The following is a 72,089-nucleotide window of genomic DNA, read 5'->3' as shown; positions in this document are numbered from 1 at the left end:
TGAAACCCCTTGCTTTCTACCCATTCATTCATATCTCATATCATTCACCAATCATCACCACCACAAGAAAGCAGAGTTCCAATAGTCCTTCATTTCCTTTGGTGTCATTGTTTTGGGTATAAGAGCGAGGATTGTAGTGTTCACACCTTTTGGCAAAAACCCAAACTGAAAAATACTGAACAGCCTTCATAAGGTCAGCACCAAGTACAGACCAAGCACTCTTAAAGAACTCAACCGTAAATCCATCAGGTCCTGGTGATTTATTTGAAGGCATCAAAAAAAGAACTTGTTTCACCTCCACCCCAAAACCTCCATGAGTAGAGCATTCTGCTGTGACAGGGAACACCGAAACGGTAACATGTCATCATCTATTTGCTTATATAGAGGGGTATATTTACAATCATTTTTCTTTTAGAATTAACGAAGTTTTTTTTAATATAATAAGTTTACAATTATCTTATGCATCGGTTTACCAAGCTTGAAAACTGTGATTTCTGATCGTTAAAATTGACACGTGTCACGATCTGATAAGTTACTAACTTAGATATGTAATCGTTAAAACTGACACGTGTTACGATCTGGTGAACTTTGAACTTTGATCTATGATCGTTAAAACTAACACATGTCACGATTTGGTGAGTTATTAACTTTGAGAATCAAGTTTTATATAATAAGATGTGAATGAATAAAATCAGACTTTTCAAAATATTTTATGGTATTGAGTATGTGGCTTAATCAAACTCGATGATAGTGGGTTGGATTCGTACCTATATTAATCTAAAAATTCAGTCCACCGTATCTTTTGTCTTTGACACCTCGTCGTCGTGGTCTTCAATCCGTGATCGTTTCTCTGTTGGAAACAGTGTCAGAAAACAAGTTTTGAAGGATTAAATCTCTGCTTGCAAACAACAGGAGAAATATGTTTTGGAATACTATGGACGTTTGTCCAAACTGTGGGAAGAGTGACAAAACTACAACACAAGTCGCTTTTATCGCTGGGAGCCTGCACCCGACATTGCCATGGAACGTGAAGACGACAAAGTTCATCAATTCCTCTTTGGTCTTTATCTTCCTCACTTCACCAATATTTGTTCTAATATCACTAATCAAGAACCTCTTCCTAATCTGAATCAAGTTTATCTCATTGTTGCCATCGTAAGAGAAACCAACAAAACATAGGCAATTGGTTTCTTAGTTCAGTCAGAGGTGTCTCCTCATGTTGTTGCCATCTCCGGATCTCGTTTCCATGACCGTTCTTCGCCCTTTCACTCACTACCATCGTCAAGGCCATGAAGTCTCAGAATGTTTTTAGTTACATGGATTTTCGGACTAATACTTTGAACAGAGAGGTGGTAATCAAGCTTCTAATTCTGATAACCGCGACCTCTCGGTTCGTGTCAACTTGGACTCACGTTATGCTAACATGGTGGTCGATCATTCAGAGGACGTGGGAGGGGCCGCGTCAACAATTCTCAAGCTGCTTCAATCTCCGACAATAGCACAGATCAAATAACTCAGCTGATCAGCCTCCTTCAAAGCCAACGTCCATCTACCACCTCTAAAAAATTGTCGGGTAAAACTCACCTCACTGATGTGATTATTGATACATGCGCTTCACATCACATGACTGGAGATAGTTCCCTCTTAGTTCATGTTGTGGACATCATTATGTCCTCAGTGACGTTACCTAATGACCGCCTTTCTCGAGCTACTAAGCGAGACTTTTTCTGACTACGCTATGCTTATTTTACTCAACGACGTGATTTTAGTTCGGATTTTGATTGAACACTCATCTCTATTTCCAAACTGTTGAAACAAAATGGTTCAATAGCGATATTTACCAACACTTTGTTTTTCTTGAAGGATAATTTTTTGAAGACTTTGATTGGAAGAGGGGAGGAACGTGAGGGAGTGTACTAATTTAATTACCGGTGTGTTAGCTGTATGTGTGTTGACACTCTGCAACTGAATAGCCACGTGGAGCGTAAACATCGTCACATCTTGAATGTGGCACAAGCTTGTCTTTTTTAGAGTCATTTACCAACTAAATCCTGGGGACAGAGCATACTTACATCCACACATCTTATCAACTGTACAACCTCATCTGTTCCTGGTAACAAAACTCCATATGAAATGCACTTTGGTTTGTGTCCGTCTTACGATATGTTGCGGACGTTTGGTTGTCTGTACTATGCCCATCACTGGTCCCGCGACAAAAATAAGTTTGGTTTGAGAAGTCGAAAGTGTGTGTTTGTTGGTTACTCTTTTGGTAAGAAAGCACGGCGTTTGTATGATCTTAACACAAAACAGTTTTTCACAAGTAGAGACTTCTGATTTCAAGAGAATGTTTTTTTCCTTCGCCTCCATCTGGATACTGTCACCACTTGTCATGCAACATGATACGTCTCTAGTGAAAATTATTGTGATATCTCTTTTGTTGAGACATGTCCTATCGGTGTTTCACCACCTTCGGTTTCTACTGCTCCGGTCACTCCTGAAGATGTAATAGGTGTTCCTTCTTCACCGGTTATTGTTACTGACACACCATCTAAACCACCATGACCGGTGGTGCCTACGCTAGTAATCTCTCCTCGAAGTGATACAGCCTCTGCAAAGCCATTTTTGTTACCCTAATCTAGATCTGCTGCTGTTGATTATACGTTGTCCTCTCCTGGCCTTCCGGAGTTACTTAGGAAGGGTCATCGTGTGAAGAAACCCTCGGTTTTGCTCAAAGGCTACATCGTCTCTCGGAATGTACACTCTCTCTCCTGGTTTCTCTGACTCAACTCCTCTTCATCTGTCTCCGGTAAGGTCTTGTATCCCATATATGAGTATTTGCATGATTCTGGTTTTTCTGCAAATCACATTGCCTTCCTAGCAGCAGTTCTTGATAGTCATGAACCAAAGCGTTTTAAAGATGCTATTCTTATCAAGGAATGGTTTGAAGCTATGCAAAAGGAAATTGCTGCTCTTGAAGCCAATCATACATGGGATGTCACATACTTACCTCCAGGAAAGAAAGGAACCAGCAGCAAATGGGTATATAAACTAAAATTCAATTCTGACGGCATCCTAGAGCGTCACAAAGCTCATTTGGTCATTATGGGAAACTATAAAAAAGAAGGAACCGATTTTAAATAAACATTTGCGCTTGTTGCTAAGATGACAACTATTCACTCTCTTTGGTGTTGCCGCTGCAAAAGATTGGGAAGTTTATCAAAATGGATGTTCACAATGCATTCTTACATGCTGATCTTGATGAATAAGTTTACATGAAACTTCCTCCGTGTTTGAAGTCGACGGATCCGAGCAAAGTGTGTCTTCTACGAAAGTCTTTGTACGTTCTCAAACAGTCCCCTAGATGTTGGTTCTCCAAGTTATCTACTGCTCTTCGGGAGCTTGGTTTCACTCAAAGTTATCAAGACTACACTTTGTTTTCTTTACTCAAAGACAGGCTTGTTCTCATATTTTCGTATATGTGGATGATTTCATTGTTGCTGGTAAGTATCCCCATGCCATCAAAAAATTCAAGGTTCAGCTTAATAAGTGTCTTCACATGAAGGAATTGGGTAAGCTGAAATATTTTCTCGGTATTGAAGTCTCTGGGGGTCCGTATGGGTTTTGTCTTTCAAAACAAAAATACGCTCTCGACAGAATTACCGAAGAAGGGTTCTTAGGTGCCAAGCCTTCCCCTGTCCCAATAAAGCTCAATCAATAACTCGCTTATTCTGAAGGACCGACGTTTGAAAACTCGGAAGAATATCGCTACTTAGTTGGGCCGTCTTGTCCGGTACCTCAAACGCTATCCTGCCCAAGGCATTTTTCTTCGGTCCGACATCGAACTTCATGTTAGTGCTTATTGTGATTCCGACTACAATTTCTGTCCTTTAACATGCCGCTCTCTCTCGGCCTATATTTTATATTTAGGTGCCTCTCTGTTCTCTTGAAAGAAAAGAAACAAAAGACGGAGTCATCTTCTTCTGTCGAAGCCGAACATGAGACTATGGCATATACTCTTAAAGAACTTAAATTTCTGAAAGCTCTTCTTAAGACATTAGGTGTGGATCATCCTCACCCGATTGACCTTCATTGTGATAGTCAGACTGCGATTCATATCGCTGCTAATCCAATGTTTCATAAGCGTACGAAACACAACGAGTCTGATTGTCACCAGGTTCGTGATGATGTTCAGGCCAAACTCATCGCCATACAGCACATTTCTACAAAGGACCATGTGGCTGATCTGTTTACTAAGGCATTCCTCGAACTAACATTTGCGAAGTTGTTGTCCACGCTTGGTGTTTGAGACTACGTACCACCGTTGCGACGGGGGTATTAGGTTACGTTTGTATATATGTACAATATTCACTTCTGATATTAGTCTATTATATTAGACAATCTCAACTTGTATAAATATCAATATTATGTGAATGAATAAAATCTGACTTTCCAAAGTATTTCAGTAATGTTTTTAAAACAGGCTCATGGGTCATATATTGTACTATAAAATTTTTTCATGATCATATTACCTAATGCTATATGATAAAATGAGAAAAAACAGTACCTCTAATTGTTTATCAATCGGATCATACCCGAACGAGGTCTAGCTAATCATATGGCAACGTCTTTATTATCGGAAAATGTTATGACTGACCAGTGTTGTGCTCAATTGACACATACACAAGGTTTCTCCTTCATTTTAAGATTCGTCGAGCGATAAGACAGACAAAGCTATTGATGCACTACAAGAAATATAGGTTTTGTTAGCAATAGAGAAATGCTATTATATGTCATTAATAGCGAATTATCAAACGCTATGTCAGCGACAACTATAATAGGTCGCATACATATGATAGCGTTTTTGGGTTTGTTATCGTATTTTAAATATATGATAGCTTTGATTTTGACTTGCTATTAATTGGTCTTCCTTATGATAGCTTCTTTTATTAACGCTGTAAGTTCTATACAATAACATTTTTTCAGTTTGCTATGGATGGCCTATCTTATGATAGCTTTTCGTTTTGACGCTATATTTGTTATATAATAGTGGTTTATATTTGCTATTGATTATGCTATCTTGTGATAGCTTTCGGTATTGATGCTATATTTGTTTCATTATAGCGTTGGGAAAGTGTTAATTATTGGTTTGTTGCAGCACTTTGTTTTGTTGTAGTATTTTACAATATATTTCATTAATGTTATGGCTTGCTAGCAGCTTCCAATTGTATGAATAGGACCCTGAAACCTGATTTAGCAAACATGTCTCAAACCAACACTACATTACCAATTCAACAATTCATTACAGAATTCAAATTCATCATTCAAGTCTTAGATCAAACAGAAACAGTAGTAGAGTAAACCTGATAAGTTTTAACACAATATCACTTTATCCTTTGGCCATGCAATGGATGTCCCAATTGCATCTCCCATACATTCAATTTCAGCCGACTGCCTCCAAACTGCGGCAGCATTCACCTTCACTATGTCATCCCAAACCTTAACTGCATTAGGCCATAAGGGAACAAAATGAACAGTCTGGTCCGGGTTGTCTGAAGCCCAATGTCCTTCAGCAACCACCTGGTTCTTTCCGCTAATCTCAATTAACTTGCACTTCTGATTTTCTTTGACAATATCATTCTACAATATTTACAAAAGAAACCATTATATTACAGTTCGATTAACAGAAAAATAAGAGCCACTTTATACCATATGAAAAAGTACCTGAGAATTTTGGAGTGGGGACTGAGAAAGTGGAAGATTTATCTTTTTTGGAGTGTTAGAACCTGGAGATGCAGAATTTATACCATTTGGTGCTTTTATAGATGATGTAGGAGACCTTTAGAAAGTTGATTCTGATGCATCTTCTAAAACACACTTATTGGCAGGCCATGCTACAAATGACTTCACAGAGTCCCCAAGGTATCTAATTTGTGGTGTAGGCCTCCACAGGAATGTATCTCCTCCATGTACCACATCGACAAAGACTTTGACTGCATTTGGTCCAAGAGCGATATCATTAACCAACGCTTTTGGTTCATTACACTGCCAACGCTTATATATAATATTTTACAATAGGTCTCTATAATGTTTTTACCGTGTAATTTGATAGGATGTTGTAGAGTGTGGGAGGGGATTCCCAAAGAGGCCTCAAGAAATATGTGACGGTAAAATTAGACTCAATCTTTTTATTACTATGCGAGGTAAAATATTTTTTGTATGGAGATGAAAAACTTTTAGAAACAGAAAACAAAGCAAGTTTACAAAACAGAAACTTGGCTTAGAACTATATTGTAGTTGAAGAAGAGGACTTAAGAGGAGAAACCTAAGGGACTTAGCTAGAATATTATGAGTGAATGTTCAAAACCAAAGAGATTGTGCTTTAGGAGTCGAGCATTTGGGTTCATCTTCATCACTAAAAGACTTCCAACTATAGTTCGAAAGTTGAAAAATCACATTACAAAACAATACAAAAACTTTAAATCATGATTATCATAAAACATCACCTTTTGAAAGATATTGACATGGCTTTGTAAATGACATGACTCTGATACCAAAAAAAAACACATTGACATGGCTTTGTAAATGATTTTTTCATATAGTCATAGAACATTGACACACATATTGCAAGATATCATGTTTTTTTTTTTAAAAAAAAATCATACAAGAAAAATAAAAGAATATCATGGGAAATGATGGGAAAAGACAGACACATCGTACTGAATAATCGTTCTCTTGATTATTATGTAGAGAAACTTTTAAGAACTGACATATCTTTTGGGCGGTGAAGGGTTATGTAAAATCTTTTCCAGAATTAGTGACCACTGGATCATATATAATACACTAAACTGTTTGAAGTTTGTCAAAAATTCAATTTTTCACATTATTCTGAGTAAACACATTTATGACAATAAATACGGTTATAAAATATATTAATTATAATTAATTTGGTCATATATGCATTATTGCAACATGAACAATTTTGAAAAAAAGAGAACATCCACTCATAATGTATTAAAGGTAATTGATTGAGCGAAAGTAAATGTCATGTAAAGAAACTGAACAAATGAAATGCCCTAAATAAATAAAAAAAAGTGTGTAGAATATTACTCCCTCTGGTTATTTTTAATTGTCATTCTAGAGTAAAAATATTGTTTTCCAATACTTGTCATTTTAAGTTTCCAATGCATATGTTTAGTAAAAATACCAATTTTATCTCAACTATTTTAATGCTTTGACCAATAAAAAAATTAGAAAATGTATTAAAGAAGAGGTATAATAGAACATTGATCTATTTTCTTAATTTGTGTGCAAAGCTCTAGAACGACAAGTAAAAAAAACTGGAGGGAGTAAGCTTTAAATTAGCAATAATGTGTCTTTTTATTATATTAAAAATTAAAAGAAACTGACAAATGTTAAAAAAATTAGAGTGCCAAATGACAATTTCTTATAACTCTTCTTGTAAAAAAAAATTAAGTTATTCTAGTTTAATAAATAGTAAATATTAACATGTGTAACCGAAAAATTATTAAGTAGTAAACTTAGCTAGTAAGAAATTTATAAATCATACAAACCTAAAATAGACGAAATATATTTTTATAATATGGTTTACTTCGAGATTCTTACTATGAAATAATATTAAACAAAAAATAGACGAAGGAAAATTAGTGACAAATTTATAAATCGTAACAAAGAAAATAGACGAAATTTATTCTTGTTAAATTCCTTACTTTTTCTTTAACCAAAGTAAACTATAGAGATTGTTGCTATGAAATAAGAGTAAACAATAGAAACTAAAAAATAATTAAAGATTTGATAAAGGAAGATCAAATAAATGAACAATTTTCTAAAGAAGTAAATTTAAATGATTAAACTTAAAATTAATGTAAAGTACACATATTGCAAAAATAAAGCGCCAAATGTCGTACTGATAGGCAAACTTTTAAAAAACCTTATCATATTATATAAGATAACTTGGAATTTTTACTAATTTATATATGTACTAGTATTTGTCCCGTGCCTATGCACAAAATTATTATTTTGTGATCAAATAATATATAGAAATACTTATTAATTTGTAAGAAAGTATTATTGCAATGAATTTTGTTATAATATTTACATAAATAAAAAAAATGGTAGAGGTGAAGGTAGTACCAGTATATGAGCTATCAGTATCTAACATTCTTTTTGTATCTCAATTCCCCTCCTCATCAAGAAATAGGATCTTCCAACTGAATATATAAAAATCATAATTAATATAACTTCAAGAGAAAATCTATGAATATGAACAAAAGTTTAAACATATACCTCCTTGAGAATTGTAACTGCAGTTTAGATGAGCAACCAGGAAAATATATGAATGGAGAGGAGACGATTACAGAGGAGATGTAGTTTAGATGATCAAAAAAAGACAAAACTATGGAAAAGAGAAGATTACAGATAAAAGAAATTGAATTATGATTTAAATAGAAGCGGAATCAGTTGTAAAATCAACTTGAACGTTGAGAGTGGGAGAAAAATCAGCAATTTTATTTTTTTTTGCTTTCTTTCTTTTGCTTAGCTTCTTTTTTTTTCAGTTGTGTGATAATTTTTTTTGATTTATTTAAAAAAAACTAAATTCTGATGTGGCAAGATATAATTGGTCAAGTGACTTGTGATTTATAATATAAAAGATTTCGAATTTGAAAACCATCATAATGAAAAAGAAGCAAGAAAAAAACTGTTTTTTTTTTTTAAATTGTTATACTTATTTTTTGTTTTCATTAATTAACATAAATTCTTTTTCTTTTAATGGATTCAAACAAAGGGTGCTAACTGCAAACATCTTAAAGGTCATCTTGGGAGACCACTCCAGAGCTACAAACTTTGTCCGCTAGTCAGATATCAATGGCCTTGTTATTTTACCAATCGCTGAAATTAAATCCCGCAATAAAAAAGAATGAAGTAAAAACAGTTGCTTAACACTTGAAGAGCACAAAACATTCCAAAAAGTAAAAAAGTAGAGAGAGTCGTGTGGATCTCACTCGCGGCGATTTCTCTCTCAAATCTCTTCTTCTTCTGAGCATGATCTCTTGCACCGATGGTGGAGTTCTCCGTCGATTCCGGCGACGACGAGGACTCCAAAGCTCATGGTACTTCATCCGTAGTCTGCGGCATCATCTCGGCGGAACAATCTGATCAAAATCAAGGGAGTTGTAGCGAGGAGAAGCATCTGCGAGACACCGACTGTAAGAGCTCTACCGACAGTGTAGCTACACAGAGTGGAAGAAGGAGGTTTTCCCGGCAAGAAACGAGAGAGGAAGGTGGTTAGGTCGGGCGATTGAAGATTCTGGAGGTTTCATGGGACTGTTGTACGATGGGGGAGGTAGTCTGCGATCTGGTGAGGCTAAGCCACCGTCATAGGTCTCCTGATCTACTCCCTACTGCTTTGCTCTCTCACGACTGCGCAAGGAAACTCCTCGACAAAGACAAGCTCAATTTTCTTCCTCCTTCTCAAAACGGCTCTACGGTGGCGGGATGGCAACGAATCCTAGATCACCATCTCTATTCGACTCGCGCCGTCCAGGCTCACCGGAAGTCCTACTCCAGCGAGTATCTGCAGTCTATGGTCGGCGGCTGCAACTGTGTTTTTCAGTTGTAGATTAGGGTTTCAGGTCGTCCGGTTTAGTTCGGTTTTGTGAAACCGGGTCAATTTTGTATTAGATGGTTTAGTTCGGTTTGATGTTTGTGGATTGGGCCTTTGGGATTTTGTATGGGCTTAAATCCAGAATAGTCTATTTAGACTCTAGTTTATAAAATTGCATACCCTTTAACAAAAAAAACAGTTGCTTAACACAAATATGCGCAAAGGATGTAGAGAATTGTGTGGAGAGGAGTCACTTAATGGTAATGATAGTAACGTACTAACGTATAAGGCATATTATGTGTCGCCTAAAATATCAGTGAGCCATAGTAACATCGCCGACGTCCATATATATTTAGCAACTAGTAACATCGCCGACGTCGGTGTCGCTGTTCGGTGTCGCTGTTGCTGTACGACGCGGGGAGTATTAAACAAACAAGCTGATAGTCACAAACTTATCTCACAACTGTTATTAAAACAAGTTTTATGGATTAACATCATAAACTTCTAAAAATAATATCATTTGACATACTCCAATATTTTAAATTAATTTTTAATTTTGTTTTTTTTATTTAAATTTTTTATTTTACATTTAGGATATAGTTTTGAAGAGGTTAAATTTAGTTTTTAAAGTTTATGAATTTAATCTTAAAATAGAATACTATTTTAAAAACTTTAGAGATAGTATGTTAAATTTGGAAACAAAACTTATGCTATTTATAAAAATATTTTACTACATTTTGCTAGTTAATATAGCAAAATATATTTTGAAACATAATATATATATATATAGTATTTCCATGCAAGTTGAATATCCTAATGTTATCCTAATATAGTTATATAGAATTAACATATTTGTATTTTTCAATCCTTGTTATTATATAGAGTTGAAAAGTTCAATATTAATTAATTAATGTCTGACACGTCGGACAATTACTACTTATGAGATTATGGTATAGGTCGTCACATTACCAGAACATGATATTTTAGTCATTCAAAATCTATCCGAACCGTCTTTAATTTTCAATCGAATTTTACAGTACAGTAGAACCTCTATAAATTAACAAGGTCGGGACCATGAAATTTTATTAATTAATAAAATATTAATTTATTAAGAAATTTTTTTTATCAGAAATTCAAAGTTTAGAAGAAATTCTGCTACTATTTTTCAAGGTGATGATGAAGTTGAAAAAGATACGACGATACTTTTAGAACCAGTTACACGAAAGGAAGCAATTATCGCGTCAAGAACTCTCTACAATTTTTGGATGCGATTTGAGAAGACAACACCAGAAGTTTTTGATGCAATCAGAAAGATTAGAAATGCTCTCCAACAAGAATGTAAATTCAAGAACAAACAAACAACAATAAATTCATATTTCACTAGATTTTCTTAGATATATATATATATATATACTATTTTATTTGATTATTAATTTATGATATTGATGGGACCATATTAGTACATGGGATTTTTTAAAAAGTTATTAATTTATTATTTTATCGAATAGTGTCTAAAATTACAATAATCCCAACTTGGAACCAGAAAAATTTATTAATTTATAGAGGTTATTATTTTACCGAGTATTAATTTATAGAGGTTATACTGTAGTAATCTTTCGCCAATTCGTTTAGAAATACACGCATAGGATCATATTGTCAAAAATTCGTCGGTAAAGTTTTCCAATGGTTCTCGACATGCAAAGCAATCAGTTAGTAAATCTGTGAGTAAACTAGGTCTTCTCCCTTCCGGAATCGGATCTGAATTTCCAACCAACTGATATGAAATGAGTAGTAGTTTAAACAAAAATGATACTTGACAGCTAATTCTTACCCACGAGTAAGAAAAGTTATGATTACTTGATCTAAAACCACGGTACTCTTTTCTCATAAACATAATTGTAAACTAATAACTATTGATGTTTCCATCTACACGTACACAACATTTAAACATGATAACTAATTCTGACCAAACATGTATATAATATAATGTAGGTTATCTCTTCACGTTGTCATACATTAATAGTTAATAATGCAGATTGTGTATCTCTACACGTTGTTACTCCTGAAGATTGTCGTTGACTTTTTGTTTTTTTTTTGTTTCTTTCTCATATTATCCCATTTTTGGAATCAGATCACAAACGACTTGTGAAAAACAATTCTCTCCAATTTTGTCTCCATGGCGCAGCAGCCACAACAACGTCCAATCTTAAACCGTCCCATCTCTCTTCTCAACCGCAATGGTCTCCTCCTCCTTCTCCTTCTAGCACTCTTTGTTATCCTTGGTGTATTCTTACCTTTAACTAAATCTCCCTTGTTCCTGTTTCCAAACACAACAACATCTTCTTCTCTTCCTGCTCCTTCTTCTTCTTTACCATCGATCTCCGACTGGCGCGACTATTCCCTTGCTCAAGCAGCTAAGTTTGTGGCTAAGAACGAGACAGTGATCGTCTGTGCCGTTAGCTACCCTTTCTTGCCTTTTCTTAGCAACTGGTTGATTAGCATTTCTAGACAGAAGCATCATGAAAAAGTTCTCGTGATCGCTGAAGATTACGCTACTCTTTACAAAGTCAACGAGAAGTGGCCTGGTCATGCTGTTCTCATTCCTCCAGCGTTGGATCCTCAGTCCGCACACAAATTTGGTTCACAGGTAAAACGAGAGTGTTAACACCTTTATGATCAGCTTGCTATATTAATATACTTAACTTTAATATTCATAACAATCACTTTGATACGAAAAAGAGTTACACCCAATGTGATAATCTATTAATAAGCATACTAGAATGCGAATAACCGGATCTTTCTTTAACTAATTTAAAAGATTCGACCAGGGTTTCTACAATTTGACATCTCGGAGGCCACAACATCTCTTGAACATTTTGGAGCTAGGTTACAATGTTATGTACAACGATGTGGATATGGTCTGGTTGCAAGATCCGTTTGACTATTTACAAGGAAGCCACGACGTATACTTCATGGATGACATGATTGCAGTATGTAACATATCTCAATCTATTGCATTTTAGAGTCTTTATGTATCTTTGGAATCTGGATCTGATTTTGGTGCTGCCAGGTTAAGCCTATGAATCACTCCCATGATCTACCACCTCTGAGTCCAAGCGGAGTGACTTACGTATGTAGCTGCATGATTTTCTTGCGTTCAACTGATGGTGCAAAGCTTCTAATGAAGAAATGGGTTGAGGAGATTCAAGCTCAACGTTGGTCTAACACGGAGGCAAAGAAACCACATGATCAGCCTGCTTTTAATCGAGCACTTCACAAAACAGCTCATCAAGTATGTAATGTTACTTCCTCCAAATTCCACATCTGCTTATGGAAGTTTAAAGTTAATATGGTATCAGAATCTAGTTTATTAATTAAAAAAAGCTGGTCTAAGTAAACATTAGGAGTTAGAGTTAGAGAGTAAACATTTTTGGTAATCAAACATCGATAAGTAAGAGGAGTTATGAGTAGGTACGACTTTGGTTTTAATCTCTAATGTTGATTTCAGTTGTTCTAATTCATACTCAACTCTTGTTGTGATCTTCTATTAAACAGGTAGATGCCTACTTGCTTCCACAATCAGCTTTCCCATCAGGAGGATTGTACTTCAGGAATGAGACATGGGTTAATGAGACAAAGGGGAAACATGTCATAGTCCACAATAACTACATTATCGGTTACGACAAGAAGATGAAACGCTTTAAAGATTTTAACCTATGGCTACTCGATGATCATGCTCTTGAGTCTCCACTAGGAATATTAAAGTAAAAATTTGAATACACCAAAACATATTTTGTCACTAGCTCTCTCTCTCATTATGTTGTTATCTTGAGACTAACAACAATATCAATTGCTCGTTCGTTTCGCTTTGCAGGATATATCAAGAGCAGCAGAATACTACTGAAGGGAAAAATCGGAGGAAAACAGGGAGAAAACAGAGGAGAAACAGGGGTAAGAAACAGAAGTTACCTTAGAGAAGACTTCTTATATGTACAACAACTATAGGATCTCGAAATTGTTGCGGAGAGATTTATTCAAACTCGATTTTGATTACTTAGATACATGTTCAAAGCAGTCTCTCATCATAATTATGTATACGTTAATGATATATTATAGATAAATTAATATCCTTTTTTATTAATTAGTGCTTTAAAAAGAAAATTTTTTTGTTGCACACGTAAGATTTTCAGAGATTTAGAAAATCTCTTGAGCAAATCTATGTACTCGTTTTATCCCCAAAAAAAAAAAAAAAAAACTCTATGTATTCAAAAACATATATTGATTTGTTATGGTATTTCAAAGTTGATTAGATAGAAGAAATAACGAAAAATAAGGATCAAATATTTTCGAATACAATTGATAGTCTAAAATAGAAAACTTGAGGAGAAAGGGAAAAAAAAAAAATAGAGAAAGGAAACCCTAAAATTTTACACCTTAAACAGTAATATCAACTTTCGATGCCCCTTTTGGTTGATTCCTAGACATCTACCGATAACGTAATTGTTGCACTATTATGCATAGAGACGGCCCAATCATGGTAACTACGAACCATATCAAACAAGGTATACCCAAGCCTAGAGCCAAGTGAGGAGAGATAGCATAGAAGAGGTCGAGGAAATAACCAAAGCATAAAGTCTGAAAACTACGTCCCAACAAGTAGGAATCACGTACTGAATCATCCATATATTCTGCAGCTTGCCAAGTCAAGACGGAGAGAAAAGCCGAATCCATCGAAATAGAGAGAAATGTAGCACCTGCGGTTAAGGGAATCTTGTGGGCTATTACATACTTGGTCGTTGCAATGTTGAAGATTAGTATGATAATAATCATCGCAATATCGAATTTTAGGTTCACTCTGCAACAACCAAACCATTAAGAGGATCAGATAATTCGGTTTATATAATCAGTGTTATGTTGGTTATATTACATAATATTATTAACGGATATTGAGCCTTACCACCATGCACGGAGAGGGCTAGGAGTAGGCTTCGTAGTCATGGCTTCTTCGATTAATTTATAACTGGTTGTTATTGATGAGGAAATCAAAGGTTGCCTATACCCATTAGGTATTTTTATATATATAGGTCTCTCTGGTACAATAGTCTGATTGAGATTATCTATCTATACTACTAATTGGGGAGTACACAAGCAGAAAAAAAAAACTTTACAAAAAATTCCATATATTGCCTCTACGAATTAAGCAAGGAAGAAGAGAAAATTTTTTTGTTAAAAAAATTTATAAGGGCAACGAAGTCATTATATTTGGAGATGGGACGCGGATCCTTATTGTTTGGTATTATATCATTCGGATCGTAGATATATTAGATGTGTATCCAAACACTATCTTCTTCTTAAACCTGTATGAGAAATCAAATCCAAACGACATCAAAATCCGCAAGTACTAGAAAAATGGCAACTAATAATATGCAATCCCTGATGATCCTCTTCCGTATCTAATCAATCATCAAAATGATATCAAAACATTAACTGCAAATATTTACAGTTAATCACAAATATTCTCTTTTCAAACAATCATAACAACCAGTTCAAATTGATTACCTTTTGTTCTTCGTAATTTTCTAGCCTATATCAATCTTCAGAACTAAAAAAAGAAACAGTTGGATCGAATCCCAGTTCTTACTATGGTATATCGTATCAACCCCAAAATCAAATCTAAAACAGAATATCTTATATTCATTGCATCAAATATTCTACCTTTCAACCAAACCCAACTTAAAATGCTATATAAACCATAGAATACATTGGAAATCTTAAAACTCATCAAACATACGAACAAAGAGAATATAAATTCACCTTGGTATAAGTCATGGCTGCCACCGATGGTTTCACACATGTTTCCAAGCTCAAGGCCTTCAAAACAACATGGAAGATAAGAGTCATACAAGAAAGTGAACCAAACTTTTAATTACTATGTTTAATATTCCATTATAGGGTTCTCTTATTCATGCTACTATTAAGAAGCAGCAGTTGAACAAATTCCAAATGCTTATTGTTTTTGGTGAGTGGCGAATTATTGAGAACTTTCAACTGTCAAAATCATCAGGAAAACCTCAGAAGGAAACAATGAACGTCGTATTCAAGAAATTTTTTCAGAATTTGAAATGAGTCGTTTCATGTAGGACACATTTTGGAAGGTAACTATTCTTGATTAACTTTAATTGGTATTTTACAAATATATACTTTATTTGTAATGTAAGAGGTTTTCGAAAACATAATTTGATTTGTGTTATGATAACAGGATGGTTTCATATGATGAAAAGACTGCCGAGGATGGTGAAGTTGAGAAACTAAATGAGTGAAAAAGTTTCATGGATTGGTATGGTTTAAAGCAAACGTTTTGTTTATAAAATTTAGGATGCTGTTCTAATAATTTAGTATGGTTTTTTATGTTTGAAAAAAACCTACTGTCTCATCAGTAGGTTTATTCTCAAACTTTTTTCCATACTATTTATAACTTTTATTTACTATAAGGTGAGTTTTGGACTTTGGTAAACTTTTATAAATTGTTAACAAAAAAAGGTTTACTTTAAATAACTACTTAACATTACTAGCAGAAAGCAAAAATTTACACCGAATTAAAACTTGATTAACTTATCTCGATAGTAACTTACCAGGATTGTGTATAGATTTCCTCCTTACTACACGTCCCATTTTGTTGTGATTGTTGAAACTTAGGCCAACACCAGTTTTACTCGCACAAATAAACAAATGGGACATTAGTTTTGTTAAAAGAAAATGAACATTATAGTAAGTGTTAAACCAAAATTGATTTGCTTTCTTACCTTTCATTTGAAAACTTTATGCAAAGCAATTAATAGTGAATACACCAGTATTCACTAACACCTCCTTCAATCCAATTGCCGAGTCCAATGACCGTCTAACTCAAAGAAATTTTAGAGTGACCAAACAAAACCAAAATATTAGAGTTTTGAATTCATCAGACTAGATGTATAAGCACGAATCGAAAGAGTTTTTCCTTATCTTTTATTTTACACTTCTTTAGTTGTTTTCCTGTTATTTGAGAACAAGTAAATTAGAAATCTACACATAAATATTAGAATTTCGAAAGAAATCAGACTAGATGTATAAATACGAATCGAAAGGGTTTTGTGCTTATCTTTTATTTTACGCTTCTTTATTTGGTTTCCTGTTTTTTTAGAACAAATCAACAAAGAGGAAAACTTAAAATTCAATAGTATAGATTGATTCTATTTAAACAAAAAAAAGAAAAAATAACCAATTGGAAATAGATTCAAACTTGTAGAAGAAGATCCATATCCGATTCAATCTTTTTGGAAACCAGATCGACGCTACATACATAATACAACAAGTAAATTAGAAAAGACGATTCTATAAATAAAAGATCGACTTATCACCTTATCCATTGAGGTCGAAATCAGAGTATTACAAAAAGACAGATTATCCAATAAATCCGATCATGTTGGTTTAACTGGGATTCCAAACTGGGAATATTATTGCCTCAGAGATTATCGGATAAATCCGATTTATATTGCTCAAATCGATTTTTTCGCAACATCAGACAATTCTCTCTATATCTCGACTTTTTTTTTTGTCTCTTTCTTTTCCCGAAAACGATTGAGTAGAAAATAAGAGTCTTAATGGGCCACATTCGGATTCAAAAAACCCATCTATAATATTACCAAAATTTATACTCTTATGGCCCATTAAAATCTGGTTTTATGTTGAATTTATGTTATTATATTCAAATACATGATATTATTTGGCCAAAGAATACAACTTATATTTTATTTACAAAATATTTAAAGATACAATCTTATTCAAAAAAGAAAAAAGAAAAAATATTTCTCGCACATACGTGCGGGTCTTATCCTAGTATTTAATAAATTAAACTATAGACCAAATAAATTTCAAGTATAGATAATTACAACTATATTAAAATTCGATCCATTAATAGGCAACTATATACAGTATACTTAAAATTCAAAATTATAACGATAATCTATCTCCAGTTTTTCACAACCCATATTATCACATGAAAAATAAGTAATGCATGTAGTTAGTTAATTAAAACACAAACTAGTATATTTAAACTTTTCTTAAAAATGAAGTTATAAAGCTAAATAATTCAAGTTTTGCTAATCTCCATATAAAACGAATGAACTTTTACGACATGGTCACAAAATGTTAGAGAACATATGATCAAAGATGGTTGAGAATTTTAAGAAAAGCAAAGAACAAAGAAACAAAAAGAGAAAAAAACAGAGAATCCATTTCTTCAGATTAGTAGTAGCACTTGTCATCGTCCTCTTCCTTGGACGCTTCTTGGATAAGGATTCGGAGTCACTGTCGTCGGCTATATCCTCATCTTTGTCGTTGGACACTTCTGCTGAGTCAGTTTTATATCTCTCTTCATCATCGTCTTTTTCTTCTTTGTCTGATGATTCAGATTCATGTGTATCCAAGAGGTAACTGCCGTCATCTTCATCTCCAGATCCTTCAATGTTGTTTCTCTCTGTTTCCTCCGTCAAGATCTGGACACCACATTCGATAATGTCGAAATCTTGGTACATGCTGCTGAATTCGAGCACTATCTCTCTGCTAGAGGGGTTAAAAAATGGCAACGGATAGATGTCCAATATATGAAACACAAACAGATGTTCCATTCGATATTTGTAGACATCGGTAAGGACAAACTTCACGTTAGTGGAGTTTACTGAGTTGCCGACAGTGCAACGACATAATAGTCTTGAAACTATAGTAGAGTCTCTGGTTTTATGATCAAACTCTGTAGATATCACAACGCAAACCTTAAACTTGTAGAAATCAGAATGAGGAATTGTTAACTTATTTCCTCTGGCTCGGTGATGGAACTCTGTTGGTACTTTCTTTCCAGGTAAGAGTGCCCGCCCGCTAACAAACACTTCTTGAGTAATCGCTCGTCGTGCTTGTCGACTTAGTTTGAAGCAGTTGCTGAAGTCGAGTTCTGCATTTGGAGTGTTTAATGGTGCACTTACTCTCTCCAATGATTTACAATGGTTTGCGCGTAGCCATTCGATCGAACAGGGGAGCTTCGGCAATGACGTGAGTTTCTTGCAGTATGTTAGAGCAAGGACACGTAGATTATGAAGACCTTTGATGCAGTCTGTAAAACTCTCAATACCACAATGATCTAGGTGTAGCTCTGTTACACTCGTGGGGAGATGTGTTGCAAAGGTCTTGAGATTTACACTGCCACTTATATCAAAAGACTTAAGCTGAGAGAAATGCGTAAGAGATGCGGGACATTCTTTAACCGTTGTCTCCATTACCGAGAGCTTATCGATGTTGGTAGGAACATCTGGAAAGCTTCTCAAATGAGTGCATCCCATCATCTTGATTTCTTTTAGAAATGCCAAGTTGACGAGAGTTGGAATGAGTTCTAGACTTCTGCAATTATTCGTCTCTAAGTAGTTCAGTTTACGAAGATTTGAAAGTGAGGATGGAAGCTCTACCAAAGCAATGCATTCATACAGATCCAATCTCTCTAGATTTGTAGCATTTGTAAGATCTGGAAGTTTCTTCAAACTAAATGACCTAGCGAGATTCATCTTCTTGAGATTTGCAAGTGGCTGAAAGTCAAAATTCAGAACATAATGAGTAAACACCTTGTCAGTTCTGTCTTTTCATATCAACACACATAACTAACTAACCTGAGTTCCGTCCCATAGCTCCTCGAGTTTGCTAGACGCCATGTAGAGTTCAACGAGATTTTCTGGGCAAAATCTATGAGGAAGAGTCTTTCTCGGGTATGCATCCCAACGTAGTAACCTTAAGCGAGGAAGATAATCCATCTCCTCTGGAATGTGCAGTTGGTTTTTTCCAGTTACCCACCGATCGTAAACTTTCAAGAAGAAAAGATTGTGCATTCTTTCAAAAGCTCGAGTGCTTATTGTTAATTTGTTGATCTCTCCTACGTCAAATGATATTCCTACAATTGCTCCATTCCCCTAAAAAAAAAATATTCCACAGCAAAACTTGTTAGTGCTTAAACAGCAGTGAATAAACATGGTAATGCAAAACATAAAGCTTACCTCTCCAATTTCCAAAACATAAAATATCTCTTGAGTATCTACAAGAATCTGGCGTTTCCAAGGCTCTTGTTTGGAAATGACTTGTCTAGCCATAACTTGTAGCAAACAGTGCACTACCACTATACTTTTAGGGCCATGACCTTATGTGTATGAGATGTCTATTGGCTAGTATTTTTAACCCAAGTCTAACATCCATGTTAGTTTTTGCCAGCATGGATTTCACATGATCAACATGTTTCTGATTGAAGAAAACTGCAATATAGAGAAATAGAGCTTGATCTTTCTCATGTAAACTATCGTAGCCCACTTTTAATACACTCTCAATTCTTCCATCAAGACAAGTTTGCAATCTTGGTAGTTCATCTATCCAGTCAGCATAGTTCTTTCCCCGCAATGATGACCCCAAAACATGCAGAGCCAATGGAAGGTTACCACAAATCTCTGTAACTCCGACCGCTAGATTCCTAAACCCATGAGGTGGAGAGATTTGTCTAAATGCAGATTGACAAAAGATCATTAAAGCTTCTTTACTTGATGGAAACTCCACTTGGTATATATCACTGATACCATGTTGCTGCAAAACCTCTTTGTTTTCACTGGTCACTATGAATCTACTCCCTGGGCCAAACCACATGGTATTAGCCAAAGCCTCAAGTTGATCTAGACTTTCCACATCATCAAGAATGATAAGAACCTTCTGGTCATGTATCCTTTCTTGTATCACACTTGAATGAGATATCCTAATGCCATTTAAGTTCAAAAGCTCTGAAAGAAGCTTCTCTTGTAAACGCAACTTCATACCATAGTCAACCAGACCAATCTTATAGTTCTCACGAAGGTTATCCATAAAACAAGTATGCTGAAACCTATTAGATAGCATACTATGTAAAGCTCTAGCAATGGTACTCTTACCAATTCCTGCAGGACCAGAGATCCCAACGATCTTAGCTTCATCATGATCTAAATCAAGCAAAGACACCATTTTACTCAAATGATCATCTAGTCTAACCATGCCATCAAAATCCCTAGACGGTGTCACATTGAGTTTATCTGAAACATCACTTGCAATCTTCTCAATCATTTCTGCTTCATTGTTCCTAATAATAATTAAAAAAAAAAAACATCACAAAGAGAACACTCCTCTGTTACTGACACCTAAATAGATTTATCTTTAATAAACAATTAAACACACTCCAAAACAGATGTAGTAACAAATATATAATTAAGATTATTATTATATATCAAATACAATTATAACTATACGAACCAGTTTTGGAAGTGTTCTCCAGCGATGTTGCCCACATAGGTCAAAGCTTGGCTCCATTTTTGTCTCTTCTCCTCTGTACTACGAGCACAAGTTTCATCGAAAACACTCCCGAAATCCTCGGTTTGTTTCCGGACATGAGAAGGATCTACTCCGTAGAAGACAGTCATCACTATTTGACCTACCTCTTCTTTGCAGTTCAAGATCTCCAATAGCTCATCCAAACACCAGCTAGACGAAGCGTAGTTCTTCGAGCGAGAGCAATACGATCGCGATCCTCGAATCTCTAATCGCTTGTGTGAGAGCCGGGGCGATGATTTGGCTTCTCTCCATCCCATTGTCATCGAACATCGTGATCCCATTGTAACTGAACTGTTTGCGTAGATGACTGAGAAATGTTTTGCGGACGTCTGGACCATGGAAGCTCGTGAAGACCCTGTATCTCCAAGTGCGAGCTGAAGAAGAAGAAGAAGCCATGAGAGAGTCGTTCAGAATCATCAATGATTGTTTTCAGAAATAATTGTTTTCTTTTTTCTTTCGTCCTTTAAAAGTGTGAAAGGAATCTTGTTTTGACTTTACTATACTAAGCTAAAAAAAACAAAAGAAGAAGATAAAATATTATTACACTTCTGCGCCCAGAAAAAGAAAAAAAAAAGGGACGAAGAAGATTATTACACTTTCTATTGATTCTGTTGGCCTAATTTAAACCAATATATTATTAATACAGTTTTTTACGTTATACTAAAGTTCTTGGAAAAAAAAATTTACAAAATTTAACTAATTTTCATAATTTTTTTTTACCTAATTCAAACATAAGTATATGATTCTCTTTTTTTTTTTCTTTTTTTTTTTATCTTATCTTTTTGAATTATTATATAACAATAATGGATTTTCAAAATATGGATTTTCATAATTATTATACTTAAATCTACTCTCAAAATGTGTGGATTTTCCATCATACTTGTAGGCTTGTAGCATTTAAGAGTGGTGCATTCAAAGCGATGCACAAAGATTTGGCATAGATGACATGACATTTAATTAGTTCAAACGAATCAAAGTGGATGAAGTTGCTGAAAAAGTCTTGAAGACACTTATGCTCATGCAGACCGAGGTCGCATCTCCATAATTTTTTCGCTCTGGAGAAATCTAACTCAAGCTCTTTGAGGTTTTTAGTAGGACATATACTGATCCATAAAAGTATCTATCCTCTACACGGATTAGTTTGAGAAAAACAAAAAAAAAAACGGTTAATCTCTAATATTTTGTGTTAACTAAAAATGTTATCAATTATGCTTACAATTAAAATGAAGATATGTGATTAAAGTAAGCTTCGTTCTCCAAAAAATATATTCAAATTAATCTATATATTATGTTTTATGGCCAAATGTGTTAATACTTGTAACATTTACTATTATTTACCAAAGGAATTAATAATTTTCTTTAGAAACTTTTTTCACTTATGCTAATATTAATTTTTATCATTTAGAGTTCGACACATTATATAAACACATGTAGCTTTTATTAATACTCTATTTCAATAAGTGTCAAAGTAAATACAAATTTTGAAAACATTTACCAAAGTAATTTTTCATGTACTTCTTAATTATAACATGACTAAAATTTTTCTAAATTGAATTCAAATGGCACTGAACGAAATTTTAACAAATATTGTATAGAAAGTTAACATTTCAAAAAAATATGTTTACCGGTAAAATTAAAATTCAGTTATTAATTTTTATTATCTTTACATTTTTCCAAACTTGATAAAATAGTAGATTTACTTTTCTCTTTTTAATTATATTTTGTGGCCAAATATGTCATATTATCTATCATTTCAAACTAATAGCATTATCTTAAATTTGTCCTACAATTTAATTTGTCATATCTTCGGACACAGACCTTATCCGGGCTGGCTAATGACTAAATCTTCCCTGATGATTAATAAGTTTGACAGTAAGAAGATAGAAGGAGAACAGTTCAAATTTTAAAATAAAAACAAATAGATAAACAATAGAGTTTAAATCTGAGAGTTCAGAAATTAAAACAACATAAAAACACTGAATTTCAAATACATCAAAATAGCTATTATAGTTGATATGCTTCGGCAGAACTTGACTTTAAACTTCTGTAACTTTAATCGCTGAAAATTTGCTTGTAATGAAATTGATCCTTGCATTATCTGGTGCGTGAACTTTGTTTTTTGAATTTTTAGGCATCTCCAGGTCAACCTTGACTAGAGCTGGTGCATTCTTGACAAAGAACTCTACAATATCAAGCTCATGCCAGTGATTTTTATAGCCGATGATCTTGACTTCATTGAGAAACATGAAAAGATAGTTGTTGTTCTCAATCTCTTCCTTCAGATGAATCTCCCAAAATTCCAATCGGTCTGCATATTCGAAGTTTTGAATCTGTACATAACAAGAAAACTGTATTAATGAACTTATGAAGCCCATTGGTGTATTAATGAACTTATCAACTTACGTCGATCACAAGCCGTTCCACTTTAGGACAGTCTTTGAGGAATTCAGCAATTTCGAAAAGAGTACACAATGATCGAGCGTTAAAGGAAATCTTGAAATCTGTTAAGTTCTCAAACTTGAAAGTACCCTTTCTTTCCAGTCTTCCTCCTCCTACATGTCTTTTTATGAGAGCCTAAAAATTATATGTGTTAATTAAAAGGTTATGAACAGAAAATAATGAAGACATTTATATGATAACAATTGTGAAAATTACATTAAGAATAATGCATGTAAGAAACCATCCAACTAATTTAAGAACAAGGGCTGCATGTAACAAGAAAACTATCTACAGGTTTAAGGAATAAGATCATATTTAGTGAAACTTCTCCATCTAGTAATTTAAATTCAGAATAGAAAATTACCTCAAGAAAGATGTTTGTCGTTGCAAGGACACAAACTTTTGTATAGTCTTTCATGTTAGAAATCACCATGTCAGAAGGATCATAAATATGTCGATTCCTCTTGTAGTGGATATTTGCCTCTTTTAGTGCATCTGTTGTCGAAAATGTTATATTCGTGACATATCCTTCATACTTGAAGTATTCGAGGGTGGGTGCATGCACAACGATGTCGGTGATATTTGTCATAGTAGACAAGACCAACGACTTGAACTTCTTATGATTAAGAGCGGGTATGGTCAATATCCCATAAATGCCACACTCAATTAGTTCAAGCAACTCAAGGTGGATGCAGTTTGTAAAAATTGCATCTACCATCTCTTTCGTTGTCATAGTTCGCGCAAGCGAGAGTTTCTTCAGGAGCTTCAAACCTTCGGGAGAGTTGTTTGGTATTTCATCAAATTTACACCATCGTAGATTCAATACTGTTAGTGTCTTAATAGCTGAGAAATCGATCGGGATCTCCACAACTTCCCTAGATTTTGAGAAATCCAACACTATCTCTTGGATATTTTTACCAATACATGTATTGATCCACGAGGTTACCGACTCCTCCCAATCGATACCTTCGGGACACAAAACAAATCGGTTTATCTCCATTCCTTCGTGTTTGTTAAAAACATTCTGGATGATATTAGTAACCTCTAACTGACTTCGTTCTACAGAAAATATTCTGCTGAAATCAAGATCGAGAGACCTTATCTCTGTGTGCCTGAATAGTTTGGACACAACACGAGTTTGTAAAAGTGATTGGATGGGAAGAAACGACAAGGAACGCACCATAAGTTCATCAGGAAGATTTTGAAGGACTTTGAGTTGTTTGTTTGAGGATTCTGACATTTTGATTTTTTTTTTTTTTCTGGACTTTGGTAGCAAATAAAATGAGCTCAGGAAGATTATGGAGTTTCAAATGTTTGCTAGGGCCATATATATAATTTGAAGTTCAACACACTATAGAGCAACACCTGTCGGTTTTATTAATTACTCTAAAGAAATATATAATAGTTTTTGACTATATTTGACAAAAGTAATTAAATCTTATAACATATGAGCAAAAGTTTTCTAAATTTAATGGATGTGGCCTTGAAAGAAATTATTAAAATTATATAGAAAGTTATCATTTCCAAGACATATATTTATAGGAAAAAATAATCTTTTTATCATTACTTTCAACTTTTAAAATTTCTGTTTCTTTTCTTTACATTTTTCCAAACTTGATAAAATAGTAGATTTATTTCTCTCTTTTAATTCATTATTGTTTGTGTCTAAATATGACATATTATTTGCATTCATAACTAATAAAATTATATTTAAAATTTTCTATAATTTAATTTTGTTTTGTGGTCCAATCCATAACAGATCATATTATTTACGATTATTTACCACTAAAATTAATTATTTTATAACACTTTTTAAGGGTAATTCTCAAAAATAGCACAAATTTAGGTTTTTCTTCCACAATTAGCAGACATTCTTTATTTTTCCAGATTTAGCACACATGTTCTAATTAAATATTTAAACCACTAAATTATTAATTATATTTATAATAAAAATCTTCATTTTATCTCTGCATTGAAATTTATGAGATCTCACTTTCACCACGACCTCTTATCGGAGAACGATTAACCAGTTTCACAAGCAACTAAGCTCAAAGCAAGTATCCCAGATCTCACGCCAATTGATTTTCATCGACGATTGTTGTCACTATGTTTTCGTCGCCGTGTTTGAGTAGCCGTATTCTCACCGCCAATCTGTTCTAGCGTTATCGATCTCGTCGTCTCGTGTTATCTACCGTTCGTGAATTTGATGGATATGATGGAGTCTGTGAAATGAGTGAAAGAAGAGCGAACAAAACCGATAAAGGACACATGAGATTGGGTGGACCTAACGGCTCCAATAAACTAAGATTACCAATCTTTTATGTTTAGGTTGATTCTTTGTAATTTCTCAAATAGTCATGTTCAATTTCATGTTTTCTTTTTCTTTTTGGGAGCACGAAGCATTTGATTTGTTTGAACTGCTCTTAACAAGGACCTTGAATACGAAATTCAGAAATTCAGGAAAGCTTTCGTGAATTCATGATGACCTTCCTAAATAGTGCTTATCTTTGATATTTATGCATGTTTGATCTAATGCACGAGTTATGTGTTGCCACTGAGTTTTTCCTAGTAATTTTCTCATTGTGGTTTGTAGAATCTAAAGAACTGATTTACGATGCTTGCACCTATATGTTGAAATAAAGAATCATGATGGAACACCTCATTTCACAGGTGAACTCGGTAAGATTCTTAAAGATGACAAGTACCTTTTGGAAGAGCAAGTTCAAGCAATCACAAAGCAATGTATCTACATACAACACAAGATGCAAGTTTTCTTTGGACATCTTTAAGGAGTGTGTTGACATTACATATGACTATCTTTTTTTATTTGTTGTTAAGACATGTATGATGGTTGTGAAACATTTTTATATTGTTTTGCTACTTGTATAATGTTTCTTCGCTATAACAATGTCACATGTTTCTATTTGACAAGCCAATAAGTTGTTGAGGTAACTATGATTGAGTTTGCTACAAGTTATCTTTAATTTCAAGAAATTCAAGAAGGATTTTACAAAATTCAGAAAGGATTCCATAATTTTAAAGAAAGGTTTCTTGAACTTCAGGATGACCTTCCTAAAACGTTTGGATTTCATAATGAACTTAAATATGACCTTTACAAAAAGTCTGGATATTAGTAAACACCATGATATGCACAAAAATATATCATTACCCTCTCACTAATGGAGTAATCTTGCACATATCGAGGTAAAACGCCAAAAAGATATATAGAAACACATTTTAAAAAATAATTAGGAAGGATGCGGTAATATTTATGAAGCAAAATTAAAATTTGTGATAGCCTTCATAAAATATTTTTGGAAGACACAAAATCAAATTATTACTCTTATATATCTTAATGTGCACAAAATAAAATCAAATATACCTCACTAAATGGATTAATATGTGATACACTCATTTCTTTAGATTTAGGAGTGAATTTATAATGTTTAGGAAAACTTCATTGATACTTAGGAAGATTTTCCTAAAATATTCAGAAATCCCAGTAATGGTGATGACCAAACTATATGATCATACTCCGCCTCATCAACACTACTAGTCAGCTTCATAACAGACGAAGTATAAGCCGAAGACATCGAAATGACGATGAACTTTTTACTCTTTACCAACTACTTTGTTCTCAATGACATTATATCAAACACTTGATATGAAACTACTTTGGTATCCAAATAAGAGAGAGTAGAACTCAAATACACATTTCAGCTTCAAGATTACCGATGTTTTTCTATTTCATTCACAGTTAAGGTTCCAATACCCAACAATTCAAGCCACCACTCATAATCAGATTTCATTCATTATCAAACAATTCCCAACAGTTCCAATACCCAACAATTCTCAACAGTTCAAATTTAATTCAATAACCAACATTTCATTCACTAGAAGACAAAGCCCAAAGATCTGAGCGGAGGATAAGCTTCAAGTTCTCGTTCACTTCTTTCATCCAACACGACATCTCTGCTTCTACTTCCTATTTTACATTAAAAAGCTCTGGTGGTGGTCTCAAAAGTAAAAACAAAAATCTGTGATTCTAATTAATTAGTATCAATGAGTGGTGGTGGCAATCTCGTCGACGGTGTTTGTCATTGTTTTTTCATCGCCGTCCTTTTTATTCTTCTTCCAATAACCATCACAATCCTCCCACTATTTCTTCTAATCATGACGACAGTAATAACGACGGAGATTTCACCAGAAGATCCACTTTCACCAGAAGCTCCCCCTTCCCCAGAGGCTTCGTCGGAACAGAAGCTATCAAGATCTTCAAAATTTAACAAATCGATAAATTAATGTAAAATTTATAATTTATTTTGTTTTTGAGATAATAATTCACTAATGCTACTTTTGGAATATTTGAGGATGTGTGCTAACTTTGGAATAAAAACTTAGATTAATGCTATTTTAGTGTATTTCTCCTTTTGGGTAATTCTCCATATCATATACATTAGAGAGCAACACATTAGAGAGCAACACATGTCAGTTGTTACATACTCTACTTCAGTAAGCTTTTATGATTTAAGAATTAGTTTTCTACATGTACTTGAGTGAACTTGGAAGAAATTATTAAAAATGTAAAAAAAAGAACATTTCAAAAACATATGTTTATTGGTAAAATGAAGTTTAAGCTTACATTTTTTTTGATCATATCCTCGGACACAGACATAATTCGGACTGGAGAATGACTATATCTTCCCTCATGGCAAATAAATTTGACGACAAAAATGGTAAAAAAAATATGAATTCAAAATTTTAAAATAAACTAAGACATAATTAACAAAGGAGTTTAAATCGGTATGTGCAATTGTCTTTGTTTGTGACGCCCATCGTTAATTTTTAGGATGAGAAGATTGTACATTCTTTTAAAATCCCCCTTGTTTATTATTAATTTGTTGTTCTCTACGACGTCCAATGATAAACCTAAAAGCCGATCTATTACCCTAACAAATATTCAAAACTTTAAATTGTTAGTGGCTAGAGAGATGTTCGGCTTAAACCATAACATGGTAAGCTATGCAAAAACCCCTTAACTTAGTAAGATTACTTACTTTTGCCTCTTCTAGAACATAACAAGTATCATGTGGATCTTCTAGAATCTTCTTGCGTTTTTAGAAAGTTTTAGTTTGGAAATAACTTCTTGTATTATTACTTGTAGCAAACAGTGCACTGCTACTCTAATTTTGTGATTGTGGTCGATATCTATAAGTATGAGATATTTATTAGCTAGGTTTTATAACCCAAATCCAATACTTGTAACGCCAATGCTAGACTAGTTTGATTTCCTTGATTGCCACAACTACTTTTATAACTTCATCCGAAAGAGCTATAAACCCAATAGGTGGAAAGTTTTGCCTAAAAGCTTATACACAAAAGATCTTTAGAGCTTCTTTTTCTGATGGAAACTCCACTTGTTATATATCACTGATACCATGTTAATGCAAAATCTTTATGTTTCCTGTGGTAAATATGACCCTATTTCCAAGACCAAAGCAGCTGATATTAGACAAAGCCTATAGTTGAAGTAGACTCTCCACATCATCATGAATAATAAGAGCCCTCTCGTCATGGATCTTTTATTTCATCACACTTAAATTGAATACCCTAATATCATCTTGGTTTAAAATATCTGCACAAAGTTGCTTTTGTAAGCGCTACTTCAAACAATACTAGTCAAGACCAATCAGATAGGTTTCTCTAAGATTGTTCACAAAACAAGTATACTGAAACCTGTTAGAGAGTCGACTATGTAAAGCTCTGGCAGAGGTACTCTTACCAATGCAGACCATATATTCCAACAATCTTAACTTCCACATATTCTAAATCTAGCAAAGATTCCACTTCCCGAAAATGATTGTCTAGTCCAACCACGCCTTCCAAATAACTACATAGTGTGGCATTAAGTTTATTTAAAACATCTTTTGCAATTTTCTCGATCATTTATGCTTCATTGTCCCTAACAAAAAGAAAACACGAAATTCATGAGGAAAAAAACATAAACAGAACATTTTATGTTTCCTTATACAGAAAGAACCTAATTAGGGCTCCCATCAACAATTAATCACTCACCAAAATATATTTGACCAAACTAAACAATTCAAGGCATTCCAAAACACACAATAATTTTTGATCTAAAAAATTGATATTCAAAACTATATAGTACTCAGATTCCGATTCATCACAACCATAACATACCATAGCAAAATGTATATCAAATATTCTTTACAACCAATAAACACCATTATTGATCATAAGAAAGATAATTTGTACTAAAAAAATTAAACACAAACCAGTTTAATTTGGAAGTGTTCTCCGGCTAGGTTACCCACATAGGTCAAAGCTTGGCTCCATTTTCGCCTTTCCTCCTCTGTTATATGAGCACATGTTGATGTTGCATTGAAAACATTCCCGAATTCTCCTTTCTGTTTCCGTACATCAGAAGGATCTACTCCATAGAAGACACTCATCACTAACATATCATCCAAACACCAACTGGAAGAAACATAGTTCTTCGAGAGTAATACGATTGTGATCCTTGATTTTTTAATCGCTCCTGTGAGATTTGGGGTGATGGTTTGGCTTCTCTCAATCCCTTGAACTTTAAACATAATAATCCCATTATTGTTAAACTGTTTGTGTAAATTACTCAATAAGGTTTACATACATCTGGTCCATGGAAACTCATAAAGACGCCGCGATATCTCCAAGTTAGAAGTGAAGAAGTTAAAGAATTCATGAGAGAGGATCTTAAATCGTTTAAAATTAGAGATTTATGCAGAGTCTATGTTAGGATAAGCCTCGTCTAGAGACAAAAATGGCAAGGCCTGTTCACTTATTGAGAGATAGTGAAATAAGAAAACTCAGAGATTTACCTGTCAGTTTGATTTAGGAATTTTTTTCTTGGCAAGTACAACAAGCTACCACCATATTTATCTTTTATTAACTTTATAAATGGTTTCAGCCTCAGTTTCCACAACGCTCCAATAGAAAAAAAGTAAATAATTAAGTTGACTACAAGAAATATCAAAACGAAATACAAATCTGACGAATTCTTAGGATATTGTTCGTGAACGTACGCAATGGAAGGCACAACATCTTTGCTGGCAACTTGATCAATATTGAGGCGGTATTCCTCTAGCAAACCATCAAGAATCTGCTCAAACTTTTCATCGTGTAGCATCGGCGACTCCAAACTAGCGAGAGTATCAAACTTGGTGGTGAGACTGCGAAGGTATTCATCAATGGTGTTGTTGCCTTAGGTTAAGACTTTAAGTTGATATTTCAGTTGTTGGACATGACTACTACTAGGTTTTGCATAGATCTCGACAAGAGTAGTCCATATTTCAATAGTAGTGATAGTTTGGGAAAGAGTGGGCAGGACACTAAGAGTGTCGGGCCATGCAAGGTACTATAGAGCAATTGATATTTTCGTTGCCACATGACAAAAGCATGATTCGAAGCAGCAAAACCATTAGAGGTAACCGTCAAGGGTGGTTTCTCAGTGGACCATCAAGATGATCAATAAGGCTATAGCCAGCTACGAGAAATCGCACCTGCAGCTTCCACATGAGGTAGTTGATGTCTGTCAATTTTGTGACATTCGTCATGTTGACATGAAGGAGATGTTGGCTGTTGATTGAGATTGCGTCTGTCATTTGTGGTGGATTAGGATTGCCGTTAATTGCATATGAGAGCTAGAGAAAAATATTAAAAAAATAAATTTTTGGTATTTAGGCCTTAGTATCGAAGCTATAATACCATGTATGATGTGAATGTTAACTATAGTGATATAATGATTACAACTAAGGAATTTGGCTAAGAATGCCATTTTTTGGCAAAAACTTATCATAAATGCCAGTTTTTTTCCTTCTCTAAAATGCCAGTTTTTTAATTGAGGGAGTTGCGAGAAAACGACATTACCCCTGCCCTACAAACTGAGAAAAGCGCACACGGGAGAATTCAAAGTGGAGCTAAATTAGAAGAGAGGGAGACATTAATGCCCATGGGACATGCATTAATGGCAGCGGGGCTTGTTCCATTAGTTGTTTTATGGGGTTAATAAAGAGTTAATGGTAGTGAATGCAACAATTGTTTAGGGATAAACCTAAACAGATATAAAGAAAGCGATTGGCGAGGAGAAGGTGGAGTAGGTGGTGGTCGGAGAATCGCAGGTATGTCTTCACATTTAATATGGCTTCAGCCAAAGAAACATGTCCACTCACATTACGATTAATTTGGTCAGTTGCGAGAGAATGTTCTTGTGGGGCAAAAATTGCATTCATTGTGTTATTCAATGTGTTCCATGTTTCTGCAGATGGACGGTAGAGTGTGTCTGCTTGTGGGTGAGTGGACATGTTCATATACGGGGGTCTGGGAGTTTGTTGTCCGTCATGGGAAAATGACAAGATTTTTGTCTATAGGCAAATAGACTACATTTGCAGGGTTGAAGGCATAGATAGTATAGCTGTTGGGGGTCAAACATGAGGAAAGAAATATAGAGTTAAGCTTCTGGCACCCAGGAGAAACAGTTGTCTTCACACAAGGTAAGATACCCCCTGTTTCAGTAGGTAGTGAGGTTGAGTTTGAGCAGTCTAAATCAAAGAATAAAGAGGGTGGTGGGCTGTCTTTGTATGTTTCGATCAACAAGGAAAAGGTGGTTTCAGTCGATGATGGACATACCATGTTGTCTATCGGGAAAGAGAACAATGTGGACAATGTTGGTGATGATGGACATCTTGGGATGTCGATAGAATGTGGACAAAAAGCCGGAGAGAACATGTTGTCTACTTGTGGTCGAGCCATTATGGCTATAGATTGTAGATATAACGGTGAGGTGAACGATCTGTCCATCTTGCAAGAAAACAACAATTTGTCGGCGCATGCAATTATGAGTCTTGCTGAAGAATGTGCAAATTTGGACGATGATGACGACGTAGTGTTCTTAGAGTATTTCAGGAATGTTGAAGAAGTCCACCGTGAGGTAATGGTCCACAAGAAAGCAGACAATGGGTGCTGAAATGATGGAAGCTTAGGTGACAAGAGTGGGAAGAGGAAAGGATTGGAAGAGAATGGGAACCCTAGTACAAAGATGAAGGTGAGTTCGATGAAAACAATTGATGATATTGTAGAAGGGTCTAATACTTGTGGGAAAATTGTGGAAGAGGAAAATGGCCATTGGACACTATAATGGGAAAACCGTCTAAAACTGCAGACCATTTATAAGAGGGGGAGGGTCGAGCCGAGATGGTAGACTATGTTGATATAAGAGGAGCATCAGTGGGGAGATGTGACGATGAGCCTGAGTATAATTTTGACGAGTGGACCAAACAGATTAACAAATAATACCCAGCAGACTAGGATCCTTACAAGGGTAGGGTTGACAGGGAAATGGAACCCATAGATTTTAGACTTGGGATAGAGTTAGACGAGCGGTTACTTGAGCAGGACGTTTTAGGGCATGATATCGGAGGAACTAGCGGGGAGTGATAGTGCCATACAATCCATCTCTATTGGGTGATGCACCACCAGTGAGTGATAACGTCACAGGTCAGTCGTAGGCACCTCTTGGCAGTCTATATGACGGGATGAATGATGGCTTAGTCTTGGTTGAGCGAGGAAACGAACACATGACATGTATCCGGAGTAACAAAGCAATTATAAGGGAAGACGATCCTCATCTTTTTAATGATGCTCCTCCCATGCATGATAATGTCTGAGGAGCGCCAAACGAAGAAAGGAACATGGATCTTAAAATGGCAACTGATGCATTATATGTTGGATATATATTTGCAAACAAAAAGGAGATGCATAAGATGCTATCACTTTATGCGACCCCATCAGCTTTTTACATAAAACGTTAGGAAACTGGTTAAACCTACCATCAGCTTTTTACATAAAACGTCAAGAGTCTGGTTAAACCTAAAAAAATTAATGATATGTCTATAATTTGTCTCTCGTTAACATGTTTTATTCATGCATTTAGCTAGAATAACTCATTGTTTTGCATCATTTTATGGTCTCTTCTATAGACTTTGCATGTTTAGGTAGTTCTTGCATCATCTTTGCATACATTGTGCATTTTCGAGTATTTCAGGTGTTTAGCAGATGTCCGGACTATTGGAACCAAATGAGGCTGAGACATGCGACTCGACCAAGCATGCTCGGAATGGACGTCATGCGACTCGACCTACACTACCCAGCGACCCAACCTTCCACGTACTTGATCGAGTCGAGTGAATATTTTGCTTTGGGATTCAGCTTTCGCCGTCTTCATTAAAGTTGTAGGTAATTGAGTCATATTTCCAATGACGTTTATTTCAAACGTCATCGGAGGCGTGGTTCAAGAGTTATCAACGTTTTAGTGGATGCAAAAAAACTCAGCTCGAGTCGACACCACTCCACTCGACTCAGCTCGAGTCGACGCCACTCCACTTGACCCAGATCGATTCGACACCACTGAATCGACTGCACACGTCAGGAAGAAAGACGCTTCGACTTAGCCAATCCGATTCCCGAACCGACGCTCGATCCTGGGTTTTTCATGTTTTACTATAAATACATTTTGTTAAGTTTTTACTAGGAGATATCGTTTTTCCTTGAGGTTTACCTAGCCACCTTAAACGTTTCTGATTTTGTAATCCATATATCTTTGAAGTTATTTAGTGTTTACACTTGATTTCTTCTAAAAAGTTGTTCATCTCATTTTTATCTATCTTATGATGATTGATTCAATGTTTTCAGAGTTTGCTTCCTTAATGGTTGTTTCTGGATCCGATTAGTGTTAGAGTTCTTGAGGATGGGTTAGATTTGGTGGAGGATCTTAGTATGTAGGGTGTTAAGTATAGATTCGTGTGATTCCCTTCTGGACTAGAGTATTAATACTAGTTTCTCTCTGATCAATTGGAACTAATTCTTAGACATTTCCACACCCAAAAGGTGTTTGATGAAATGTCTGACCAACTAGTGCCAGAGACCTACATTCCTAGCCTAAGATATTAGTTGTATAGGGTGTTTGTTGACGTGAATGAACTGGGTCGTTATGCCTAGGTTTGGTAGTGTTTGAATCTGAGTAGCTTCTGCCAACAGATTGGATTAGCTAAGTCGTGATGTTCATTTTCTAGGGATAGTTTGCTTGTGGCATATTGAACATTTTGTATACTAGGAGACTCCGCCGACATCAATTATTCCCATCTTGTAGACTTCTATCTTTCTGATTTTTATTGCATTCCTGAGACTGTTTTGGTTCTTGTTGTTTAGTTCACGCTTAGACTCGTTTCTGCTTTTACTCATGTTTACTTCTTGTCATGTATTCTCGTTTCTAGTTCGGTAGCTCATTTCCGTTTTGCATTCTGATCACTTTAGGATTGTTAGACATAAAACCACTCTTTGAATTGGCTTGACTTGTGATTTCTTGATTGCATCTTGAGTGGTAGCATCATCCCATTTGGATTGACACCTTAAGTATTACAACCAAATAATGTTAATTGAACCTGCTAGGATAGACATACAAAAATCATAGTTTCAATTAACCGTCTGTACAGTCCGTTCAAAATATTTCCTCCCCCATGAGTAGTTGAAAAATGCGTCCAAGTCCATCAACATCTCTGCTATTTCCTTGGTTGCCCTAACCTTTGAGGAGTTGTATACAAGTATACCCTCAACAATTACAATGAGGGCAAGCCGTAGACGACATTTTCCATCCATTCTATCAGCTTTAGGCAACAACTTGTCCCGCTTCCACATGTAAACAATATCCCAAATGGAGTGAGATTCTTATGGTCTAAACAGAGAGTACCAGTAAGGTTGATCCCTTTCGACTGGCATTTCCAAAATTTTCGTATGTATATTGTGAAGGATAAGGTCTACAATTGAGACCTGTTAAGAGTCCAAACTCTCGGACGGAGAACCAGATCGGGTGAAGACTTATCGCACTAGCAAGCAAATGGAGCAAACACAGAAAAAACATACTGGATCGGCTGATTCTTATTCGGGATCAACCGATCCCGAACCCGAAGCAACTTTTCCTTTTCTGTTTTAAACCGACTTTTAGGGTTTTATTTTAGTATTTAAACACGAGGCTTGACCTTTAGAAAGACAACTTTTATTCTACGCAGATTTTGAGTACTTGTAAACTTTGGGAAAAGATCTCTAATCCTCTTTAACACTTTGGAGAAGATTTCTAAACCCTATTTTCTATTCTTTTGCAATTCAATTAGGTTTTCTTCATCATTGATTTGCTGTTCTTTTATCTCCATGTCTGAGTAGTTATTCTATTGGGTTTCGGGTTTCAAAGGGGTTTATGATTCTCTAACAATGGTGTTTTAGATTTGGGGATTGATTTCTTTTGTTCTTCATCTATTGTTGTTCTTAAAGCCTAAACTAAATTAGCTACCTAGTTTATGATCATAAGTTTCATTCATCATGGCACCGAAAGTGTTGTTGAGTTGCTAGAAAAGAACATATGTGAGAAGGGTGGACCTTAGCGAAGGGAAGTTGAAGTTGAGGCACCTTGTGAACAGATCAAACCTAAACTTTTATTGCTTGCTTGGTTTGCTAGGTCCAAACGACGGTTTAGGGTTTAATAGATTTCTTTGCATAGATAGTTAATGTTACGGAAGTAGGTTAGCTTTACAACCGTGATTTGAGTTCTAGAACGGTGCTTAACGCATCCCTATCTAATCACCTTAGTCCGAGATTATATTCTCCATAGATTCCCTGCACCCAATATTTCCTTTTTGATTTAAAACAGCTTATATACTTTCCGTTTTGTTAAGATTACTTGTTTCACAAAACTTCCTCTTTTGTCTTAGTTATATTTTATCTTCATAATTTCATAGTGAATTGTTAGGTCTCTGTGGATTCGATCCTGAAGTGTTACAACGATACCACTAGATCGTGGTTGGGTGCACATTAGATTTTAATTGACCTTCTGATCAGTTCAGCAAATACTCTGGCTTGGAGTACGAGTTTATACGACCTCTAGCAGGATAACAATTAGTAGCGAATAATATAGAAAGGAGTAAGGATGCCTCAATATCCTGATGGCTTCCTATGAAACTGCTTCGCTTTTGATATTCTCCTGAGGGAACTGGTCCAGAGAAGGCAAGACATTCCTAGCGTCTTACCTCCAATGGGGAGGAGTTTGTAATTTTGTCCACAATGAAAGCAACAGGAAATGGACAAGATTTAAAAATGAATGCAACAAAAATCCACCACATGTCAACCAGAAGATGGATATCTACCTTTGTTGTTGGATGAGGTCCACTAACGGCAAAACAGACCCAGTATCATCGTCCTCTGCCGACCTGCAATGGGGAGAAGTTAGTTTGCTGCAAACTCAAATATACAAGTTGACCAAATGAAAACAACAGTTATTCTAACAAAATGTCCACAAGGAAATGGACATATACCTTGGCCTCTAGAAGTTGTCTATCGAACGGACAACATTAGCAGCTTCTACGTCGGCACCCGACCTGCAAAGGGGAGAAGTTGGTATGTTGTTAGTAATGATTCAAACATTAAGAAGTAAGTGTGATGGACATGTACCTCGAATGTCGATTCTGGTCCATAAAAGGATCAAGTTGCCTGCTAGACCTGCTTCGTTATAAGACCTGCAATAAGAAGTTTTTTTGCCTAAACTGATATGATCCACTACATGATAATAATGAGACAGGAAATGGTGGACATATATACCTTAGTTGTATGTTCTTGTCCTCCAGAAGAACCAAATTTCTAGAGCATGAGTCTTCATCAGACCTAAAATGGAGAGTAGTTGGGATACAATTTGAACTTGAGCAAACGATATGATCTGATAAAATGAAAAGGAGGACAGAATAATAAACCTAGACTGTTGGATTTGGTTGTCACCGATAGGAGGAACAACATTCCCAGCGCCATCTTCTTCATCAGACCAGTACAGAACAATAAACAAGTTCTTCAGGGTCGAGTGCTATTAACAACCTAAACGAAAGACCAAACCTAAACACATGGTAATTGTGGAAAAATCTGATTTTTTGGATCGGGTCAACTAAAGGATATGACCTGCACGATAGACACACTGTGTGGTTAGCATTGGCCTAAAATTGGAAAGGTAGATATGGTGGACCGTTTACAAATTATGGGAAAGCGCTGGTGGAGCGATATGGTGGACAAAAAAAAATTGATAGACCCCAACCAAAATGGCCATAAGAGATTTGGTCTACCTAGAACGTCAAATGCACACAAAATAAATGGACAAAAAATGGGTTGTTAGGTCATGTCTATCAGATCGGTTGTCTAGCCTAGTTCAAACTGTTTAGTGTAAAAACCACATAATGCACAATAAAATAAACGGGTTCTAGTCGTTGAACAACCGATTTACCTTTGTCCGAGGCGGTGGTCAGATCTTCCTGACTAACAACGCCCTCATCTAACTCCAACTTAACATTGAAGCCAAGTAAAGTTAGGGTAAACTAAAATTAAACAACAACATAAAGCGAAAAAGGGCAAATTTGTTCAAAATCATACTAAGCGTCAGGTTTATGAACATTAGAACTAGAAGCCGAGGCTTCCCCTGTCGCGGCGGCTGGAGGCAACGGTGGAGGATTACCCCATAGAAGGGTTTGGATGAAGAAATTCATCACTTCCAGACTCTAAATCGAACGGTTTCGGAGAATCTCATCTTTTATTAATTTTTTCCACTTAAATAACTTAAGTATCGCGATCGAAGGGGGAAGGGCAAACAGGTATTTTTTGAACCATTTGTGGCAGGCGGAAAAAGGGTTTCACGAAAGTGGCATAGGAGATAAAGATTGCCAATGTTCATGGTAGGATAGGCAAATTTCTCTTACAACTATATATAGTGAGATACAAGGAGGTTAGCTAATATTACCAATATACATAAATACTCTTAATACCGATGTGATACATTCTCTACAGTTTTATGTATCGACAAAAGAAACGTTCCACAAGTTGCTTGTTACCCAAGAACGTGGAGAGACAGCTCAAGAACTGCGGCGATAGCTACATTGTGTTCCTTTGCATTTTGCAGTCGCCGAAGTGTGTGAGAGGGAAACCTAAAAAGAACAGGACCAATACTCTCTAAAAAGTTCGAGCTTCTTTGTTTGTATAGTGCAGTTATTAGGCTCGGTTAAGTTTGATTATTGATTTTTATAATTTTTTGGACATCAAGCTTAATTATTCGTTATTTGATGGGAATCTAGCGAGAAATGCCATTTTTGGAATGAAACTTTTACAAAATGCCATTTATAATTTTTCTTGTTGAGAATGTCATTTTCTAATTTCATGCCATATAAGAAAAAGATGAAATTACCCATGAACTAAATGAGGAGATTTTTTTTTTTTAATTTTGGGACTATCTGTGGAGGACAAGTATCATCACTCAAGCAGATTTAGTCCACTAAATAGATAGACGAACAAAGTTGTGGTGGACAAAAATATAGTTGGGGTTGAATTTGGTCCACAGGAGACACACACTTTTAATACGTCAGCATATCAGCAAGGTGGACAAGTTATTTTGGTAATGATGGACAAGTAGAGTACAACCAAGCGGATTTGGCCCACAAAAAAGATCGATGGAAACAATTGGAATGGACAAACATGTCCGGTTGTTGAATCTGGTCCACCGGATCTGGTCCATCGAGAGACAATAAACTATGGATCATGGATCTAGTCCACCGGAATTGCATCAGATGTGTCTTTTAAATCGCAAATTTCTGGAACAAATGAATTAGATGGAGGTTTGAACTGAGAGAGATGGATGTTTGGAAAGAGAGAGTTGGAGGTTTGAAAAAATGGAAGTTTAAAGAGAAAGAGTTGAAGTTTTGGAGGTTTAAAGAAAAAAAAGAATGGTGGCTGAGAGAGATGGAGAGATGAAAGAAAGAGAAACATAAATGTAAAAGAATTGTTAACATGAATGTAAAAGAATTGGTTAAGGGTAATTTTGTATTTTTAAATGTGTCAATAGTGGGTCCTATGGCACTTTAGAGAAGACTCAATTGAAACTGGCATTGACCATAAACTTTGTTATTGTACATGACACCATCAATAAATTTCTCTTACTTGATTATGGTGTGCATTTTGAATTTAAGGAACATTTATTAGCTTATTTCAATATAATAAATAAATGATAAATTTTCTCTAAATATATTTCTCTCTCTCTCAATCCCTCCCTTTTTTTTGGGAGAATCTAATATGGGAAAATCCAGTAAATTGAGCTTTAATTAGTGTATAATATATTACAGAAAAAATAGTGATGGTAGAGTTTTTGTTAGGATTGTCATTTTTTTTAATGATTTTACTTTAATGTGCACGTGTGAATGATGGTTAGATTGGGGATATGAGCGGATTGATCATTTCCTCATTTAATAACTTCAAAATACGCAACATTAAACCATATACAATCTCTGATATATATTCCACATAAACAAATTCAAAAATTGACATCCCAAATTTGAGAGTAGCATGAAATAGGTTCCTCTTTTGTACATATATAAAGCATAATATCCTCATATATTTAGATTAAGCCTAAAATAATAAAAATGTTTTGTGTCCTAACCAAAACAATTAATACAATGAAATAACATACATGTGAAGAAACTTTTTTTGTTTTTTTGATATTACATAAGCAGGAACTTGCTTGATATTAATTTTTAGTCATCCTCATGGGTAATATCTTCATCTCTGTCTTTGGACAACATAGATTCAGATGTGTTTCCCTCTTCATTGTCTTCATTGTCGGATGCTTCGCCTAATTCAGATTCTGATGTCCAGTTCGCAAAATAATCGTCGTCTTCTTCATCTATCCGCATATGGAACCCATTACTCGATTCTTCTTCATCTATTCGCATATGGAACCCATAAGTCGGTGGAGGAGTATCATAAGCTATGGGTGTAGAAGTTATCCTCAGACGCTTCCTTGTTACAGATTTGTTGTTACCATTATCACCGATACCCTCATCTTTCTCTTCAGACGTTTCTCTAGATTCATATTTGTAACTTTCTTCATCATCTTCTTTGTCAGATGTTTCACCGGATACAGAATTAGATCTCCCGTTAGCTACACTGTCATTGTCTTCTTTAGCAGACGCTTCACATGAATCAAATTCAAATATCCTGTTAACGACACTATCATTTTCTTCTTCTTCTCTCTTGTCTAAGGTTTCATCGTATTCATTTTTGCTTCCATTGATTACGTTCGTCAAGATCTTGACACCACATTCAATAATGTCCAAAACTTGGTTTGTGCTTCTGAATTCGAGCACTATCTTTCTGCTCACTTCAGAGGGGTCTATAGATGTCAAGCTAGACTGAAATATCAATAGATGTTTCATTCGGTACTCAAAGACTTTGGAAAGGTAGAATTTCATGTCAGTGGAGTTCACTGAGTTCCCGATGACTTTGCAATGACACAATAGCTCTAATTCCATATATTTTATGAATTGATGGTTAGGTGAAATCACGACACAAACCTTTATTATGTTGAAAGCAGGATCATGAATTGTTATGGAATTTCCTGTGACTCGGTGATCAAAATCTGCAGGTACTTCTCCTCCAGGTAAAAGAACCCATCTGTAAACAAACGATCGTTTGGTAATCGCTTGTCGTGCTTGTCCACCCAATTTGATGCAATTAGTGAATCTAAGCACTGCATTTGGAGTGTTCAAAGGGTTACTTACTCTCTCCAGTGATTCACAATCTTCTGCGCTTAGCAATTCGAGGGAGCTAGGGAGCTCTGGCAATGACTCGAGTCTTTTGCAGCCTGTTAAAACAAGGAATAATAGATTATGAAGACCTTTGATGCAACTTGTAATCCTTTCAATACCACTATTACTCAGGCTTATACGTGATATATTCGTGGGGAGATCTGTTGAGAATGTCTTGAGATTTTTATTGGAACATAAATCAAGAGTAGTAAGACGGGAGCATTGCAGAAGTGATGCTGGGAGTTCTTCTACCCCTGTATCGTAGATCTCAATTTCTGTAGTGTTGGTTGGAATATCTGGAAGTGTTCTAAGTCGTAAGCTTTGAAACATCCAGATCCTTTCTAGGGATGCAAGGTTAATGAGAGTTGGAATGACTTCTAGACTTTTGCAGCTAGTTATTCCTAGGTAATCTAGTTTATGAAGATTCACAATTGAGGATGGAATCTCTACCAAAGCAGTGCAACTATTAAGATTCAAGCTCTCTAGATTTGTAGCGTTTGAAAGATCTGGAAGTTCCTTCAAATGATATGACACAGCAAGATTCATCGTCTTGAGATTTGCAAGCAGCTGAATGTAAAAAGAAGCGCATAGTGATAAAGTTAGTTTGATCCATTTCATTTTTATATGTTGTTATTTTAGTATTGCCAATATGAAAATATCAATTTTCTTGTTTCCCATTAACATTTGATACACGTAAATAACTAACCTGAGTTCCTTCCCATAGCCTTTCGAGCTGGCTATATGCCATATTGAGTTCGACAAGATTCTCTAGACAAAGTTTATTAGGAAGACTCTTTCTCGGATATGCCTCCCAATGTAGTAACCTTAAGCGACGTGGAAGCTCCATCTCCTTTGGAATGTGCAGTTGTCTTTTTTCATTACGCATCCCATTGTACACTTTCAGGAATGCAAGATTGTACATTTTTTCAAAAGCTGTCGCACATATCCTTAATTCACTGATCATAGATACGTCAAATGATACACCTAAAATTGATCCATTACCCTAATAAATATCAAAAACTGTGATTGTTAATTACCATGGATTTTGCATAACAACAAAGAGTATAAATACAAAAAAAAAGGTTTTGGAAATAGAATACTTACTTTTGCCATTTCTAGAACATAACAGATGTCATTGGCATTGACTAAAATCTGACGTTTGGAGCATTCTTGTTTGGAAATGACTTGTCTAGCCATTACTTGTAGCAAATGGTGCATTACCACTATATTACTTTCACGTTGTATGAGATATCTTTTTGTTAGGATTTTCAACCCAAGACTAACATCCAAGTCAGTTTTTGCCAGCATGGTTATCACATGATCAACATGTGCATAATTCAAGAAGACTGCAATGAGGAGAAATAGAACTTGGTCTTTCTCATGTAAACTCTCATAGCCCACTTTTAATACACTCTCAATTCTTCCATCAAGAGACTTTTTCAACCTTGGTAGTTCATCTATCCAACCAGCCTTACTCTTTCCCCGCAATGAAGACCCCAAAACATGTAGACCCAATGGAAGATTACCACAAATTTTAACAACTTCATTTGTAAGCTTCATAAATTCATCCGATGGAGACGTTTGCTTAAAAGCAGACATACAAAAGATGGATAGAGCTTCGCTTTCCGATGGAAAACCCACTTGGTATATATCATTGATACCATGTTGTTGCAAAATCTCTTTGTCTTCAGTGGTCACGATGACCCTACTTCCAGGACCAAACCACTCGATATTAGCCAAAGCTTCTAGTTGCACTAGACTCCCCACATCATCAAGAATGATAAGAATCCTCTTGTCATGTAGCCTGTCTTGTTGGCATATCTTAATACTATTTAGGTTCAAAACCTTAGAAAGAAGCTGTTCTTGTAAGTGCAACTTTAAACCAATGTCATCAACTCCAATCTTACAGTTTTCCTTCAAGTTGTCCATAAAACAAGTAAGTTGAAACCTGTTAGAGAATTGATTGTGTAAAGCTCTGGCAATTGTACTCTTACCAATGCCTGCAGGACCAGATATTCCAACAATCTTAACTCCAACATAACTAAAATCTAGCAAAGACTCCATTTTCGTCAGATGACTATCTAGTCCAACCATTCCATCAAAATCCCTAGACGATGTGAAGTGCAGTCTATCTGAAACATCTTTTGCAATCTTTGCAATCATTTTAGCTTCATTATCCCTAAAAAAAAAATGATGAAAAACATTCCAAAAGACATTTGAAGAAAGAAACAATTAAATACTACACTCCGAAACTGATTTGGCCAAAATAAACAATTATACACGCTCCAAAGTGGAAGCGATAACGAACATACCATTATGATTAAATACCACGAATGACGAAACATAATAGGGAACCAAAAGATCTACTACTTTAATTCTTGTTTCAAAAATCGCTAATATCCACACCAATATAGCGAGAACTTGTCCATCTCTAATTTTTTATATATGTTTGAATGTTTCTCTTATGGATCAGTGGTGTCTTTGAGAACCTTAAGTGAGGAAATGGTCAAACAATGATATTTCATTTCAAAACATATGTCAGTTGGGAAACCATTGCTAATTGGCAGACTAAAGATATAAAATAATTGTCAATGTACTAATATTAGCGTAAAGACTCGCCCAAGTTCAGACAGCATAAATAAGTCTTTGTTGACCCTTAACTTGTCTTTTGAACATTTATATAGTCACCTTCATCACCTATACGGCAAAACCCAACTACAACTAGTAGTATGTAACTCATTAAGTACTCATTGACTTTGAGCTAATATATGAACTTATTTTGTTAACTTTACTTTTGAAAACAATCCAACTGTCATCAGCTTATTCATTTGTGTCATCAATAAACATGAACGGTTGAACCACGACTAATTTTCTCTAATTTAATTATTTCTTAGTAAAAACAATTTACATATCAATCCATCTAACATCTAAGTTCTCAAAAAAAAAAAATAATAATAATAATAATAAACTAGACGAAAATCAAGCCTAGGCAAAACACCAAATTATTTACGCCTTGAAGATTAAAAAAAAAAACATAAGAAAAAATATATAACAATGATCTAACTCAAATTTTCACAACTCATGTATATCATCCCTCAGAAAATATCATAGAGAAAATAAACACGAACCAGTTGTGTTCTCCGGCTATGTTGCCCACATAGGTCAAAGCTTCGCTCCATTTTTTTCCATGCTCCTTCGTTTTTCGAGCACAAGTTTCCTCGAAAGCGATCCCAAAATCTCCGGTTTGTTTCCGCACATCAGAAGGATCAACTCCATAGAAGACAGTCATCACTATTCGACCTACCTCGTCTTTGCACTTCAAAATCTCCAATAGCTCATCCAAACACCACTTGGAAGAAGCATATTTCTTCGAGATCACTACGATCGAGATCCTCGATTCTCGAATTGCTTGTGTGAGAGCAGAGGGGATGTTATGGCTTCTTTCGATCCCATTGTCATCGAACATCGTGATACCATTGTGGTCAAACTGGTTGCGTAAATGGCTGAGAAAAGTTTTACGGACGTCTGGTCCATGGAAGCTCGTAAAGACATTGTAACTCCAAGTGCGAGGTGAAGAAGAAAAACAAGAAATAGCCATAAGAGAGGATTCGAGTGTTTGAAATTCACAGATTTAGATAGATGTGTTATGGAGTAGAAAATGGCAAACCGGTGCAAAGTAAACGAAAGGGAAAAACGAGTGAATTCATTAAACAAACATATGTAAGAGAAGAAGAAAAAGAAAGTCAATGATTCCCCACAATGTGTTTCTGGAAGTGCGCAAAAACATTGACTTGAAAATGAGAGAAGAAAGTCTTAAAAGACTTGAAAATAAAAACAAAGTTATTTACTTAATTAGGTATTGAGCTCTTTTATTCACTCCCTCTTGATTAACCAATCAAAATACAACAAATTGTCATGTCATATCATATTTATAAAATAAATCAAAATTAAGAGAAAAAGACAAAACAAGTTAAGGAAACCAATTCTTTAGATTTTTTATTAAGGAAAATATGTTGGTTTAGGTTTATAAAATAAAAAAAAAAATACTTAGAGTTTAGAACTTTAGATTTTACAATTAAACTAAATCATATCTAGGTTTGGGTTTACAAAAATGTGGTTAGGGTTTAGTTTTTACAATTAAACAAATATGTCGGTTTGGGTTTACAAAAGAGTGGTTAGAGTTTAGGGTTTAGATTTTACAATTAAATGAAATTATATGTCGGTTTGGGTTTACAAAAGAGTGGTTAGAGTTTAGGGTTTAGATTTTACAATTAAACGTAATTATATGTCGGTTTGGGTTTACAAAAGAGTGGTTAGGGTTTAGATTTTAAAATTAAGCAAAATTATATGTCGGTTTAGGTTTATAAAATAGTGGGTAGGGTGTAGATTTTACAATAAAAAATTTATATTTTAATTTGGGTTTATAAAAAGAATGATTTGGGTTTAGCTGTTATAATTTAAAACTATAATATAATTTTTAGAATTAATAATTTAAAAATTAATATACATAATTGGTTTTCTTAACCAATAATTTGTTTACTTAACTAAGAGAGGGTGAATAAGAAGGGGATTTTTGTCAAATCTGCCATATTTTTTTAAAAAGTTTCCAAATGTACCATATTATTTTAAATCTTACGAAATGTGTCATATTTGGTATTATGGCATAAATTGTTGTCCACCAAAATGAAAAAAAAAGTTAAAGTTGTCCACGAAGGTTGAAGTTGTCCACCAAATGGGTTACAATTGTCCAAAAATGTTAAAGTTGGCGATAGAAGAAGTTAAAATTGTCTTAAAAAGTTAAAGTTATCCACCAAAGTGGTTAAAGTTGTCCACCAAATGTAAAAAATGTTGTCCACCAATTTAAGTTGTCCGCCAATTGTCATCGATATGACACATTTGGAAATACTTAATCAATTATGGCAGATTTGGAAGGAAAAACACTGTTCATGGCACATTAGATAGTTTTCTCAATAAGAAGGGTTCACCCCTAGGGGTGAACCCAAGAATTGTCTATTGCACAGAAACTTGTTTTAATAAAATATTTATTACAAAATTTATTTACTATATATATATATATATATATATATATATATATGTATTAAGTTATTTAATAATTAAATTAAAAAATACAATTTTTAAAAACATTTTTTATATATGAATTGAAACATTCTTAAACTTTATTTTTACATGTGATTAATGGTATTTCATGTTGACATGTCGTTTTCAATGAACTTTAAGTCCATTTAATTATTGGGTTACCCTTTGATTAGAATATTTTCAGATTTTGCCATTGGTGTAACTTACACATATCTCACTCAATCATTTTGAGAAAAGTTACAATTAAAATATGTAAATGAGGGATACAATTTTGTTTTTGACAACAAAAGATCAGCTCAAAAGTGTCAATTAGATGGAATACAAATCTTTATGATTAAATAAATAATGATTAGTGCTATAAACATATGACAGGTAGTTGCATTTAAAAAAAAATTAAAGTAATAAATCCACATATGTTATTTAGTTTAGTTTTCTATTTTAATATTATATAATTAATAGTTGCGTACAATTAGACATTTGAACATATGTATATTGTTATGTTTATTTCCACATAATTATATTGTTAAACATATTTATATCTGAAAATGTTTATATGTTGACATATGACATCACCATATAGAGTGTTAATTTGAAAGAAATGTAAACTTATTTATTTGATTATTTTGAACTCTATGTTTTGTTTTTATATTTAGGGATATTTATTAGATTGATCAGTTTAAATCTCTTTATTTTTTTTTTAATTGCTAAAACATGAACACATTGTCTAAAGACTATAAATTTCCAAAATATTGTATAAAAATTTGAAAAGATATTAAAAAAATAATTGAGGACCACTCTTAAAATGATATAATGTTAATTCGTTCAAATTAAATATTTTAATTCATTTAATTATTTAAAGTTGTTAACATAACTCAAACATATTTATATATATGAATTTGTTTACATATTTATTTTTCTAAAATCAATCATTACATCATAAAAATTCAAAATTTATCAAATTAGTAGCCTTATTTCTTTTAGACATACTAGGTTTTGAACTCACGCTATGCGTGGGTTTATTTAATATAATTTGATGAAAATTATATATGATTGATGACGGTAATAAAATATTATCTTATAAAAAAATTTAAATTAGTATTGAGGAAAAAAATAAATTTCAGATACACAATTTTTTAAAATATAAAAATCAGTTGTGTCATAAAATCAATTCTGATTAAAAAAAACATGAATTTAACTCGACGTCCAGGCGAGACGAATCAAACTGATGACCTCACATATCCTAAACCATTTCTTTGACCACCAGAAAAACGAAACAATTTTATCATCATGAATTTAACTCGTTTTCATATTTAATTGATTGCTACCACCTATGTTTTCGTGTTTTTTATTCAATGTTTTCTTATTCTTCACTTTTTTCTTGTCATTTTCATTGTCAAATTTTGTGGTAATTGTCATCGTTACTTTTACCGTAAACTTTTAAAGGGTTTCGAAATACAAAATTTTGAACCTTTTAAAAATGTATTTATAACATTTTAAACTTTTAAAAGTTAAAATTTTTAATATTTTAAAACTTTTTAATAGCTAAGAAATTTTCAAAGTTTCAATATTTATAATATTTAAACTTAAAATTTTAAATATTATAATATATTTTTTGAAACTTTTTAAAGTTTTAATTTGATCAAATAAATTTTTAAATTTTTAATTTGACCAAATAAAAAATTAGATCAAACCGAATAAAATTTAAACTTGGACACTTGATAAATCAAGTTTTCCTGCTCATTCGTTGTTGGAAGCATATTAATTTTATTTATACTGATTATGAACCATTGTCTAAAAAATTTCTAGCCGATGTGGGATATTGTACATAGTTATTTCATTTCCATAAATTTAAAACTTTCCTTTTTTAAAAAAAATTCTGGAAATTTAAAAAATGTTAATGAATGACATGTCAAATCCCGATAGGTTGTTTAAAATAATTCTTAATATAAAATTTTTTTGAAATTTTAAAAAATTTAATTAGTGAAGTGTATAATCCCTATTGGTGGTTTAAAATCCTAGGTGGGTAGCTTAAGAAGCTTATAGCTTCTACTTTTATTTAATATATAGATTATTATTCAGTCAATCAATAAAAAGATTATCAATCAATCTCAAATATAAATATATATATAAACAGAAAATCATCTCACATTTCATTTATGTTTCACTTATAAGATATATTAATAAAAATGAATATATCTATTTTCATAAAGGCAGAGTTGTAAATGAATATATAATACAAACAGCTATCGTTTTGTAGACAAGACATATTTTATATTTAAAAAACCTAAAGTAATAAACGTTTTGACAATTATAATAGATTAGATATATAGTTAGTCTAATATTAAATGTACTTATTACTTATTTTTCTTCGCACAAGATGCTGGTTATTTACCTAGTTTTTTGTAAAGGCAAAAACAATTATGAGTGCAAAAATACAATAGAGATTTACAATAAAGAGATGAGACAATCTCAATGACTTCATTAAAAATTTAAAACTTTATTTTTAAGAAAATTCCATAAACCTTTAGTTAAATCAATAACTTTTTACAAAAATACATTATAATAATATATGTTTAGGAATGTTTAAAATACTTGCAATTGGTTGGTTATGAAAACAATTGGTTGGTTATGAAAACAATATTGTTCTTCGCAAATATTTAGATTGCTATTTTTATATAGAAAGCAACAACTGTTTGTAAGAGACACAACTTTACATTCAACAGACGCAACTTTCTAAAGAAACGTTACCGTATAGTTTTTTTGTCAAAAAAATAATAAAACAATATTTTTTTAAATGAAAAGTCACGATAAAAAGACGCAACTATTCTTCGCATTTATTCATATTGCTATTATTATATAGATTACTTGGTAGATATTTTTTTATTGTCCTACATGAAGATCACCTTGGAGAAAACCAAGACGACTTTTCATATAGAGATGGCTCCGAAAAAGATGGGAGAGCTGAATGTAGAGGTTGAGACATATATGCTTCATCAGTGAGTTCACCTTAGAGAAAAGCGTTGTTGACATCAAGTTGCTTTATCGGCCAAGACTTGGTAATAGTTCACCTCTAGGACAAGAAGAATGGTGGTAGACTTGATGAGCAGGCTAAAATTTTCAGCATAGTCAACACCAAATTGTTGATCAAATCCCTTCGCAACTAGACGAGCTTTGTTCAATCATTTCAGCCAGCAGGTAGATATTTGGTTGTGAAAAACCATCGACAACCTACTATATTTTAAGACGAATGAGGAGGTACAAGATCCCAAGTGCGATTGACAGTTTGAGCGTGAAATTTGGAGGAAAACGCACTGCACCAGTGTTCATCTTTCATCCCTTGGGCAATCGTTGTTGGTTCCTTTATTTTAGACTTTGTACATGCAACAACAATAATAAGTTTTTTTGTTTCGGTTTCGTGATATTATTCTTGGACTTGAGTTTGCATTTTGTGAATATTTTGTGGTTCATAAAATATTTGTGGTTAGGATTGGACGGATACATATAGATAGTAATAATGTGAATCCCTCCAATAGAATAATTACCGTTGCATCTTCTAGAACATAAGAAATCTTATGGGCATCTGCTAGAATTTGGCGTTTCCAAAGCTCTTGGTTGGTAAATGACTTGTATAGTCATTACTTGTAGCAAACGATGCATTACTGATACAAGACTCGGTGGTAAGACTTGTATGGGGATAGATATGGCGGCTTCACAAGCTGATGGTCGAAGATGGAGATCTGACACGCTGGCGGTCGCTTCTCTCGTGTGGGATCAAATGAGGGGTGTGATGGCGGAATGAAGTGCACCACAGAATTGTGATAAGACTCTGATACAGCACAAGCTCTATGCCTTGATGACTCGCTCAAAAAGACATAAGATCAAACATTTACTATGTAAAGGAATCCACCTAACTTAGATAAACAAAAACAAAGCCTAAGCTTCAAAGCGAGAAAACTCTCTCTTTTATTTTCCAATAACCTTCTATATCTTTACAATGAAACAAATGAGCCTTTTTTATAGCTCGGTATAATCTACATTAATTACAAATATGTCTAAATTAATTACAAATCAATCACCATAATGGAGAAATCATAATCAATGGTGATAATGAGTAATAAATGGTGAATCTAGGATTTCTAGCAAGATATCTGCCTTATCAATCAATATTTCCTTGTTCGTCAGACAGTAGTTCAGGAAGTCCATCAAAAGATCTGTCTTGAAGTAGTTCAGCTGCTCGTTCAGCATATGTGATGACCGCATCAATTACCATTCTACTTTCTCGATCGTGATCAATATGTGTATGTGATATTTCTCGGCTAAGATTTTCAACCCAGGTTTAAAATCCAAGTTACATTTTGCGAGCATCAACGACACATGATACGTATATTCATAATCGAAGAAGACTGCAATGTGGAGAAATATATATATATATATATATTTTTCTTTCTCATACCTTACTTTCAGTACACTCTCAATTCCTCCATCAAGACGCTTTCTCAACCTTGGCATTTCATCAATCCACTCAGAATGACTATTTCCCTGCAACGATGACCCCAAAACACACAGAGCCAATGGAAGTTTGCCACAACTTCAAACGCAAGATCCATGAACTCATCAGGTCAGGTGGAGAGGTTTGTTTAAAAGCAGAAAAACAAAAGATCATTAGAGCTTTGCTTTCTCATGGAAACCCCACATGGTATATAATATCACTGGTACCATATTGCCAATCCTTTTGTTTTCAGTGGTCACTATGACCCTACTTACTAGAGAGTCGACTATGTAAAGGTCTGGAAATGGTACTCTTTCCCATGCCTGGAGGACCAGAGATTCCAACCATCTTAACACCAACCATTTCCCTCAAATGATCTTCTAGTCCAACTATGCCATAAAAATCCTAACATGGTGGCGCATTTATTTTATCTAAAACATCTCTTGAAATCTTCTCGGTAAAATTCCATAAAGAGAACATTCCTTTGTTTTCTAGCACATACAGCTCCCTAATCAGGAAATTAGACACACCAAAGCAGATTTGACCAAAATAAACAAATAAACACACTACAAAATTTAACTACAAGAATTTATAGTTGTAATTATAATCTAATTCCAAGTCATTACAATCCATAACACACCATGGCAAAATTTATGTCAAATAAACTTAAAAGTTTCAAACTGATAACAATATCAAAGTATCAAAGTCATAAGAAAGATAAACTGTTATTAATTATTAAAGGGAATACAAAGTTACAAACCAGTTATTGAAGTCTTCTCCGGCTATGTTGCCAAGTGCCAACATAAGTCAAAGCTTCGCTCCATTTTCTCCTCTCCTCCTCTGTTTGGTTAGCACAAGTTTTATTGAAAGCCTTCCAAAAATCTCCTGTTGTTTCCGCACATCAGAAGGATCTACTTCGTAGAAGACAGTCATCACTATTTGTCCTATATCTTCTTTGCACTTCAAAATCTCCAACAGCTCATCCAAACACCAACTGGAAGAAGCATAGTTCTTCGAGAGCAATACTATTGCGATCCTCGATTCTTTAATAGCTTATGTGAGAGCTTGTGCGATAATTTGGCTTCTCGCAGATCCCGTTGTTATCCAACATTGTATTTCCATTGTAGTTAAATTGTTGGCGTAAATGACTGAGAAATTTAATACGGACGTCTGGTCCATGGAAGCTAGTGAAGACATTGTATCTCCAGTTTCGAAGTTAAGAAGAAGAAGTAGCCATGAGAGATGATCGTGAGTGGTTCAAATCATAGATTCACAAAGACTATTTAGTTAGGGTAAGAAATGGGAAAATAGTTTTAAAATCGAACAATAATAATAATTGGGTCTTTTGATACGAGTTGATAGTTTCCATAAATAACTTAGAGGGCGATTTTTTGGGCGACTAGGGTTTTTCACTTTTTTCCTGCTCGTATGGAGCCGCCGGGGGCTTCTCCGGGCATAGGGGATTCGCAGGGAATCGGTGTGGTGGGGCAGGGTGTGGAGAAAGACGTTACTGATTTGTCTCTGAATGGAGAGGGCTCCTCTCCTATGCAGGGAGAGGGGTTTCAGCGGTCGCAACGTTTTGAAGTCGTTGAGGTTGATGGAAAGGAGAAGGTGGTTGTGCCAAAGGAGGTTTTTGTGGGTGCAAAACCCTTGTGGGAAGATTTCCTCATTGGAAATTTTTTGAATCAAAAAGCACCACATGTGGGCAAGATCCACATGATCGTCAACAAGATATGGCGTTTGGGTGATAAGTCTACGTTGATCGACGTTTATGCTGTCAATGAAACCACGGTGAAGTTTCGGATCCGCAATGATAGCAAGAGAAACAGGGTTTTGAATAGAGGCATGTGGAATATCATGGATATCCCTATGATTATTTCCAAGTGGTCGCCGTATGCAGCGGACTCGCAACCGGCGATGAAGTCTATTCCTTTGTGGGTTACACTGAGGAATATTCCTCCCTCTATGTTCACTTAGAAGGGTTTAGAGTATCTGTTTAGCGCAGTGGGTAAGCCAATTCGGTTTCATCCAAAAACGGAAGCTTGCGTTACTTTTACTGAAGCTCAGATGTTGGTTGAAGCTGACTTAACGAAAGTGCTTCCTCGAGAGCATGTTTGTGGAGGGGAAGAAGAAGGTGAGATTGAAACTGTCATTCAATATGGCTATCCATGGTTGCCACCGCGATGTACTAGTTGTCAGAAATGGGGACACTTGACTACAACTTGTCTCTTAGCGGCTAGTACTGATGTAGTGGAAGCTAGTGGGGAGGTTGTTTTGCCACCTACTTTACCAGCTGCTGTTTGTTCCGGGAATAGTTCGATGGTTGGGGATGGTCCTAGAGCTTCGGAGGCACAGTCAAGGTCACCTCCACCGGTTCCTACTAGAAACGTTCTGATAACTTCGGAGAAGGTTGGTTCTGGTCAGGAATGGATCACTCCTTCAAAAAATGGTCGTAGTCCGGGAAAGGGTCAGGAAGGGATCCAGCCTAGTGAGGATACCATTCTATCAAACACTTATTCGGTTCTTGGTGAGGCAGAGGGACTGGTGGAGGAGACGATGCTGGAGAAGCAGGTCTCGCCACCGGTGCCTGATTTGGTGCCTCCTACGGTCGTTGTGGCTCCTACTGGGGTGGGAGGTAAGGATGGAGGGCAGAAGCCGGTGGTTACACTTCGTCCTTCTCTACCTCGAGACTCTAAAACAGCATATAAAGCGGTATCAGTAGCTTCTAATCAATCCTCTAGAGTTTACTCATGGGGTCAGAGTAGCGAGCATTCCCAAAAACATTTTTAAATGTCAAGGTTCTTCTGGAATGTTCGGGGCTTCAACAAAACATCAAAACATTCCGTGATACAGAAGTGGTTAAGGGAGACTGATTTCCAATTTGGTTGTTTGTTAGAGACTCGAGTGCAAGAGAAAAATGCTCAACGTGTTGGTGGGAAAGTGTTTCGAGACTGTCGATGTTGACGAATTATGAGTTTAATTCCCGAGGTTGTAAGTGGGTTGTCTGGAGGAATAATGTGCGTGTGACTCCTTTCTACAAAAGTGAACAGTTGATCACTTGCTCGGTTAAGTTGGTGGATCAACCGGAAGAGTTCTTCTGTTCCTTTGTGTATGCGTTGAATACTGTGGAGCAACGTAAGGTTTTGTGGCAAGAGTTGAAGGATCATGCGGTTTCATCTATTATTTGTACTAAACCGTGGGTGCTTATGGGGAATTTAAATGAGACTCTAGATATTTCTGAACATTCTCGGGTGGAGGATCATCCAATGGTTACTCGTGGTATGCGGGATTTTCAGTCTGTGGTGGGCTGTTGTTCGATTACAGATATTGCTTCACATGGTCTGTTGTTCACTTGGTGGAATAAACAAGATCATGATCCTATCATGAAGAAGCTGGACAGGGTATTGGTGAATGATGTTTGGCTTCAGCGGTTCCCGCGAGCTTATTCGGTGTTTGAGGCAGGGGTTGCTCAGACCATTTGCGTAGTCATTTTCCGTTGCAGAGTGTAGAACCTATCCGAAAGCGTCGTCCATTTAGGTTTGTCAATGTTCTTACTACACTGGATGAGTTTAAGCCTATGGTTGACACTTACTGGAAGTCCACTCCTTCTCTGTTTTTATCGACATTAACTCTGTTTCGATTTCATAAAAAATTGAAAGGTTTGAAACCTTTGGTTCGTAGACTGGCTAAAGATCAAATACGTAATTTGGAGAGAAGAACTCAAGTAGCTTTTGAGGAGTTATGTGCAAAGCAATCGCAGAACATGACTAATCCCACTGCATTATCTATGGAGGAGGAAAACGAAACTTTTCTTCGTTGGGACCATGTTGCCTCTTTAGAGGAGAGATTCCTCAAGCAAAGGTCGAAACTGCATTGGTTGCAGGTTGGAGACAAGAACAACAAAGCTTTTCATAGGGCGGCTGCCACTAGAAAAGCGATGAATACAATCAATGAGGTTACTGGCCCAAATGGGACTGTTGTTAAGGGTGATGATATTAAGTTGGAGGCTGAGAGATACTTTAAGGAATTTTTGCAATTCATTCCAACTGATTTTGAAGGGGCTGAGGTTGCAATGCTCCAAGATTTGTTGCCATTTCGATGCGATTCGGTTGATCAAGCTCGACTTATAGCGCCTGTTACTGCTGAGGAGATCAAGAATGTGCTCTTTGCTATGCCTAATGATAAGTCTCCTGGTCCGGACGGCTATAATTTTGAGTTCTATAAGGCGACATGGGATATCCTTGGCCCAAAGTTTACTCTTGCAGTTCAATCTTTCTTTGTTCAAGGTTTTCTGCCAAAAGGGATAAATTCTACTATTTTAGCGCTTATTCCGAAGAAATTGGATGCTATGGAGATGAAGGATTATAGACCAATCTCTTGTTGCAATGTTCTATATAAGGTTATTTCAAAAATTCTTGCTAATAGGTTGAAGGTGGTGTTGTCTAGTTTCATTGCTGGGAATCAATCTGCATTTGTCAAGTATCGGTTGTTGATTGAAAATGTGTTGCTTGCTACAGAATTGGTAAAGAACTATCACAATGAGACAATCTCGGAGCGTTGTGCGATTCAGATTGATATATCGAAAGCTTTTGATTTTGTCCAATGGCATTTCCTCTTGAATGTCCTCTCGGCACTGCAACTACCATCTGAGTTTATCCATTGGATTAGATTATTTGTCACAACCGCTTCTTTCTCTGTCCAAGTGAATGGAGAGCTTGCTGGATATTTTCATAGCTCGAGGGGGTTACGGCAAGGCTGTTCTCTGTCCCCCTATTTGTTTGTCATCTGTATGAATGTCCTGTCTAAGCTTCTTGACAACGCTGCAGGTGCAGGTCAGTTTGGTTATCACCCGAGGTGTAAGGCTCTCAATTTGACCCATCTAAGTTTTGCTGACGATTTGATGGTCCTCTCTGATGGTAAATCACGCTCCATTGAAGGTATTGTCTCAGTTTTTGATAAGTTGGCCACAATCTCAGGTCTCAAAATAAGTATGGAGAAATCAACGGTATATCTTGTCGGTATTGGAGATCAGGCACGACAACAAATCTCGCATCAGTTTGATTTTGTGGTTGGAGAGCTCCCTGTTCGATATTTAGGTTTGCCATTGGTGACTAGAAGTTTTACCTCTGCTGACTACACCCCTTTGCTTGAGCAGATCAGAAAGCGTATCGGTTCTTGGACGTCACGCTACCTCTCTTTTGCGGGTCGCTACAACCTTGTCAGCTTTGTTCAGTGGAGCATCTGCAACTTCTAGATCGGTGCTTTTCGGCTTCCCCGTGCTTGTATTCGAGAAGTGGAGCAAATTTGCTCTGCTTTCTTGTGGTCGGGTTCTGACCTTAATCCAAAAAAGGCCAAACTGCAGTGGGACAAAGTCTGTAAGCCATGTCAGGAGGGTGGGCTTGGTCTTCGTAGTTTGCGTGAGGCAAATGATGTGTGCTGCTTAAAATTGGTCTGGCGGATCCTCTCTCATGGTGGTTCCCTCTGGGTACAATGGGTTGAACGTTATTTACTGAAGGGCAGGTCGTTGTGGGTCATTCAGGACAACACCGGAACAGGCTCTTGGATATGGCGAAAGATCCTAAAATACAGAGCTGTCGCCCAACAGTTTTGTAGGGTGGAGGTGGGGAATGGTATGCAAACCTCCTTTTGGTTTGATAACTGGTCTTCTTTGGGCAGGTTGGTGGATGTAACAGGGTCTAGAGGGGTTATTGATCTGGGGATAAGTCGAACAATGTCTGTGGCAGAGGCCTGGTCGACTAGGAGGCGATGGACACCTCGCCTTCCGCATCTCCTCTCCATCATGGATGTACTACACTCGCAATTTCAAGGGAGAACAAAGCAGCCTGATCTCATTTTGTGGAAAGGAAAGAATGATAGGTTCAACACGGAGTTCTCTACGGCGGATACTTGGAATCGTATTCGTTCTACATCTGCTGAGGTTTCCTGGCACCGTGCAGTGTGGTTCTCTCATGCCACTCCCAAGTATACTTTTTGCACATGGTTAGCGGCTCATGATAAACTGGCCACGAGGGATCGAATGCTTCGATGGAACATTGGGGCTACTGGGACCTGTGTTTTATGTCAGCGAAGTGTGGAAACTAGATCACATTTGTTCTTTGCTTGTGCTTTCTCTTCTGAAGTGTGGGCTGCGACAGCAAAGGGGGTCTTTCGAACCCAGTATTCTAACGACTGGCATCAGCTTCTGACGTTTTTATCAGACCCACGTCTTGATCGCCTGGGGAAATTTTTCACACACTACACGTTTCAACTCACAGTGTACACCATTTGGAGGGAACGCAACGGACGACGACATGGTCAACATGCCAACACAACCGAACAATTGATCAAATGGATTGATCGCCAGGTGAGGGACAAGCTACTATCCATTCAGCGAATAGGGGATAGGAGATTCACCAATGGCCTTCAGGCTTGGTTCCAAACTAGACCTTGATTCTGTTTTCCTGTTAATTATGTAGTCCTCTCTAAAAACTTTCAAACTCAAGCTGCACTAGTTGTAATAAAGCTATTTTTTCTTTGAATATAATTTAACATTAAATTCAAAAAAAAAAAATGGGAAAATAGCAAGCAAAGCCGTGTTCACTTATAGAGAGAAATGGGAAGTTGCTTTGCAAAGTTAAAGAAATTTCAAAACAGTTAAATGCATTATTACAAACGATAACACAGAAGAAAAAAAGTTAATGTACTCGACCAGATGTTGTTAGGATAAGCATTTTTACGAGGAGAAAATAGCGAAGTTGTATAATCTCCTGATGGTTTCTTTTTTTGTATTTTTTTCTAATTATATGCAGGTTTGTTGTTGTTGGTGGTATCTTTACAGGCACACCAATGAATAGATCATACAAAATTTAAATAGATTATAAGTAGTTACATTCTTTTTAGCTTCCTGAGTTGGTTTGATCAATCCTCCACATAACACAAATATATGTTGATGGATCATATTCATATATACCTGTGGTTTTTTAATCATATTGTGATCATGTGGTTCAGCTAGTACCTTGAAGCTGTAACCCACCGGCATAAGATGCTCTCGGTTTAACGGTAAATGTGATCGTCGGAGAAGCAGATGATTCTGATTTCACCTTGAAAGGGACCTCAAACTGTACGGACTGATACAAGCAAACCTCGTCTTCTTTGCAATAGTATACCTGCAATTAAAGATTTCATATATTATTTTTGTAAGAAGTAAAAGCATAACAAGCAACAATTGAAGCCTTTAAATCAATTAATTATGTTGGAGCAAAGCAAACCTTGCAACTGATTTTTCCAACAGAAGCCGAAGTTGAAGATTGTCTAAAATGAAGCATCGTTGAACCTTCGGGACTGAGGTTTCCTTCCATTGGATCGATTGCTACTTCATTTTCAGGCTCCACATCTACTACAAACTTACTCCGCGCTTCCTGTGCAAAACGAGCAATATGTATACTTGATAAAGATCGAGAGAGACAAATTAGGAAGTGGAAAAAGAGAGAGAGTGCAAAGAGATCTAGACCTTGGAGAAATGGTAGCCATCTGGTAATGAGATTTTGAGATTCAAATCTCCTTCGCGAGATGTAACAGAATCCACTTTGACAATCTTTGTATCAGCTGAGGCACGTTTTCTCAAACGTCTCAAGGATTTTGCTTTTGGCATTGGCGGTTGAACACCTTTTAACTCCATTGTAAGAATCTCTGCTTCTTCTCCTTTGTTTAAATCTATGTATCTGATTAGGCTATTGTTTGTATCCGCCACGAACAGCCTCCCTGAAAAAAAAATATATATATAGGCAAAATTTGGACTCAACCCTTCCCTCATTAATAACAGTTAAAAGGACTGTTAAAATGGACCAGAAAATTACCATCTTCAGTGAGCGCAAGGCCTGCAGGCTCTGAAAGCTACAACAGATAAAGGAAAAATAATTTTCAAACTAACAAATCAGACTGTCTATTTAATCAATGTATACGATTTTAGTAACCTAGGTCACACCTGAGCACCCTTGACCTTCCCATCCTTGAAACCAGCTTTTCCCGTTCCAGCGACAGTAACAACACGTTTGGTTACAGGGTCCAGCTTCTTAATCTAAAATGAAAGTTCAAAGTTAAGATCTTGTAAAAGTTAAGAATGTTTCTATTATTCTATTTGTAACAGGGTCGTTCATAACTAAGTTCATGGTAATCCGCAAGATCCATCCAATAAAGGAATTCTCGCTCGAGTTGATCATATAAATCGTGTACCCTCTTTGGTTCATATTCATACTGACAGATGTATTCTTGGACATTCCAAATGACGTTACCTTGTGATTATAGCTATCTGTTAGATAAATTTGACCATCCTTTGCGCATAATACACCTAACGGATGTTGTAGGAGAACCTCTGCTCCCACGCCATCATTGTCTCCAAACTGTTGAAGTGTTAAACAATTAGCCCATGTTAGAAACTAATGTGTAGAGATGGAACATTCTAACTTGTGAAACCACTAGAAATGCCAAGGAAGAGTTAAGCATGGATACTTAAATAGTGCTATAATATCTCTGAATACTAAAATTGTTGGATAAGACGAATCAAGTCATTACCTTGAAAAGATTCTCAGAGAAATACGGATCACCACCAGCGAGCAATCTAGATCCTCCAGTTTGAAGATTAAGGGCACGGATAGAACTGCTCTCACTATCAGCAATATATGCTTCCTTCAAATCTACATTTACATTACACATAGAACTCACTCCTAATTCGTGAAAGAAGTGTTAAGTGTGTAGTTTGTAGCAATTACCAGGGCCTAATGAGATTCCAGAGGGCTGGGCAAATGATGTAGTCTGAGGTCTGCATCAAGAGAAAAAAAAGATATAGCATACGAAAAGATGACAGACATCAAGTGATATAAGTAATATTTAAACTAGTATTTACATACGTAGAACCATTAAGGTTTCTTTCATAGCCGTTTCCACTGAAAACTCGACTAATACCATCAAGCACATTGTACTCCCAAATCTGGTGCTGACCTGCCATTGCAACGTATACCTTCTCATTCACCGGCTCAAAGCATACGTCCCAAGGAGAATTCAAAAGCTGAAAATTTCAAAGTCCAACAATGTTCTTATTCTTTAGCCTCTGAAAGAAAAAACATCTACTCGAGAATATTGCAGAGTGAATATGAAAAGAAACCGATGTTCTGAGTCAATTTACTTGCCTGTTTGGTTCCTTTTCTTCCACCTTGATAGTCTGAGCCTTTAGTTCCATTACCAGCCAGAGTTCGTACTCTCTCGTTGACAAAATCAATCTCTCTACGGAACAACAATTAATGAAACTCCAAAATAAAATGTCAAACCAAAAAGTTAAGATTCATGTTTGCATTAGAAGCAACATAAAGACATACATACATACCTCAAAGCATGATTCTCGGTGTCAGCAACATAAAGAAGATTCTTCTTAGCATTATAAGCGAGTCCCTGAAAAAATACAATCAAGTATGTAAGAACAAAGCTCATGTGGTTCGGAACCTATCGAGGAACAAATAATGCAAAGTGAGACTATCATATGTACCTGAGGACGATTAAATGCAGCATCTTCGAAGGAACCATCTTGGAAACCTTCTTCTCCGGTGCTGCCAATTTGGATGATGAAATTTCCTTCAAGATCAGTTACAATCTGCAAATCACACAGAATACTCATATTAGAGAACAAGAAGAGATAACAAAGACTATCTGAAATGGCAAGGACATACAATACGGTTATGGTTACTGTCTGAGATGAATAGTCTGTTATTCAGAGTATCAATAGCCAACTTCCCGGGAAATTTCAATGGAGACATGGCCAAACGTGGATCGTTGTCTTTCTCCAAACGTGTTGGAAGCGGAGTACTATCTAATACATTCTTTCCACCATAATACGTCAGAGCTGCTGCCACCAAGTCATCAAGATCCTTCAAAAGAAAACACCGAAGAACAGTAAAGTGATTTTTCATGTGGAATGTAAAGAGCGTTTTAGAGAAACAGAGTATATTAGTGTTTTCATTCTTCAGAACTCCAAAATGAAATCAACAATTTTAGCAACGAAGTGAGATTCTTGTCTTGCTATAAATTTCTAGGGAGGAGAGTTAAAAATGTTACTTTGCGGCGACCTTCTCCGGCAATTTGTGAAATGACTTTGCCATTTGGAGAAACAACAGCAAATGTAGGCCACGAGTTGATGCCGAGCTCTCTCCACATGTACATGTCACCATCGTTCACGACCTTCAAAGTGAGAGGGATAACTAATTAAGTGAATATACCAATAAATATATCAATAATAGTTATAACATAGCACTGAAAAAGTATCCAAAGAAAGAACATTGAAGGAGAATGCAAACAATTAACACTGGGGGTATTCAAAAATGCGATATGATGAGAAATTATGACCAGCTAAAATATTTCCAAGAAGGAAATGTGAATCCATCACTACATTTCTTCATAATCCAGGATTTAGCATAAGAACCAATTTCACAAATAATTAAGAAAAAATTATAAGAAATTTACAAGTTTTTTAACTTGGAAATTACCGGGTGGCTGATATCATAACGTAGAACTGCATTTCGTATGGCTTCTAAATCCTTCTCATTGTCGAACTTAGCTGAGTGTACACCCACAACGGTGAACTGTAACACAGATGGCAATTCATAGGTTGAAGCTTTAGTCATACCTAGTGAAATTTGAAATGCATGAAGATCAAAAATAATATAGATAAGGGAGCAGCGACAGCAAAAGACTCACTGGCATGTCCTTGTACTTCTTCTCAAGAAAATCTAGATCCGGTAATACGTGCATACAGTTTATGCAGCAGTACGTCCAAAAATCAAGTAGAACCACTTTTCCTTTTAAATCCTGCCCACAAAATGACAAAAGCTACTAAGAAGCATATGACTGCCTTTAATCCTCAAAACATAAATTTGTTATGTGCAGATGCAAAGCAATTTTGTCTCATCTCTTCCGAGAGCTGAAACCAACAGCCTCTTAATGAATTGAAAACACCTCAACATGTGTTCGATAAATAAACAAAAATCTACGTTATCAACTCTTAACATAACTTAAAACGGTAATTTACCCGGCGCAACTGGAGAGGAGCAGTGTTTAGCCAGTCGAGTTTAGAAGGGAATTCTGGCACAGTTGTAGCCGTTTGCCTAGAAATAAAACAATTCAGACAGAGCACCCACGCAAGTCAGAACAGAAGATCATCCACTTTTTTTTTCCACATGTGATAATTTCTAGTTTAAGTAGTCTATAATACTAATATTTGATAATCTCTTTTAACGAGGGAACTACCGAATTATCGAACTCTTTCCTTGCATTGTAGAATTGAATAATTATCAAATAGTTATACTTACTTGCTCTCTAGATCAGCAATATAATCAACAAACTGTTGCACTCTTCCTTCACCTACAAGGTAAGACAAAAAACCAGGTAGCTTCGTTTACATCCGAATTCAGTAAAGATTAAAGTATATAGAATGTTCTTTTAGAGAAATTCTATTAGAAAAACTTTCTGGTCTAAGATCTGTTTGTTTATATCCATACTTGCATTTAAAACAAAAAAAAAAAAAAAATCAGTGTAAATTTAACACTATCATAAATGTATTAGACCTGTGGATTAGTTCATCTTAATGAAATTTGCGACTACTGAAACAGATATGTTGCAAAATGAGGTTGGTTATAAGTTAAAACATTCTGTCTATTTTTGACACAAAAGTTCTCCTTTACTATAGTAAACCGTTTGATATGAAAGAATTTATGTCGATATAACCATTTCAGAAAGCTATGTTTTAGTCATGGAAATTTTGACAATAGGCCAAACCTTGGTTCTGTGTAAAAGAAGGGGTTTTTGCTCCAACCAATGCATTCCACAAAGCTTTCGGAGAAGCATATTGCATTGCCTATACATATAACAGCAATTCCATAAGATCAAACAAAAGCTTTGACAGCAAAAATTATTCTTGAATATTTGGTTTTCAGGTTTACCTTCCAGTTGGTGGCAGCAAAGTAGAAACAAGAAAGAGAAATGCCAAGACTTGCGTACCTCAGTATATCTCGTCGAGAGCCCTGAAACCTGTTGGAAAATTGCATCTGCAATCTCAAGTATATGAAATTTTCCACATGCCATATAATTTGTTTCATTCTCAAATGATGAAACCAGTCAATGAGTAAAAATTTCAGGGTTTTTCAAAATTCTACAATCCCAACGTTTTCTTGAAGTCCATGAGATACATACAAAGTGTTCCTTGACATTAAAATTGCAAATCATAAATGTCTCTCTCCGTAGATGGCTGGAATTAACTATTTGCATAATATAAACAGAAACCCTAGACTTAGTTCTCAACACCAAACTACTTGCATCAATAAGATAATTTAGATAAAAGAACCTTTCTTACCCATTATCGCTGGTTTTTTCACTGGCCCTGTTCTCTTCAAGTATTGCTGTGGAATTTCCTGCGTAAGTACTCAAGCATGTAAAAAGAAAAGGTTGAAACTGTATAAGCCACTATGAACTAGATGAAGAAAATTCATGGATTTTCCGAATTATAACTCTATAAGTACAGTAGAGAAGAATGTTTTAAATGGGTAATATCATTACAAAGAAAGCCCCTTTATTCAAAAGTTGATCAAAAGGATTAATCAAGAGATAAATACAAATGGAAAGAACGATATTTTCCATCGAATTTTTTTGAGACTACATACTGGTAGAATCTGAGCCACCAGTGAGAATGTCATTGATTGAAATGTTTCCAATATCGTCGCGGATCATTGACGGACCAGCGTCTTTAAGAATTGCTTCAGATAAAGAAGTTTTTACAGCTATACATCTGCAAATTTAGAATGAATAAAAACTATCTTACTCCAGAGCTAATAAAACAAGTAGATGGATTTACCAATGACGAAGCTAGAACTTCTTAGTTCTACATTACTCAAGCTAGAAATATTCTAAGCATTTTGAACTCCACAAGTGATGTTTTGTTAATATGAATAATGAATAAGGCAAACAGATCGACTTGACATAAAGCATTAATCTATAAATTCTACAGACTTTTTAGTGACATCTTCAAGTTACTAATAATGTATCAAATTAAATTGTCTGTATTCAAAATAAAGAAAGAATAGCAAAATTTGACATACCTCATGTTGGCAGCTTGGGCAGCTTGGACTCCAGCAAGCGCATCTTCAATAACAACACACTACAATTGTACAAAAGAAACTAGCTTTACTGAAAAAACAAGTAAATAAGATCTGTAAGTCTAGCAGATGAAGGAAACTCTTACTTTACTTGATTTTCAGCTTCAAGAAGGCGCAAATATACAACTAATCATGTCGTTGGCCCAATAACAAATATTTTGTAAATACAGAGTTCTCTTCCTTAAGGCGCACTTTGTTCATCTATTCCATTAGACTTCCTAGTGACTACAAAAGGATCGCCCTAGATATTTTTCGTTTTTATCTATGATTTCAAAAAAGGAGTAGGTGTGTGAAGATTTTTCCACAACTCGATATGATATTACAAGAAGTGTTGACTATTACCTCGCTTGTTGGCGCACCCAAGATCTTTGCAGCAGCCAAGAAAATATCTGGAGATGGTTTCAAATTCTCAAAGGCGTCTGCTGAAACAATGGCATCAAACCTGAAATTTAACATCACTGACATGTATTTAGACATGGAACCTCAAGGCGCAGAAACATCTCCAATGACATATTAAAAGAGATTACACAGCAAAATAATAAACAAAAACTCAAATAACATATAGAATGGTCTATTACAGTCAAATTTGTGACAGATACCACACTGCTATATGAAATGAATACTAAAGAGATGTTAGTATTACATGGTCAAAGACAAACCAGCAGCTTTCAGGTTCGCATCAACTTTGATACGGTCAGCACTAGATGCAACAGCAACTTTAAGGCCTCTATTCTTACACTGTTTCAAAATTTTAGCACCAAATCATCATATAATCTACCAGCCTCAAAAACTATCATTGTTCACAACAACTTCAGTTTTTCCTCACCTCAGTAACAAGCTCGAGTGCTCCTGGAAACCCAATCCCAGATTCTGGCTTCGCATACTATAATCGGTAGAGAACAAGACATTACTTTTATCTTTCAAGAACATCAACAAGTTTCTTATCCATCCCTAATATAAAGACAGTTCCAATCCAAAGTTTTTTTTAATCAAGAAGCACAAAACATCACCTTATCAAGATATATCTCAAAGAACCTCTTTTTCAATGCACCCGTATCAAATCCTTGTACACCTTTGATAGAAGCAACACCTCCTAAAAACTTGGCTTCACCTGTAAATTCCCCAAACCAAAGAAGTCAATCAAAACACACACACATTTAACATTAAAAAATCACTAAATCTTCACAAATTGATTTGCCGAATCCTTAAAAAAAAAAAAAAAAAAAAAGCTTTTACCTTTTCCCGTAAAAGGAATGAAATCATCTACAGAGACTTCAACTCCCATCTCAGCGAAAACATCAACGGCGGCGCGTCTAGAAAGCTCCTCACTGTTACAAAGCACACCATCCATATCAAACAGAACCGCCGATACTTTCCCCCAATCATCCGCCGTTATTGTCTCCGGAGGACTCTCCGCCGCCACACTCACTTTCGTAGACGACGACGGAAGCGCCGGTTTGCTTAAATAAACTCCGGTTCTCGATCGGAATCCGGGGAATGAAGATGATATTGGTGTGGATTTTGATCTTACTGGAATCAACGGAGATGATAATCTCCTTGATTGTGAGAAAACTGAAGGCGGAGAAGTTAGTTTCAAAGCCATTTTTTTTGTTCTCGAAATCGTTTTGAACTGTAAGAGATTTTGTTTGTGGTTTTTTTTTAGTGGCGGGTGTTAATTTATCCAATCAAATGTCGAAATTACCCTCATGTGTTTTCATCATAGCATGAACATTTTCGACTTTTCATATGTTCTAAGTTTTATTTTTTGGATATGATAAAGAGTGTGTTTTTTGTATGACTTGTGGTTCATAAATCTAATTCAATGGATGGTCAAAGAGGAGGGCATATGAACTTGATCGATTTGTCACGATTCTTGTTGATAACGCACACACACTAGGGGCATTTACTGCTAGAAAGACCACAACGCCAACCTTGTAGAAAGCATTTACTGCTACTAGTATACAAATCACTATGACATATTTTTCACATGTTTTGTGTCCACACAGACATTGCTAGAAATCAGTTCCCTTCTAACTTAAAAACGTTTACCTTTTGAATTATGACGAGATATATTCTTGTGCACAAAGTTCTAAAAAAATATAAAAGCATTTCTATGATAGCCAAATTATTTCATTTAAACTCTGTTTATGCACCACTGTTTTATAGAATTAGAAGTGTTATATAATCACCCCCTATTCACAAAAGCCCAACACACCATTAATTATTGTGCTAATTGTTGTCAAAAAAGCATCTTCCCTGTGTTTTTTTACTATGCAATTTTTAATTTAGTATTGTTGACACAAAAGCCCAACACACCATTAATTTAGTATTGTTGGTGGTCCTCAATAATATTAGTTTAAATGTAGTACGTTTGAATTCTTTTTTTTTTTTTCTAAACATATGCTTCGGTAAGGAAATTTTCATGGATTTTCAGTGGACATGTTTATCAAAGTTAAAATACTATTATAGCGATAATGGAAGAACAAAAATGTTTAAAGTGGACGTAATTTTCACAAAAGGATGAACAGTTAGCAATTACGTTTTTCATTTTTTCTCATTACCTCTGGTGTCAAATTTGAGATTCATATACCAACACATAACAAGTCAACAAATTTGTAACTGATTTTTTTTTTCTCTATATTAAAGAATCTGCGTCAAAGTTCAAACTAAGTCTTGAACTCTTGTATATTGCCATGTAAATTTTGCAATAAATATTGATAAAAATTGTTGCCTATATCACTTCAAGCAATAAAGTTACAATTGTTTGACTACCATATCTTTCAGTTTGGCAAACAAATCCATATATTTTCACTTTTACAAAATAAACTTCAATCTTCTAAAAATATATTTACAGGTTCCAGAGTATCCAATTTTCACCTTTTTATTATCAAAGTGAAAAATGTAATTGCTAACTGTTCATCCTTGAACTTACAAGATACGTTTGAGCGAGTCAGGATTTACTTAAATTCAAAATTTTATCTACTTGAGTCAGGATACAATTTTCTCTGAAAAAAATCAAAAAATAGATTCAGTTCTCTTGAATATTTGTACATAACATTTTGATATAACTAGTAATTTTCGGTCGGCGATTCTATATCATTGGAGAAAATTCATTTCCATTTATTGGTACATATTGAATAAAATACTCCTTTTGTATCACAATAGATGATGTTTTAGGATTTTTACATAAATTAAAAAAAAAACATTTAATGTTTAGCAATAAGTGTATTATTTATTTATAATAAGATATAATTTTATAATTATTAACCAATAGTATTTCATAAAAATTTTAAATTCTCATTTAATGGTTCTTGAAATTTACAATTTTTTAACATGAATGGATAAAAGTATACAGAAAATCATTATTTGTGATACACGAAAAAATACTAGAAAATCATCATTTATGATACAGAGGGAGTATACAACTCCATTCGAGAAAGTTCATTTCCGTTTATTGGTACATATTAAAAATTAGTGTACATTGAATTATTGACTGATCATTTATGCTTTTTGTTAAGAAATCAAATAAGTGGATCTTTAACTATACTTTTGAATTAGGTGATAAACTGTAAATAGGCGTGGTTTCATACATAGTTAAAATACCATTATAATTTCAATGAGAGAATGAATAGACATTCAGAATCATCTCTCCTTGAAACTCTTGCTTAGCTTCCATGATAAGGGTTAATAAAAACAAACTTTTGATTTTAAGCAATGAAGTCTCTTAAAATTATATTGGCGCTCTCATTTTTGTTGTTAGCGGCTTCATCACTTGTCTCTTATTATGGTTTAGAACCGAAAAGTTTCGATGAAGATGAACTTACATATGTATATATACTTTATGACTATTTCTATTAATCATCGTCGTTAACGCTAACTTGTCAAACCGAAACTTATTAAATAATTGCAAATAGATTAAGTATAACTATTTATGGCATTAATAAGCATTAAAAGCCTTACGGAATATTCTAAAGCAGTGAATAAGATAAATTATTTTATTTGTGGAGAATAGTTTTTTTTTTTTTTTCAACCAAACGTTAAACTAGAAAATAAGTCCAAGATTGGTTGCCCAAACCGGAGAGTAAGAATTTACAAAAGAAGTCTCAGAAGATAAAGATCTCGTAGAACGAGCCAGACAATCTGCTCGAATGTTTGACGTTCGGGAATTCTAGACAGCTGAAAGGTTGGGAAGGATAGCTGGATTACATTGGAGTCATCCAAAAGATTGGAGAAAGCGGGCCATTCATCAGGAGACTGCACCATCGCCACTAATTCTGCACAATCCGTCTCGAAACTCTGACAATCAACCCCGCCGTCAGTAAGGAATCCATCGCCCAAATAAAAGCCTAAAGCTCTGAATGTAGAGGGGAAGGACAGCGACGTTGACTTCGTGCTCCCATTAGTTGCGTGGAATCCTCACTATGACAGAACCACCAACCCAAACCGACCATAGGATTTGACGCTTTCCAAGAACCATCAACCTGGCACCGGGGGGAAGAATCCCGAGACTCCACAGGCGGGAGGTCTAGGACGGCCGAGTAGAAAGTTTTAGCCTCTTCCCATAACAATTTGTCATTGTCCGCTTGATTAATAACCTCGATTAGTTGTGCCTCACATCCCTGAAAAACTTTTTTGTTCCTATCTTTCCAAATTGACCAAACAATCCATGGTAAACGAAAACGTAAATTCGGAATATCCACCAGGGATGACACCCGCCAAAAAAGATAATCTAGATTCGTGTATATGGAACCAGAGGGGAAGTCCCCAGAAGTTAAGTCTACAGACGAAAAATCCCAAATCCGACAGGAATGAGAACACTCAAATAGTGCGTGGTTGATAGTCTCCACCTCCGACCCACAGCGTTTACATAGGGTATCACACCGAACACCCTGATGAGCAAGTCGTTCCATCACTGGGAGGGAACCCGAGGCAATCTGCCAGAAGAAATGCTGAACCTTCGAGGGAACCTCCAGTTTCCAATCTTGTGCCCTAAGGGCCGTACAAGACGGCCCATATTCAACCTCTGTAATCAATTCACGTGCTTGCCGATAACCTGTCTTGACCGAATATTTCCCTGACTTAGTATAATGCCAAATCAGCTTATCTGGTTGGTAGACTTTGCTAATCTCCATAGCTTGGATAATCTGAATGTCCGCCGGGTCCATATACTCCTCAAGAATTGGCATATGCCACTCCTTAGTAATAGGATTAATCAAATGATTTACCATTAAATTTGGATGTAACAATCGGCCTCTACCATTAGCCGGTCTTGGTTGAGTATCCGGTATCCATGGGTCCCGCCAAACCGAAACATGATAACCTGAACCTATCGCCCACCTTGCACCATGTTTCACCAACCCTTGAGTAGAGTAAATACTCCTCCAAGCAAACGAGGGGGAGTAAGGCTTCTTAGCATGTAAAGGGTGTTTATTCCAAAAGTATCTACCTCGCATGATCCAGACCATTAGAGAATCCGGGTAATGAATTAACCGCCAATATTGTTTAGCCAGCATTGCATCATTAAAGTGTTCTAATGTACGAAAGCCCAAACCGCCGTCGCACTTGTCCTTACACACCTTATCCCAGGCGACCCAGTGCAATCCTCGTGCTTTATCGTTAGACTTCCACCAAAACCGTGAAATAGCACTCGTAAGTTTAGCTGTTGCCTCCTGCGGTAGTTTATAACAAGACATGACATGGGTTGGAAGAGCCAACGCGACCGACTTAATCATAACTTCCTTTCCACCTTTCGATAAATACTTTGCAGCCCAACCATTCACTCGAACGTCCAACCGATCATTGACATAACTAAAAACCTTAGTTCTCGAACCCTGAAGATTTTCAGGAATACCCAAATACGAGCCCATACCACCTTCTTTGGAAATACCCATTACAGATTTTAGTTGAGTCCTGCTGTCAAGTGGAACTTTTTTTCCTAACATAATAGAGGATTTCTCCAGATTCACCTCTTGACCCGAAGCTTCCCCGTAGTTCCTTATGATTTTCATAACCGTAGTACATTATGCCGTCTCTGCTCTACAGAATAACAGACTATCATCTGCAAACAACAAATGTGAAACAGCGGGACAGTCCCGGGCTAACTTGATGCCTGTAATTCTCCTCTGTCTTTCAGCCTTTTTAATATTGGCGATTAAGACTTTTGTACATATTATGAACAGATAAGAAGATAAAGGATCCCCCTGACGTAAACCCCTCTCGGGCTTGATTAAGCCCCGAGGCTGTCCATTAAGAAGGACACGATAGGAGACCGAAGATACACACCACATGATCCAAGAGATCCATTTCCTATCAAAACCCATTTTGACCATAACCGCTTCTAAGAAATCCCATTCAACCCGGTCATAAGCTTTACTCATATTCGTCTTAAATGCCAGATAATCAGATTTACATCGAGCATTTGTATTTAAACCATGAAACATCTCCTGAGCAACAAGGATGTTATCTGTAATTAGCTGACCTGAGACGAACGCCGACTGGGTTTCAGATACCAATGAAGGGAGAATCCGCTTGAGCCGAAAGCACATGACCTTTGAGATAATCTTATAATTCACATTACAAAGACTAATCGGTCTAAATTCCGTCATCCGTTGAGGCCTTTCTTTTTTTGGAATTAGACAAATGTTTGTTTCGTTTAAACGCGGATCAAAACGATCCGTACGAAAGAAATCCTTAACCAAAGCGACCAAATCTCCTTTTAGAGAGGACCAGAAGCGTTGGAAAAACAATGCTGTCATCCCATCAGGACCCGGAGATTTCTCAGGATACATAGCAGACAAAGCTTTGCGAACCTCTGATTCCGTAATCTCCCTCGTTAAGGATCTGTTCATAAAACCTGAAATCAATGTAGGGACTTCTTGGAGCATTTTTGTGACACCCCTCACATTCGACCTTTTGAAAAGATCTGTGAAATATGTTGATGCAATATCCTCCATACCAGAAGGCGATTCAGTCCATACATCATTTGGATCAAATAAACCAACAATTTTATTTCTTGCCCGTCGCTGTTTCGTGGAAGCATGAAAAAACTTTGTATTTTTATCACCAACCCGTAACCAGAACTTCCTGCTTTTCTGCTGCTAATATAACTCTTCATCCCTGTAGGCCTCCTTCAACTTCCTTTCTATACTCCGAATTTCGTCCTGCGAAATCGAGTCGTCCATCTTTGCCTCCTGTAAGGCCGCCTTCAAAGATGAAATACTGGTCAGCCCATGAAAAACATTGTTCTTCTGCCACCAAGAAATAGAATTACGACAGTTCTTTAGCTTATCCACAAATACTGGTGTTCAGAAATTATTTGTGCGGTTCCACCCAAACTCCACCGCACCAGACAATCCATCCTTACCTAACCAACGCTTATCAAAACGAAACTGTCGCTGTCGCCGAAAATCCGTTTTAAATCAAGTGGCGAGGATAGGACAATGATCAGAGCCAATCATCTCTAAGTACTCGACCTTTGAGTGGGGAAAAAAACAATGCCAATCCTCATTAGCTAACGCCCGGTCTAAACGACAACGGACTATCTGATTATTCCGTCTATTACCTCTCCAACACAATTGCTCCCCATAGCAGGGAAATTATAACATACCGCAATGTCTGATCATAGAATTAAAGGGTACAAAAGAAGATATTGATCTTAACGCCCCTCCTGATTTCTCATGGTTCCCAGTAAGTTCATTAAAATACCCTATTATAAACCATGGATCAATTCGGAAAGAACCAATATAAATTAATTTATCCCAAACCTTATGTCTATGTTGAGGAACAGGATCCCCATAAACAAAAGACAGAAAAATCATTTGTTAACCCGAAAATGCTTGAACATCAATTAACCGATCACTTTCATATAAAATAGAAAGTTTTATTTCATCCTTATAAAAAAGAGCTAAACCGCCCCGAGACCCACATGATTCAACAGTAAACAACTTATCATAACCAAACTTATTCTGAAACTTTTTTAAATAAGAAATACATTTTTTTGTTTCTGGTAAAAATATAATATCTAGATGATGCTTTTTCCACAAATCTCCCAAGTACTCCTCTGTCAGGTCTGCCCCAATGCCCTGACAGTTCCAACTCAAGTTGTGCAGAATAGTTATAACAAG

General features: G+C 35.6%; 4 protein-coding genes and 1 pseudogene across 4 annotated transcripts; 1 reads left to right on the top strand and 4 right to left on the bottom strand.

Moving 5' to 3' along the window:
• On the top strand, positions 11,722 to 13,763 carry LOC104758988 (UDP-D-xylose:L-fucose alpha-1,3-D-xylosyltransferase 3-like). The gene is made up of 5 exons (XM_010481964.2): positions 11,722 to 12,269; positions 12,451 to 12,612; positions 12,693 to 12,914; positions 13,178 to 13,386; positions 13,497 to 13,763. Exons 1-5 carry the CDS (start codon positions 11,799 to 11,801, stop codon positions 13,594 to 13,596), a joined length of 1,164 nt encoding a protein of 387 aa, XP_010480266.1. The 5' UTR covers positions 11,722 to 11,798; the 3' UTR covers positions 13,597 to 13,763.
• LOC104758986 lies at positions 17,747 to 21,487 on the bottom strand (annotated as a pseudogene).
• On the bottom strand, positions 23,024 to 30,665 carry LOC104758985 (FBD-associated F-box protein At1g61320-like). Its single transcript, XM_010481962.2, has 4 exons — positions 30,562 to 30,665; positions 23,844 to 24,765; positions 23,444 to 23,614; positions 23,024 to 23,370 (listed from the first exon to the last, which is right to left on the bottom strand). Exons 1-4 carry the CDS (start codon positions 30,663 to 30,665, stop codon positions 23,077 to 23,079), a joined length of 1,491 nt encoding a protein of 496 aa, XP_010480264.2. The 3' UTR covers positions 23,024 to 23,076.
• Positions 40,004 to 44,933, bottom strand: LOC104758983 (disease resistance protein ADR2-like). Its single transcript, XM_010481957.1, has 4 exons — positions 44,316 to 44,933; positions 42,292 to 43,366; positions 41,894 to 42,190; positions 40,004 to 41,754 (listed from the first exon to the last, which is right to left on the bottom strand). The coding sequence occupies exons 1-4, from the start codon at positions 44,783 to 44,785 to the stop codon at positions 40,135 to 40,137; spliced, it is 3,462 nt and encodes a 1,153-aa protein (XP_010480259.1). The 5' UTR covers positions 44,786 to 44,933; the 3' UTR covers positions 40,004 to 40,134.
• Positions 57,529 to 65,620, bottom strand: LOC104758982 (NHL repeat-containing protein 2-like). The gene is made up of 28 exons (XM_010481956.1): positions 65,203 to 65,620; positions 64,977 to 65,077; positions 64,793 to 64,849; positions 64,610 to 64,704; positions 64,309 to 64,408; positions 63,910 to 63,968; positions 63,475 to 63,599; positions 63,168 to 63,225; positions 62,758 to 62,845; positions 62,594 to 62,672; positions 62,128 to 62,179; positions 61,848 to 61,923; positions 61,517 to 61,627; positions 61,306 to 61,401; positions 60,878 to 61,000; positions 60,493 to 60,690; positions 60,312 to 60,416; positions 60,153 to 60,217; positions 59,959 to 60,052; positions 59,680 to 59,837; positions 59,542 to 59,591; positions 59,345 to 59,466; positions 59,065 to 59,172; positions 58,758 to 58,850; positions 58,630 to 58,666; positions 58,284 to 58,534; positions 58,042 to 58,191; positions 57,529 to 57,939 (listed from the first exon to the last, which is right to left on the bottom strand). The coding sequence occupies exons 1-28, from the start codon at positions 65,567 to 65,569 to the stop codon at positions 57,778 to 57,780; spliced, it is 3,180 nt and encodes a 1,059-aa protein (XP_010480258.1). The 5' UTR covers positions 65,570 to 65,620; the 3' UTR covers positions 57,529 to 57,777.

Source organism: Camelina sativa, chromosome 17 (assembly GCF_000633955.1).
Source record: "Camelina sativa cultivar DH55 chromosome 17, Cs, whole genome shotgun sequence".
Taxonomy (NCBI): Eukaryota; Viridiplantae; Streptophyta; class Magnoliopsida; order Brassicales; family Brassicaceae; genus Camelina; species Camelina sativa.
Note: the sequence above shows the minus strand (reverse complement) of the source record. Positions and strands in the feature narration are given on the sequence as shown.

Coding starts and splice junctions, on each gene's coding strand:
- LOC104758988 (XM_010481964.2), top strand. CDS start 11,799: ATGGCGCAGCAGCCACAACAACGTCCAATCTTAAACCGTCCCATCTCT. Junction 12,915..13,177: donor TTCACAAAACAGCTCATCAA/GTATGTAATGTT, acceptor TCTATTAAACAG/GTAGATGCCTACTTGCTTCC. Junction 13,387..13,496: donor TCTCCACTAGGAATATTAAA/GTAAAAATTTGA, acceptor TTCGCTTTGCAG/GATATATCAAGAGCAGCAGA.
- LOC104758985 (XM_010481962.2), bottom strand. CDS start 30,665: ATGCTACACGATGAAAAGTTTGAGCAGATTCTTGATGGTTTGCTAGAG. Junction 24,766..30,561: donor GATGTTGTGCCTTCCATTGC/GTACGTTCACGA, acceptor AATCTTCCTGAG/CTCATTTTATTTGCTACCAA. Junction 23,615..23,843: donor CGACAAACATCTTTCTTGAG/GTAATTTTCTAT, acceptor TATAATTTTTAG/GCTCTCATAAAAAGACATGT.
- LOC104758983 (XM_010481957.1), bottom strand. CDS start 44,785: ATGGCTATTTCTTGTTTTTCTTCTTCACCTCGCACTTGGAGTTACAAT. Junction 43,367..44,315: donor ATAGCCGGAGAACACAACTG/GTTCGTGTTTAT, acceptor TTTTTTTTTTAG/GGATAATGAAGCTAAAATGA. Junction 41,755..41,893: donor GGCTATGGGAAGGAACTCAG/GTTAGTTATTTA, acceptor TTTTACATTCAG/CTGCTTGCAAATCTCAAGAC.
- LOC104758982 (XM_010481956.1), bottom strand. CDS start 65,569: ATGGCTTTGAAACTAACTTCTCCGCCTTCAGTTTTCTCACAATCAAGG. Junction 58,667..58,757: donor GGAAGGTCAAGGGTGCTCAG/GTGTGACCTAGG, acceptor TATCTGTTGTAG/CTTTCAGAGCCTGCAGGCCT. Junction 58,192..58,283: donor ATGGCTACCATTTCTCCAAG/GTCTAGATCTCT, acceptor CGTTTTGCACAG/GAAGCGCGGAGTAAGTTTGT.